Here is a 72,089-nt window from a genome sequence, read left to right on the forward strand (position 1 = left end):
ATGGATCCAAGGAGTGGTCTCGTTAGAAGGTAGGATGAGTTTAGCTGCGGTGGGGGTACTAAGGATTACTGGGTATGGTCCCAACCATTTAGGAGATAAGGGTTCAGGTGTGGTTGGTGGAGTATAATAGGCAAGATCCCCTGGGTTCAAGGAGGGAGGAGGGGAGGTTGCAAAAGGACGGGGAAGTAACCAGTCTTGATGTTTCCAAAGTTCAGCTCTAAGGTGAGAAAGGAGAGGAAGGCTGAGGGTATTTGGGATGTTTAGGGAGGTAGGAATGATTCCGGGGGGTACAGGAGATCTTCCATACATCACCTCAAAAGGGGACAAATTGGTAGGTTTCTTTGGAAGTAAGTGTAGTTTAAAGAGTGCCAGAGGGAGGAGGCGAATCCAGTCTAAGTGGAGTTCTAGGGAAAGTTTAGTGAGAGTCTCCTTTATGGACCGATTTGCTCTTTCAACCTTACCTGAGGCCTGGGGACGATATGGGCAGTGTAGATGCCAGGGTAAGGCTAGAGATTGAGAGAGAGATTGGATTACTTGAGCTGTGAATTCCGGTCCGTTGTCCGATTGAAGGGAGGTAGGCATCCCAAAGCGTGGGATGATGGAGGTAAGGAGGTGATTGGCGACAGTGGAGGTCCTTCTGTTGGTAGTAGGAAATGGCTCAATCCAGCCACTAAAGGTATCTAGGAAAACTAGGAGGTACCGGTGTCGGCGAACAGGAGGCATGTGTGTAAAATCAACTTGCCAGTCTGCCGCCGGAATGGAACCGCGGGCTTGATGAGAGGGATATGGGTAAGGAACTGTAGTGGTGTTAGGGTTGGTTCTTTGGCATATAACACAAGTTTGAGAAAGTTGTTTTAGCATTTCTCTATCTTGGGATGTGAGAGGAAAGAAGGATTGCAAGAAACGAGACAGGCTTTGAGGACTGGAGTGAAACAGGTCATGCAGCATTTGAAAGAGAAGTTTCTTGTCCGGGATTGGACTGGGAGAGGACAAGTGAAGAATGGGGGGTGGGGTCTCAGATGACTTGCTAAATGCTGCGTTCTTGGCAGCAGCATCAGCTAATCGGTTTCCTTGTGTAGAAGGAGAGTTGTCCTTCTTATGGGCTTTACAGTGGATAATTCCAAGCCGCGTGGGTAGTTGGGACGCTTGTAATAGCTTGTGAATTAGGTCAGAATTGGTAATGGTGTTCCCACGAGTTGTCATAAATCCTCTCTCTTTCCATATTGCCGAATGGGAGAGGAGTGTGTGGAACACATATTTAGAGTCGGTGTATAAGTTTAGGGTTTTCCCTTCGGCCAGAATGCATGCTCGGGTTGCCGCGATAAGTTCAGCTTGCTGATTGGTGGTACCCGGAGGGAGAGGTTGGGCTTCTATAGTGGCTGTTAGGGAGACTATGGCATAACCAGCTTTGGGGGCTGTTGGACTTCTATATGAGGATCCATCCGTGAACCAATTGTGATCCGCATGGGGTAAGGGGCCCTCGACAATGGTAGAGGGAGAATAAGTTAAGGATTGTAATGTTTCTAGACAGTTGTGAAGTGGAGGCTCTGGGGTAGGGTGAACAGGAAGAAGAGTGGCTGGGTTGAGAGGAGAACAGGATTGAAAGGATATAGAAGAGTTTTCTAAAAAGGAAGTAATTAGGGCTAAAACTCATGAGGGGGGTAAAGTATGCAGGGACTTGTAAGCTAGGAGATCCTTTAGATGGTGTGGAGAGCATATAGTTAAGGGGGCTCCAAAAGTAAGTTTAAAAGTTTCCTGCTGTAGTTTTTGGGCAGCTGCAAGGACCCTGAGACAAGGGGCCCATCCCCTTACTGTGGGGTCAAGTTGTTTTGATAAATAGGCTACTGGGGCAAATGTGGAGCCCTGCATTTGTCCCAGTACCCCTAGGGCCTGTCCCTGATTTTAAGAAAGGACCTTGTTAAATCTGGTAAGTGTAATGCAGGGGCGGATAGGAGTTTGAGACGTAGGTTATTAAAAGGCGTTTTAGGGGAGGAGGGGAGTGGTTCATTTGGGTCTCCTTTAGAGAGATCATAAAGGGGTTTGGCTAAAAGAGAAAAGTTAGGGATCCAAGCACGGAAATACCCTGCTAAGCCCAAAAAAGAGAGAATTTCAGCCTTGGTTTTAGGTACGGGCCAGGACGAAAGGGCTTGTTTCCTGTCAGTTGTAATGGATTTATGTTGTGGTGTGAGTAAGAACCCTAGGTAAGTGACTTGGGAGGCTGAGATTTGAGCTTTAGAAGGTGTCACTTTGTATCCATGTTGGGCCAAAAAGTTAAGCAAGGCAGCCGTGTCCCGTTGAGAGATATCCCAAGAAGGGCTACAGAGAAGGAGATCATCAACATACTGCAAAAGTGTGGAAAGAGGACAAGTGGGGTAGAAATTTTTGAGGTCATGGGAGAGGGTCTGTCCAAATAGATGTGGGCTGTCCCTAAAACCCTGAGGAAGAACCGTCCAAGTGAGCTGTTCGGAGTGTCGTGTGTGGGGGCCAGTCCATATGAAGGCAAAAAGGTCCTGTGAGGAAGGGTCTAGAGGTACGGAAAAGAAGGCATCCTTCAAGTCCAGAACTGAGAAGTGAGTGGAAGAAGCTGGATGAGAGAGAGTAGAGTGTAGGGATTGGGAACAGGAGGGTGGATGGGTATGACAGCGGCATTTATGGAGTGGAGGTCCTGTACCAAACGGTAGGAACCATTGGGTTTTTTTATACCCAGAATGGGGGTGTTATAGGGGGACTGAGTGGGACGTAGATATCCTTTGCGAAGAAGGTCAGAAATAATGGGAGAAAGTCCGAGAAGGGTAGAGGTGGTTAAGGGATACTGAGGCTGATGAATAAATTTGGTAGGGTCCCGTAATTGGATGGAGACTGGGGGGCACTGAGCTATGGAGGGATTGTCCGTGTCCCAAACTGAGGGGTTAACAGGGTGGGAGATACGTGGATGTGAGGAGGTAGGATCCTGCAATAGGGCCATAAAAAAGGAAGTAGAGGCATCGAAAAGTGGGAAGGAAATAGACGCCTTGAATTGGGAAAGAATGTCCCGTCCCAACAAGGGAATTGGGCATTGAGGCATGACTAAAAGGGAGTGGATAAAATGTGAAGAGGAATTCTTAAGGCGACACAGAAGTGGGGGAGTTCTGAGTGGATATATGCGTTTCCCTCCTACCCCGACAATAGGAGTGGAACTAGGAGTGGTGGCACCATGGAACTCTGTCAAAAGTGAGAAGGTTGCTCCTGTATCTAATAAAAAGGTGACAGACCGGCCATCCACTACAAGGGTTACCCTAGGCTCGCGAGTGGTGATATTGAGGGTCGGGTGTGGCCCAGGGCTCCGTCAGTCCTCTTCAGCCAATCCCACTATCGGAGGACAAGAGGGGGGCATTCTAGCGATTGGCCCTTCACCCCTTCAGGAGAAGGGGCAATCGGAGCCCCAATGTCCTGTTTGTTTACATTTGGGACAGGGTTTATTGGGGGGCCGTGGCTGAGGACAGGAGCGTGACCAATGACCCTCTTTTCCACATTTAAAGCAAGCTCCAGGAGGGGCCCTTGTAGGGATCGGGAATTTCTGTGAATGGGGAACAGGATGAGGAGTCCCCCTGATCATTTGAGCAACCATTAGTAAATCAGTTTGCCTGGCCTTATGCCTTAGGCGTTCTTTTTCGTCATCTCGTCCATGGAAAACCTTAAAGGCCAGCGACAGAATCTCACTTTGAGGAGTTGCCGGTCCATGTTCCAATTTTTTTAATTTGGCCTTAATGTCGGGGTAGGACTGAGCTAGGAAACTGGTCATAAGGATATGACGGCCCTCATCTGTGTCCGGGTCCAGTGTGGTATATTGCCTGAGGGCCTGAGTAAGCCTCTCTAGAAACTCAGTGGGGGTTTCATCCTTTTTTTGGATAATTTCCTGGACCTTCTGAAAATTAACTACTTTGCGGGCTGCCTTCTTTAGGCCCACAACGAGACACGAGGCAAACCTATCTCGGGCTTGTATGCCTTGATTTGTATTGTAGTCCCATTGTGGATCAATTTCTGGGACCGCTTCAGGCCCTAGAGGGAAAGTAGGGTCTATGCGATGTGTTTCATTCGCATGAGTTTGAGCTGCATCCCAAACTCGTCGCCATTCCTCGGTCAGGAGGGTGTTGGCGAGGAGCATAAATATATCTTTAAAAGTTAAGCTGTAGGCTTGTAAAATCCATTGGAATTCCTTTATGTAAGTGGTAGGATCGAAGGAATAGGAGCCCAATTTGCGCTCCATCTGAGATAAATCAGCCAGGGAGAAGGGGACGTGGACACGGACAATACCTTCAGCTCCAGCTACCTCCCTTAATGGGGCCATAAAAGTGGGAGGGGCCGGAGGGGGTCCATGGGAGCGCATGAGCAGCGAGCTGAAGGAAATAGGCGGAGCGGTGGGTGTAGGAGCTATGGGCGCGGGAGCCAAGGCGGCGGGGGGGGGGGGGGGGGGGGGGGGAGGAAGGTGGCTCCGGGAGTATAGGGTTGAGAGGAGGGGCCCTATAAGGGGGAGGCTCATCGGCCGGGTCAAAAGAATCAAGAGAGGAGGATGGGGGAGGGGAGGACAATGGGGAAGCAATCTTACATGCCAGAAGAGACTGGGAGGAAGAGCAAGTAGTGCAAAGTGAGGGGTTTTGGGATAGTAACCTAAAAGCTTCGACATAAGGGATCTCCTTCCACTTATTCAGGTGCTGGCAATAGTTGAAAAGGTCCCTTAAAAGATTTGGATGGGGCCAATCCTGAGTGCAGAATTTTGTCAATAATTTGGGTTTGATGTCAGACTTAAGGGAAAGAGGTCCTAAATTTTTGAGGAGACACTGGAGGGGCGTGTCTGCCACCGGGGAAGATGGGGAGGTCCCCATGGTTAGAGGGAAGAAGGGTGTAGGGAGCGGAAGACCTCGGGCGAGGAGGGAGCAGTCTGCGAGGTAAAGGGCGTCCCCAATGCCTCGAGAGAGACCCGGAGGGGGATCAATCTACAAGGTAAAGGGCGACCCCAATGCCTTGAGAAGGATCCGGAGGTTCCGGAGACGGAACGGAAGGGAAAGCGTGATGGAGATCGTCACCTCGATCGCTATTCCCAAAGGGGTAAGGAACCCGGATGGCCACGAGGTTACCAGTACTGGATTTAGGCAGTTGGAGAGAAAAGGTGACTGGGGTTCCCCGGGGGTAGATTAAGCTCCTCACTCCTCATAAAGTGTCTTCTATTGGCCTCTTTTGTGTTCTGATGGAAGGGCACAGGGGTCCACTGTGACCATGAAGGTCGTGGTGGGAGGTTGTCCCCCCTTAACTCAGCGTCAGTAGGCTACCGGACGGTCACGGCTAGTACTCCCGCATATAGCTGAGGTAAGGTGTGCTCTTCCAAGGGGAAACTTACGAATTTTCGAAGCCGGTGTTGAGTGTCAAGAGCTAGCGCCGGAGCAAGAGGACGAGGGTGGCCTGCCAACAGAGGAACAGAGTGCCGTTGAAGGCTAACTCCGTCCCGGGTTTTGGCACCAATAAAGATGGAGACGGTTGGCAAGTCACCGGAGAAGTCCGCTTTATTACAAGATGAGGCTTACATATATACTCTTGGGGCTTCCGGGTTAAGGGAGAAAGTGACGTGTGGGTTTCTGATTGGTCCGGCTTGCCGCCGGCGGGAAAATAGGTGGCGGGAAGCCAAGACTTATGGGAAGAAGAAGCCGCTCAGGGGCCATCTTTGGTGTGGATCGAACTGCATATGGAACCTTACAGTTCCATTATCAGAGCTGGTGGCACAGAGGTTGTATTGATCAGAGTAATGAGAAAAGGTAAAGCCAGGGACTCTTTCAGTATGTCCCTCCAGCTCTTCTATGATTCCAAACACCAGAGTCCCAGGGGTTGCACCTGCTCCCTGGCCCACGTGCACAAGGAAGCGGGAGGTCTGGGCTGAGAGACCCAAGGGCCTCCTGGGCACTGCATCACTGCAGAGGGTGCAGTACCAGTTAAGGGAAGGCAGCAATGTCTGCTCTTCCTGCCCCATAATCACCAGCAGCCAAGGCAGAAGGAAGCAGCTGTAAGGATGGATAGTTGGCAGCTCCAGAATACATTCTTTTCAAATACACATGGAGTATTCCCCAAGATAGATCATATGTTAAACTACAATGCAAGTCTTAACAAACTTAAGAGGACTGAAATTATATCAAATATCTTTTCTGACCACAACAGTATGAAACTGGAAATCAATAACTGGAGGAAAACAGGAAATTAAACACCACAATGCTAAATAACCAATGGTTGAAAAAAATCAAAAGATGTTTTAGTTAGTTTTTGCATTGCTGTGACCAAAATACCTGACAGAAACAAATTAAAGGAGGAAAAGTTTATTTGGATGCTCACAGTTTCAGAGTTCTCAATTCATAGAGATGGCAAACTCTCTTGATTATTTGCTCTGGGCCCAAGGTGAGACAGCACATCATGAGGGAAGGGCATCGCAGAGGAAAGCCGCACAGTACAGAGTGAGGTCAGAAAACAGAGAAGGAGGGGAAGGAAGGAGCCCCAGGAAAAACAACCCTTCCAGGCCCCCCACCCCCACCCCGCCACAGAGACCTAATTCCTCCAGTCATGCCTACCTGCCTACAGTTACCACCCAGTCAGTTCATTCAAACGAGGATGGACTGATTATATTACAGCTCTCATAAACTAATCATTTTACTTCTGAATATTCCTGTATTAACAGGAGTTTTGGGGGGACAGCTCATATCAAAACCATAACAAAAGGTAAATATATAGACACACACAAACATAATATGAGCGTGTGTGTGTGTGTGTGTCTTAAGATGAATAAAAATAGAAACAGAACAGACCAAAACCATAACAAAAGGTAAATATAGATACATACATACATACAATGAGTGTGTGTGTGTGTGTGTGTGTGTGTGTGTGTGTGTCTTAAGATGAATAAAAACAGAAATAGAACAGACCAAAACTTGTGGGATATGGCAACAGCAATTCTAAGAACCATAATAAAAAAAGAAAGATCTCAAATAAAGGACCTAACTTCATGCATAAAGGAACTAGAGAAAAAAATAATAAATTAAGTTCAAAGTTAAAAGTATGAAAATAGTAAATATTGGAGCAGAAATAGTGAGAAAGAGACTCAGAAAACAATAGATCAATGACCCCAAGATAAACAAAACTGACAAACTTTTAGCTATAACTAAGAAAATGAGAAGCCTCAAATAAATAAAACTATACATGAAATATGAGAAATTACAAGTGATATTGCAAAAATACATAAGATCTACATAGGATTACTATAGATAATGAAAGCAACAAACTGGATAACTTAGAACAAATGGATAAATTCCTAAAACATACCACCTATTGAGCCTGAATTATTTAAGAAAAATAAAATATCTGAAAAGACCAATAGCAAACAAGGAAATGGAGTCATTAATCAAAGCCTTCTAACAAAGAAAAGTTCAGTAGAAAACTTTGCAAGGCAATGGATGTGTCCCTGATTTTAAAGGTGGTGATGGTTTTGTGACTGAATACTTATCCTAAATTCATCAGGTTGTAGACACTAGATGTACACATCTTTTAACATATCAATTACACCTCAATAAAGTAGTTTTATTTTTAAAAAAGATTCTATCTAATAGAGGCACATAACTTTATGTCTGCAATTTAACAAATTTAATACATCAATTTGGAGTAAACATTTAGTTTTAAAGGAAGCTCTCATCATCTGCTTGTTACTTTTGACCTTCATAAGATTGATGATAGGGAAAGGGTTAAATAACGATCAACTGAACTCAGGTAGCATATCAGTTTTTTAAAAAATTATAGTCCAGGACCACTGCTAGTGGCAACACCAACAAATTAAAGACAAAAATTGATCAAAACTTAAAGTCAACAAATAGTTAGCATATTCTTTCACCAAGACATAGTGTATAACAAAACAAATTTCATATTTCATATTAAAAAGAGATATTTTACATAAAAGACATGTATGAACCATCCCAATTACGAGAAAAACTTCATTTTAAAGAATAATTTAAAATTTCAAGGTTGGCCAAGTCAGGTAGACCAAAGCTATGAGAGTTAAAGAAAGAAATGAAGATCTTAGAAGATAGAATGATCTCCCATGTTCTTGGATAGGCAAAATTAGTAGTCAAAATGGCCAAACTACCAAAAGTGCTATACAGATTTAATGCAATTGCTATTAAAATTCCAATGATGTTCTTTATATAAATAGTGAAAGCAGTCATGAAATTCATTTGGCAAAATATGAGAATAGCCATAGCAATCCTCAGCAAGGAAAGTGAAGCAGGAGACATCACAATACCAGATCTTAAATAATATTACAGAGCTATAGTAACAAAACCAGCATTGTACTGGCATCAAAACAGACATGAAGACCAATGGAACAGATTAAAAGACACAGAGACAAACCCCCATATATACAGTTATCTCATACTAGACAAAGATGCCATAAACATACAGTGGTGAAAAGATAGCCTCTTCAACAAATGGTGCTGGGAAAACTAGAAATTCATATGTAGCAAAATGAAATTGAACCCCTCTCACCCTGCACAAAACTCAACTCGAAGTGGATCAGAGACCTAGGCATTAGACCAGAAACCATGCACCTATTAGAAGAAAATGTAGGCTCACACCCCATCATGTGAGCTTAGGAAACAAATTACTCTACAAGATTCCTAAAGCACAAGAAGTAAAATCAAGAATCAATAAATGGCATGGTATCAAATTAAAAGCTTCTTCAGAGCAAAGGAAACAATCAAGAATGTAAAGAGAGAGACCACATAATAGGAAAAAATCTTTGCTACCTGTACCTTGGATATAGTGTTAATCTCTAGTTTATATAAAGAACTCAAAAAACACCAAAAAAACAAGTAACACAATCAATAAATGGGCAAAGGAACTGAAAAGGCACTTCACAGAAGAAGAAATAGAAATGATCAGTAAATATATGCAAAAATGTGCAACATCTCTAGCAATTAGAGAAATGCAAATTAACCTACATTGAGATTCTCACTCTAGTCAGAATGACAATTATCAAGACTACATGTAAACAATAAATGTTAGCAAGAATGTGGGGGAAAAGGTACACTCATACGTTGCTAGAATGATGCAAATTGGTGCAACCATTCTGGAAAGCAGTATGGAAAATCCTTAGAAAACTTGAATGGAACCACCATTTGATTCAGTTATCCCACTCCTTAGCATATACCCAAAGGACTTAAAATCAGCATACTGGAGTGATGCAGCCATATCAATGTTTATTGCAGCTCAATTCACAATAGCTAAGCTATGGAGCCAACCTAGGTGTCCCTCAACAGATGAATGGATAAAGAAAATGTTGTATATATATACACAATGGAGTATTATTCGGCCACAAAAAAGAATGTCTTTGTGAATTTTGACCGTAAATGGATGGAACCAGAGACTATCATGCTAAGTGAAATAAACCAATCCCAAAAACCAAAGGTCAAATGTTCTTTTTGACATGTGGATGCTAATACACAACAAGGCAGGGAAGGGAATAGAAGTTCAGTGGACTGAACAAAGGGGCATGAAGGAAAGGGAGCGGCAGGGGAATAGGAAAAATAGTAGAATGAATCTGACATAACTTTCCTGCATTCATATGAATACACCACCAGTGAAACTCCACATTATGTACCACAATAGTAGGATCCTAATTAGAGTAATTTGAACTCCTTGTATGTATAATATGTCAAAATATACTCTACTGTCATGCATATCTAAAAAGAAAAAAAACTAAAACTAAAAAGAATATATATTATATAAGTAACACATTATGAAAAATGTGGATAATGTAGAAAAGAATAAAGAAGAAAATAATAGTGAACTGTAATACCAATAAACAAAGGAAAAATGCTAAAGAGTTTGGTTCATTTCATTCCAGGTATTTTCTATCCATATATAAAATCAAGATATAAAATCAAATTCTAAATTCAGTTTTTATAAACAATCTTCAGAAACTTGACTCTGTAATATTCTTGACAGATATAATTTATTACCTATCTTCCCAATAATGAATATGTATGTTATTCAGAATTTTTTAATATTAAAATGATACTATCGTATAGTTGTACTAAATATATAACCTGTGTATTACCTTAAAACAGATCCATGGGCATGAGATTGCTGAATCAAATATAATTTTTAAAATAACTCATACCATGTATTTTCATCTTGCTTTCCCAAAAGGCTATACCAATTTACCCTTCCACCAGAAAGGAGTGATAACAGCCACCTCATGACTCATTCACAAATATTTTTTAAAATTACCTTTAATGCCAATTGATACCATAATATCTATACATAAAAACTTATTTAATATTAAAATATTAAATATTATAATATTTAATGTTAAATATTAAATATTTAAGATATTTAATATTACAATATTAAAATAATATAAAATTTATGATTTTTTTAAAACAAAATTATACTAAAGTTTGCCTTTGTTACTATACAAATAAAATAGTAATATTAAAATATAAGCAAGATTTCAGGGCCTGAAGTTGTGGCTCAGTGGTACAGTGTTTGCCTAGCATATGTGAGGCACTGAGTTCAATACTCAGTACCACATATAAATAAATAAATAAATAAAATAAAGGTCCATCAACAACTAAAAAAATTAAAAATATATATATAAGCAAGATTTCAATGAAAAAGATGTTTACAATCAATAGAATTAAAGAGTTGATTAAAATCATTTCTACCATACCTAGTGCAACATCTTGCATATAGCAGGAATTCACAAAAGTTAGATGCATGGTTGTTGAGCAAATTCTAATTCATTCATTAATAAAGATGGAATTCCTAAAATAATAGTGCTTCCATACCAGGGACCTTAGAAACCACTGGTTCTAACCCTTTCACTGACAAGATATAGACACAGAAGTCCAGAAAAAGATAATGAATTCACAAATTTAACTGTCCATCTTTTCAGAATACTTAAGTCACTAGATTCACTTTCTAAAACTACTAGAACAGTAAAATAGGTGTGTTGTTAGGCCCTTGTCAACCAAGTACTACAAAAGTTGGGCATTATGGGGAAAAGAACACATATAGCTGAAATCCTTGCTCACTCATTATTCTTTTAGAAGTTACCATGTTTCTTTAGAAGCTACTAGGTTCTCACACGATTCAGCCTCCCTACCTACTACTGATTGATCAGTCTTGATTCCTGAAACTTGTTACCCCAACCCTTGGCAATAGTCAAATAGCTAAGTTTGAGGCATCTCTGTTTCAAATTAGGTCAAGGAAACCTTTTCTCTGAAATTATTTTAACTACTCCCATGGAGTAAACCCAAAAATATAAAACTTCCATGCCATTGGTTTATATGTGAACCATCACATGGCAGAAATCTGTCTTAAATAAGAAAAAACTATTGTCAGACCAGTAGTGTACTCAAATAGCTCATACTCACAACCATAAATTCTTTTGAGGAATTCTTATCTAGGGCTTCAAAAATCTGTAAATATAGTCCCAAAGTAAATAAGCAAGTGAAAGTCAAAACATCTCTGAACATAAAGAAAACAAGCCACCATGAGTCAGATCCAATAATAAAATATGTAAAAGTAGAGTCACAAAATGTTACTAATGGAGAGTTATTCAACACAGAATATAGACTAAGAATGCTTAAAACTGTTTTTTAATTTAAAGAGATAAAAGATGTATTATCAGAATTCTCTAGGGAAACAGACCAATAGAATTTATCTCTATAAATTTCTATGTAAAAGGAGATTTATTATGGAATTGATTGTACATGATTATCAAAGACACAAATGCCCATAATATGCCATCTGCAAACTGAATAGGAAAACTGGTGATGCAATCAGTTTGCATCTGAAAGCCTGATAACCAAGTGAGCCAACAGTGAAACTCACAGCATGAGGCAAAAGTCCAGACAGCAAATGGACCTCCAATGTCTTAGGGTAGGCAAAGATGAAAGTCTCAGTTTCAGAAGAGAGAGTAAATTCATTCTTCCTCTGCATTTTTGCTCTAAGTTGGTCCTTAACCAATTGAATATCTTCCCACATTGGTGAAAGCAGTTTTCTTGACTCAGCTACTGATTGAAGTGCTTCTTCCAGAAACACCCTCCTAAATATACCAGAAATAATGTTTTACCAGCTATGTGGGCATCCTTTAGCCCAGTTAAGTTGACACTTAAATTTATCCTCACAAAGGAAGCTTGAACTATATGAACAAAAGCAAGATTTATAAAGAACAAAGGAGAATGCCTAAAAAGTAAAAAAATTAAAGTTTTTTGCATATAGTGTTTGCCTAGTATGTATGAGGCCCTGGTTTCAATACTCAGCACAATAAAATAAGGAAGGAAGGAAGGAATTTTTATTCAAATGAAATTTCAAAACCTCAATAAATGGATTTAATTGCAGATGAAATAAAAGAAAAAAATTATAAGCTGAAAGATAAATTAAAAGAAAATATCTAGATAATAATCTCAGGAAGGCAAAGAGACAGAAAACTGGAGGTTAAAAGACAAAATGGGGAATACTAATACATATTTAAATCCTTCCAGAAGGGAATAGAAAAGGAGGATGAACTGCTGAGGGGAAAAATTTTTGCTAAATTTGCATAACTGATAAAAGAATCAATCCACTGATTAAACCCCCTTTTTCCCCCAAGAAAATGTCACAGACAAAAATGAATAAAAAACTAAACCCCTATCTCTCACCCTGCACAAAACTCAACTCAAAATGGATCAAAGACCTCGGAATCAGACCAGAGACCCTTCATCTTATAGAAGAAAAAGTAGGTCCAAATCTTCAACATGTTGGCTTAGGAGCAGACTTCCTTAACAGGACTCCCATAGCACAAGAAATAAAAGCAAGAATCAACAACTGGGATGGATTCAAATTAAAAAGCTTTCTCTCAGCAAAGGAAACTATCAGTAATGTGAAGAGAGAGCCTACAGAGTGGGAGAAAATCTTTGCCACTCATACTACAGATAGAGCACTAATTTCCAGAATATATAAAGAACTCAAAAAACTCTACACCAAGAATACAAATAATCCAATCAACAAATGGGCTAAGGAAATGAACAGACACTTCACAGAAGAAGCTCTACAAGCAATCAACAGATATATGAAAAAATGTTCAACATCTCTAGTAATAAGAGAAATGCAAATCAAAACTACCCTAAGATTCCATCTCACCCCAATTAGAATGGCTATTATCAAGAACACAAGCAACAATAGGTGTTGGAGAGGATGTGAGGAAAAAGGTACACTCATACATTGCTGGTGGGGTTGCAAATTAGTGCAACCACTCTGGAAAGCAGTGTGGAGATTCCTCAGAAAGCTTGGAATGGAACCACCATTTGACCCAGCTATCCCACTCCTTGGCCTATACCCAAAGGACTTAAAATCAGCATACTACAGAGATACAGCCACATCAATGTTCATAGCTGCTCAATTCACAATAGCCAGATTGTGGAACCAACCTAGATGTCCTTCAATTGATGAATGGATAAAGAAACTGTGGCATATATAAACAATGGAATATTACTCAGCCATAAAGTATGATAAAATTATGGCATTTGCAGGCAAATGGATGAAATTGGAGAATATCATGCTAAGTGAGATAAGCCAATCTCAAAAAACTAAAGGACGAATGATCTCGCTAAGCAGATGATGACATATAATGGGGGGTGGGAGGGGTTAGCTTTAGGGTTAGGTTTAGAGTTAGGGTTAGGGTTAGGGAGGGGGGCAAGAATGGAGGAAGGAAGGACTGTATAGAGGGAAAAGAGGGGTGGGTGGGGTGGGGGGGAAGGGAGGAAAATGGCAGAATGAATCAAACAACATTGCCCTGTGTAAATTTATGATTACACGAATGGTATGCCTTTACTCCATGTACAGAGAATCAAAATGTATCCCATTTGTTCACAATAAAAAAAAAGAAAAAAGAAAGAAAATTACTACTAATTGCATCACAGTGAAAGGACAGAACAGTAAAGAACAAGAGAAATAAAGATTGCTCTCAAAGTCTGGTGCAGTTGCACTCACCAAATTCCTGCTACTTAGGAGGCTGAGGCAGGAAGATCAAAAGTTTAAGCCCAGCCTCAGTAATTTAGTGAGATCCTGTCTCAAAATAAAAAATAAAAAGGAATGTATCTCTGAGGTAAAGTGCCCCTGGGTTCAATCCCTAATACCAAAAAAAAAAATAAAAAAAAGATTGGTCTCAAAAATAACAAGTGGACTGACAGCTAACTTCTCAATAGCATCAATGGAAGCCTGAGGATAGTGAATAATACCTTCATTACACTAAGAGAAAATACTTATTGAACTAGAATTCTGGGATTCTATATCCAGGGAAGAATTTTTTTTTCCTCTACCACTGAGATACATCTCCAGCCCTTTCTATTTTTTTTAATTTGAGACAGGTCTTGCTAAGCTACCCAGGCTGGCCTTGAATTTGCAGTCCTCCTGACTCAGACTTCCAAATAGTTGGGATTACAGGCATGTGCCATCACATCCAGCAGGGAAGATATTTTTAAGAATGATAAAGAAACCATGACATTTTCAGAAAAATAAGAATTAAGAAAAAAAGACAGCAGCTCAGGAGGCTGAGGCAGGAAGATGCCAGTTCAGACCAGTGTCAGCAACAGCGAGGCACTAAGCATCTCAGGAGACCCTGTCTCCAAATAAAATACAAAATAGGGCTGGGGATGTGGTTCAGTGGTTGAGTGCCCCTGAGTTCAATTCCTGGTACCAAAGAAAAAAGAAATGAAAAGAAAAAATAAGTTATAAAAGATATACTTTGTGGAAGAAAAGTGACATAATATAAGGTCTGAGAGATAAAAAGAAGTGCAAAACAAATTTGGGCAAAAATATGAGTAAATATAAATAAACACTGATTGTTTAATATAATAAAAAATCTTTATTTTTATTAAAATAAGGTTTATATATGCAGAATTAAAACAAATGACTTGGGAAGGTGGGAGTTCAAACTTTCAGAGATCCTTGTTTAATTACTAAACAATGGTAATTGCACTACCCTAAGACTTTATTAAGGCTAATATGCATGTTCAAATTTCTAGAGTAATAATTGGATAGAAATATAGCATATAACTTCTAAACTATTACAGGGAGAAAAGAAATGGCAAGAGAACTGCTAATGCTAGTTTAAGCATTAGCATAAGCCCAGGCAGTCAGTTCAGCTGAAGTCCCAACACCAGAGAGATTGCTTCTGCAGATTTTATTTGTATATAGGTCAATTAGGCTCACACAAAGTACATTTTTGTTTTGTGACTGGACACTTTGAACCCTAACCCTGGTAAAATGCCTGTTAAGCATGTGTAATTAAATCATTACAGAAATAGATATCAGGAAAAAAAATGGCATTACCAGCCCAAATACATCATCACTATTTCAAAAGCTACTCAAAGCACAAAGCTTATCAATAGTGAGTTCTCTTCATAGATCAAATGCCAGCCCTGACTTCTTAGGCTCTCCATATTGGGAGGCTTGTGGTACTGGGCATCATGTTTAGAATACTAAATAGTAACACTTCCTATTTAAACAGTATGTTGTAGACACAGAGTTCTTAAATGACCTTCTATAATCTCCATAAGAATCCTTAAAGGCAAATATTATTTTATATTATAAATTAGAAAATAGAGCTGATACCAATTGAGAGTTTGTACAAAATGAACTACTAGTATGCATAGACTTCAGGTACTGGTTTCCTGGATGTCTACCGAACTCTTTAAAACACTCCTAAATTGCCCCATTACTAAATTTGCTATCTCCTAAAGCTCAACCATAAAATGTTTAATTTTCAAAATACTTATTTTCCTGCACATTAAGTTGTTTCCCTAATTCCTCATCCTAACAAAATTTTAGGTTATATGTTGACATGTGTGTATATACATTTCAAAGTATTCATATGAATTAATTTCAGGGATATAGAAAATACTAATTCCTAATAAATAACAAGGAAGAAGTAATTTAATAAAGTATTCTCCCTCTTAGTTTTCCATTTCTTTCCATTTTTAAAAACTATTCCTCTTATTGTCCATAAGTTTGGTCAACAAAGTTAACAACAAAAAGGATTCCTGGCAATTAAGGAATGAATTAAAGTGCAAGCTGAGTTTTCTGTTTATTAATGACATTTTTAATATTTAAGTGAAAAGACACCACTAAAGTCAAGATAATTAATTGGTGTTTAAATTTTAGATGATTTTTTACATTTTAAGTGATATTGGTTTTACTGAAACTTTAGAAATAAATATTTTTAAACATTCACTGATTTAGAAAACCTATCACAACTCAAGTAACCTAATATTCTATTTTAAAAATCAGTCATTGGAGGTTAGAGGTGTAACTCAGTGGTAGAGCACTTGCTTTGCACATATGATACCCTGCATTTGATCACCAGCCCCCCAAAATAAATAAATAAATAAGTATTCATTGGTCCATTTGGAATTTTGAATATTGAATGGATCACTTATGGATGCATAACTTTGTAAAATCATCCTTTGGTCATTTAAAAATATTGGTCCATTGAGTTTTGTAGCTCTTCCAAATGTTAACACATTATATTATACAGTATCAACAACTTATCTTAATATCACCATCAATTTCATCAGAGATGTGTTTAAGTATTAGAAAGATGTCATACTTGCAGTAGAAGAAAAAAAATTTTCAAAAAACCTAATTTTTAAAAACTCAAATTTTATCATGGCAATAAATACTACTAATAGTTGTTTTCCTCAAAGTGAATTTTTGAGAAAATATCTGCCAAATACCTGAGCTTCAATAACCATAGTTTGTTTGTACAATAGTTCTTTCAAGTAAAAGTGGTACTTTTGAAAAATGTGACTCATTCAGCTTACACTTTTTTGTCCAAATGGTTTTCTTCGAACAATCTTCATGTTTTGCTATACAAGAAAAATGCTATTGCATTACAGAGAATATCAAAAAGATGTGTATTCAAAGTTAGAGGCTTAATAAAATTAATTTTTATTGCTTCATCACACCATTATTAATTGAAACATTGTATACTTCCAGTGCTTGGTAGCTAAGAATCCAATGATTATATATAAGTACAGTTGAGGGTCTCTGCTTAGAATCATGCTAAGGTGCCATCTTGTGCATCATCATCAAATGTCAATATACTAAAAAAGGCAAACTTCTGAAAATGATCATTAAAATAGTTTTGAACTGTCAGATCCTTTGAGGGGATCTAGGAGAACTTCAGGGTGCTGCAAACTACAATTTGAACTTAGACCAACCTAGATTTACACTTGAGCTTGCAATGGGAACTACTGTCCTTTCAGTCGTATAAGAATTGAGGATGTCTGAAAAAAAAGTTTTTAACAATAAAGGCAGGTAGATATTGAGGCAACTTACATGGTGTGCTACTGAATATAGATGTTAACAAATTTTGCTTGAGATAATGTTAAGTACAAAATTCTTGATAATTCATTGTACAATAATCAATCAGAGCATTCTCTTAATTGAAACAATGCTCAGTGTTGTATAAAAAACAACAGAAAGTCAATCAACATAATTACTCGTGTCCAGGTCCTCACTAGATCACAAGCACCTTGAGAAGGTAATGACCATAACTAAATCAATGCTATATAACCCTGCATGGCAAAGCATCTGACACATTTTAAGTGTTCATTAAGTTTAATGAATGAATGAACAGATTAATAAAAATGAAGAGAATATTCTCAAATTCAGGGTATGATTATTGGCAGCAAATAGGATGATGTTTCAAAGATGATAATATAATAGAAGAAGGGAAGAAAAAAGTCAATAAAGGCAATTCTGAAGGAGCATTTACATGGAAACTAAGCTACCAATTCACTGTAGTCTTCAGTTTCAAGTTTTTGTAACAGCTAATTCCAGCTTTATATCTCTACAGGAATTAACTATGACATCTAAGAATGACTGTACTGGAGCATAAACAGGTGTGCGCAGTAGTGTTCTCTCAATCTCTGAATCAGTGAATCATATCCACAGGTGAGCTTTTACTGTTCCCTTCTTTAGATTCCATATTACATAGAATGTCATTTACTTTTAATTCATCTTCATTTGTCTCTTTGAAAGGCAGTATAACTATGTAAAAACTGATTTGCTATTGCCTCAACACTTATACCCTTCCCAGCTTACATCTTTCCACCCAGAAAAATATCTTTCAGGAAGAAGAGGTACTAGCAAAAGAATTCTAAAAATCAGTTTTAATAAAGTTCACTTAAAGAAATTTCATTAGAGATTAAATTTCTAGAATTTTGTGACAATATGATTTTTATGCTTGTTCAATTTCAGATACAACTTAATGACTTCTTAAGGTTTTTTGGTCTCAAAATTATAAAAAATGAATAATTAAGTACTGAAGGACTTGTATTTAATTCTTAATTATTCAAGGCAGACCAGCCAAAGAAAATTCCATTATTCAGCCTAAAATTGAAACTAAATAGAAATTCTTTTGACTCATATAAAATCAATCATAGTAATTCACATTCTTTTGAAGCTTCTATTGACAACTACTATTCATAATAAAAAGAAACTACTTTCAAAATAATTTTTTAAGATTAATATCCACTTATCATCCTTTTGAAAAGTGCTATATTTCACACCTTTAACAAAAACACAGACTTTGAAACTGAATGACCTGAGTTTTCAATACTGAAGTTGTCCTTTTCTGAAAGTGTAATCTACAGCAAATTAATTTCTCCACTCTCTAAGAAATGGCCTGCCACCATATCTTTTCTGATTCCCTTATCATATAGAAAATATTCCCCAACTTTTGACTTCCTGCTACTGTGTTTGTAACTCTCTTACCGAACATTTTTATTTTGTGTTTTAATCTTTTTATACTCTCATCTAATCTGTACAACGAGTCTTCCAAGTTCTTTGGAGGCAATGACTGTGTTTTTCTTATTTCTGTTCTTGCTAAAGAGCAGAGCACTGGGCCTGGCACATAGAAAGCCACATGAGCTAAAAGAAATAAGATAAAGCAAAGAATAAACATTTACTGAGGGTCTACTGTACACTATCACTTATAATAGGTGCTTTCACACATGATATTTAACTCAATATATACTCAATAACACTATATTCTTTCTCAACAAGTATTACTATCTTTGTTTTCCAATTAAGGAAACTGAGGTTGAGAGAGGTTAAACTTAGAGGAAAATACTCTCTTCCCTCCACAGTGTATACAATCTAACTTGGAGATGTACTATGTATATTGATAACAAAACAATGCAGTGGGTTTGTAATATAATGTTTCAAATAAGTTCTAAGGAAAGATTAGTTCTTTTGGGGATGATTTGGGATGATTTTACAGATAAGGCCAAACCTAGATACTATCAATAGATAGAGAACATTCCAAAAATCTTATAGAAACATTCTGACAGGCAGTTTCTTCTCTAGTCTTAGGCAGGTTCAGGGACTTGTCATTCCCCAGCTAAACACTGGAAGGCTAAATAAATTTTTACAAAATAAACCAATGAAAACAGAATTTAATTAGCAAAAACAAGCTTTGTATTTGTAACATAATGTTTAATAATAGTGTATAACATTTATTGAAGGCTTAGTTGATATCAGAAGTCTTGTGTGAAGTGCTTTCCATAGGTTGTCTCATTTAGTTCTTCCAACATCCCACAATTATTCTGATATCACAGAAAAGAAATTAGGCTTGAAAAAAATGTCATACAACTCTTACAAAAAAATCACATTTCTGTTTAAATGACTGAAGCAAGAGTTAGGCTTAGATTCATCCAATTCAGAGCAAGCTCACAATGCTATGTATACAACTATTTCAAACCAAGTAACATTTGTGTTCACTCCCATAAAAAAATCTTAACTGCAGCATACGGACTTCTCAAGTTACAGAAGGATCTAAAGCATCCAATGCTATTTGAAAATTGAATAAACAAGTAACTGTCACAGAGGGTATAAAAAAAAATTCTCCCCTTGACCTATAGTTGTTCCCAACCACCAGTCTTATATTACTCCCAGCTAAAGAAAGAATATAAACCTTTAGTTTACTGTCACTCCCACTTAAGCATTTTTTAATACAAACCTTTTTCATGTGCTCTGTGTTCAGCTTATTGAGTTCATTTCCTCAACCCTCCAGAGACTGCCTTTCTGTAAACAGATCCAAGGACTGACTTCTCTAGTACTATTTGATGGTAATGATGATGGCAATGATATCCACCCACCACTAAGAGGAGTACTACACAAACAATCTAAAAGAATGGCACAATCCAATGAATGCTTAATGCCTTAGCTGTTTTAGAAAGTATGATGAATAGGTTCCGCATAATCCCCACGCCACTTAACAACTAAATCTTTAGGAGGAACAAAATGAGGAAGTTCACTAAGAAATTTTTGAATTTTACTCTATTAAGTCATGCAAATATGTTGATCTTGATTCAAATTTCTGAGCTAAGCAGACACATAAATACCACCCTTACATTTCCATAAGGCCTACTGTAGCTCCTGCAAAAATGATGTTCAGGCTGAAGCTTATTCTGTTCTTAGTTTTGCAATTTTTGCCTGAGGTGAAAAGCTCAAGGGTAAACTTGAATAACAATGGATATGAAGATATTGTCATTGCAATTAACCCCAGTGTACCAGAAGATGAAAAACTCATTCAAAGCATAAAGGTAAGAGAAAATTTTAATATCCACATTTTTATTTCAAAACCTATCTTTACCTCGACACATACATAACACTCACACAGTTATAACTTCCCAAAGTTGTTTGACAGTGTTCATCATTTATGTAGTATTTATCTAAACATTCAAGGTTAATATCTGCTAGTTTTGTTTTTATTATATATTAATACTGAGTCATTACCTTAAAAAATTATTACAAGACTGAATTATTTATATTTTTTAAGCTAGTAAAGCTACAAGAAAAACTTGAAAGTTGAGAAATGTCCTTATAATTTCTTAATAAAATTACCTTTATTAAGATTAAATAACTAATCTATACTTAAACCCCAGAGGCTCACTATCTTACATGTTTTTCCAGTTATTAATATTTGTTTACCTCTGGAAAATATAACATAAAAATGTTATGTATCTTATGTTAAAGAAAATATTTTTGAAATTGATTTATCTTCCCGATTTAATTTGTATTAGTATAACAAAAACATCTTATATGTAACATTTTACTATCTACTATCTTCTTTGATCTTCTCAATATCCCAGTGAGGTGGTCAAGAATTGGGATTATGACTCTTGTATAAATGAGGGAAATTAAGTGATTTGAACAGGCATACAATAAATGACAAATTGGGTCCTGAAGTGAATATTGCTGCTTGATAAAACTTAAGTCTTTTATGAGAAAACTCAAAATAAATCTAGCAATTTTTAACTTAACATTAAGTATAATAATCTACCAAACTTTATAAACTCCCAATTTACTTAACAACCCAATCAAAAGATCAAATTTGATTAAATATGCAACTTATCAACTAGCTCCCAATCTTAATCACCTTTGTCTCTCATCCAGCACCCTCATTTCCATCTTCAACTCATAATGCTGATAGCAGTTGTGGAAGGTGAAAAAACAGAGGGTTGACTTTGTTGCCTATGATAATGAGTTTACAGACTGGAGAGATGTAATAAAATTCAGTCTATTTTTCGGTGATAGTCTTTGCAAAATACCTGGGCAAAGCAGTTTCCATTTGCTTCTTTTGGTTTGTATGCTTATTTTTATGCTCATTTCACTGTGAAATTGTTACCACAAGGTACTTTTTATCAGGAAATGGTAACTGAAGCTTCTACGTACCTGTTTCATGCCACCAAAAGAAGAGTTTATTTTAGGAATATAAGCATCTTAATTCCGGTTACCTGGAAGTCAAAATCTGAGTACTTAATGCCAAAGCAAGAATCATATGACCAGGTAGGCTATTTTGTCTAGCTCCTAAACTGCTTTCTGTGGTTTTTAAAAATTCATATTATAAATTTTGGTAATTCGCTAACTTAGTAATTAAACCAGAAGTAACTTTTCGTAGTGTAGATGAAAATTAAGAAATTTTAAAATCCTTTTAAAATCCTCTTGGGATTTGTTTTCATTCATTTGTTCTGCCTTTCAAAAGGCAGATGTCATAGTTGCTGATCCTTACCTGAAATATGGAGATGATCCCTATACACTTCAATATGGACAATGTGGAGAGAAAGGACAATATATACATTTTACTCCAAACTTCCTGTTGACTGATAACATGCCTATCTATGGGCCCCGAGGTAGGGATAATTATTTTATATTTCTGTTCTTTAATCCAATAGGGGAAAAAAACAGATAAAACTGTGATTAATAATATTTTTAAAGATTTTTAAGAAGGAAAAAATAGGCACTAAGTTATACTTTTGTTTGGAAATATGTAAGTTATATTTACTCTATTTCTTTTGTGTAATGTTTAATAATAAAATGAGTTGTTTATTGGTACTAACCCTTTCAACTTTTTTGACCCAATGAAAAGTGTCCATTTCTAGAGTACCTTGATTCAATTAAGTTGGTAGATAGTGAGAGTTGTACTCCGTTTGTGTACAATGAATCAAAATGCAGTCTGCTGTCATGCATAATTAATAGAACAAACAATAAAAATAGAAGGAAACTGTATGAAAATATTGGAACTATAAATTTATAAGTGGCAATATTCTCTCATAGGCAAAGTATTTGTCCATGAGTGGGCCCATCTTCGGTGGGGAGTGTTTGATGAGTATAATGTGGACCGGCCATTCTATATTTCCAGAAAGAACACTATTGAAGCAACAAGGTATCGTTGTATTGAACAACTTCAGTTTCAAATTTTTTCACTCTGAGTTTTCAATTTTCTATAGTAGACAAACAAAGGCTATGTCTCAAGTGGTTGAATGTTCAAACAGTAAATTGCAATATTCCAACCTGCACCATTGTATATGTATCCAATTAATTTCTGGGGGATCCATCTGGGAATCAAGATCAATCAGGAATTAGGAATCATTTCAGTATTTACAGAAATTGTACTAATATATGTTATTGGCAGAAGAGGAAGGAAAAAACCAAACCCTAAGATATCAGAGAATTGGAATTCAATCCTATTCACTTTTTTGTTCAACTTGATTCTTAATTTAAAAAAAAAAAATCTTAGATGTTGATAGACCTTAATTTTATTCATTTATTTATATGTGGTACTGAGAATGACAAACCCAGTGCCTCACACATGCTGGGCAACTGCTCTACCACTAAGCTACAACCCCAGCGCCTTGATTTATAACTTTTCAAGATGAATGGAATAAGCTGATACAACTTCATAGTAAATATATTTTACTTTTCATTTGAAGAAAATAAGTATTTCTTATAAGATAAGTGAGTAAATCTATTTTTTTAAGAAATATATTTCAGGGGTGGATATAAACAGGCCCTATGTATAAATAGATAATATGCTTAAACTTAAAAAAAAATCAAGCACATGGAATACTTAAAAGAGCACTGAAAAACTACAAAAATCAGTGTAATGAAGAAATAAATCTTTGAGAGAAAAAATGTATTAAAGAGGGGTGCTAGAAAAAAAAAAAAAAAAAGCCTCTCCCTGGTGCTCTGTGTTGTTTGTCTGATCTTCACTGAGCTGCCTGGAATCTTTCGCACGGACTGAGAAAGTGCTCAGCCCAGGACACTCATTCCTCCTACCCTCATGCCACAAAACTCTTCTCTTGCCCTGAAACACCTATTCATTCTTCAAATACTTCTCTAGATATCTTTCCTTTCCCTCCATTTGCGGTTAGATGCCTTTGGGAGAGCTCCCACAGCAACATGTGTGGGTTTCTCTTAACACTTATATCACATAGTAATTGTCCATGTCATTTGACTTTCCCCACTACACTTCAAGATCCTCGAGGACTGTGATTGTTTTTTTAATCCTCTAGTCTTGGGTCTGCCATAAAGTCAAAGCAAAATAAGTAATCAAAAAATAATTTTTTCATAAATGAATGAAAAACAAATGAGTGTCCTTATCAGTTATTCAAAGTGATATAAAAGTGAAAACAAATCTCTAAAACTACATTTACTGAGCTCTTATGTGTGACAGACACTTTAAGGCAGTGAATTTTTATCATATTTAGGTTCAACTTTCAGGCCAATTCTCTTGGAAGATATTACTCACCATCTCCTTTAATCCTTGAAAACAAACAAGGACTAATTTCATGAAGTTTAATAGTAACATAAAATGGGAATGCACTACATATAAGCAGATTCTTTAGAATCTCTCTCTCTCTCTCTCTCTCTCTCTCTCTCTCTCTCTCTCTCACACACACACACACACACACACACACACACACACACACTGCTACCAGTGACTTGACAGTTATTTTTATCATGCAGATCGAATGGTGTGAATGCACAAGCATTTCCATGCAGGGCTTATTTTTATTCCTTTCTTCAGTCTAGGCCATTGGTTCTCAAAATGTAAATTACAAAATGCTAGAAATATAAAGCTGTATACCACACATGTGAACTTCAAAGGACCTTAAACATACTGTTGATTTTCCTCTCCCTACTAAAAACCAATTCCTCTGTATCTTTTAACTCACTTAATTTTCGCAATATCTCTGCAAGTTAGGAATTATCATCTTTAACCCAAAGCCACAAAGAGAATATTTATTGATCACAATAGTGAAGAATGAATGTTTACTAAACCTAAACGTAAACTGAAAACACTGTTCTCACTGAAATCTTTGGTAAATAGGGGTAGAACATTGTGCCTATTTCTGTCAAAATGGAATGTTTGTTGCTTAATCAATAGCAGTTATCACTGAGAGTAAGATTTTAGGATGTTGGTCTTTATTCCTGATTTGCTTAGTCTTCACATATAAACGTAATCTATTTAATTAGATGTTCCAGTCATATTACTGGTATGAATGTGGTTTTCAATGAATGCAAGGGAGGCAGCTGTATAACAAGGCCATGCAGACGTGACTTAAAGACGGGGCTGTATGAAGCAAAATGCACGTTTATTCCACACAAAACTCAGACTGCAAAAGACTCCATAATGTTCATGCAAAATCTTGACTCTGTAAGTACAGAACCCTTAGGAAAAAGTTAACTGGGGAGATGGATTTTTACTGTGAAACTATGTCTACCAATAGAAAGGAAGAAAATTACTCAGGCAATTAAGTAAAGGTCATTTTCTCCAGCCTGTCAGGATGTATCTGAAAATGATCCCATCCTCTCCTTGTTAACTTGTTTCATTTATTCACCAATAGCACTGTACTGTTCTCATTGGTGTCACATAATAAATCCCTAGGTCATCCCTTCCCTCAATAACTTTTGTGAACCGTGTCAAAAGCTACAACCTTATTTTTAATGATTCTTCTAAGAATTAGCCATACTACTTTTCTAAAGTAATTCATAATACAGTTTTGGAAAAGACTGACATTCTAGATTTTCCATTATCTTCTCATTAAGGCATACAAAACTATTATAAAGTTATATTGTGAAAACACATACAGCTCTATCCCCACAGAAAAGATACAAGGACAGGTTCAATGGAGTCAGATAGGCTTGTTATAAATATTCAGCCTATCAGTTTCAAGCTTTATCTCTGTGGGCAAACTGCTAAATCTGACATTTAGTACTTTCATCTCTTCACTAGGAAATAAAACATCTACTTCACATTGTCATTGTTAGGTTATAAGGGCTAATATAAAGAGCACAGAGTTTAACACAAGAGGAATCAAAATAAATTCAATTTTTTTTTTATTTTTAAAGCATAGTTGCTGTACTGAGCTATAGAATATAATTTATTCCTAACTTTGATAGCAGTTACCCAACCTCTTCCTATCTTCGATCTCCTTCTTTTTCCCAGTCTCTGTTCTATATTCTGTTTCTATGAGATCAAGTCTTTTAGCTTCTACATATGAGTGAGATCATAAAGTATTTGTATTCCTGTGCCTGGGTATTTCACTTAATACAATATCCTTCAGGTTCATCCATGTTGCTAAAAATGACAGGATTTCATTCTTTTTATGGCATAATAATATTCTATTGTGCATATGTACACCATATTTTCTTAATCCATTTGTTCATTGATGAACACTCAGGTTGACTGTATATCTTAGCTATTTCGAATAGTGCTATGATAAATAAGATTGCATATGTCTCTTTAATCTATTCATTTCATTTCATTTGGATATATACCCAGTGGTAGAATTGCAGAATCATATGATAGTTTTCTTTTTAATTTTTAAAGGAATCTCCACATTGTTTTCTATATTGACTGTGCTAATTTACATTTCCACCAACAGTATATGAGAGCTCCTCTTTGTCAGCATCTTATCTGATTAATAAGGCTCCCTCCTGAAGATATTTGATACCAGTCAGGGAAGTTTACTTCAATCTGCTAATCAATGAATGCTAGCCAAGAAGTTCTTTATCTAAATAGAATTTTTTTAATGTGACACAAGAGGATGTTCAGAGTATGTACTACCTATTCCAAATTATACATTCCCAAAGCACCTGATTATCAGGAGACATGTTCTGTCTACCTGAAACATAAATAATAATAAATGAGATTATGTAGCTGAAATATGGAGAGTAATTATATAAATGTCTCAGAAACAGATATTTTATGATACATGTTGTCCAGAATAACACTAACTTCTAATTACCATATCACAGATTAAATATGTTGCATAGAATTTTTATCAAGAGCATAAGTTAAGACCCAGGAGAGGCATGATATAAAATATCGAACATTCAATTTCATGATTTCCTTTCCATAACCTTTATCATTCCTACTTCATGCCCAGAACTCTGTTAGGAGCTAGAAATAAAGAAATCATTAAAGATGACTGTCCTTGAGGAATTCAGATTAGTGCTAAGTGTATAGATACAAGAAAAAATACATACCACACAAAGTAGGAAGAGATACAGAGATATGAACCAAATGTTGACAGTAGCAACCATCCACAACTGGAGATCCAAAAATGGTTTCTGAAGGGATAGGTTTTGAGCTGGGATTTGAAAAGAATGAGTATGAATTTTCCAGAGCAGGAAGGGAAAAAGTTTTCTATGCAAAGAAACAGATTTACAAAAGCAAAGAGTGGAATAAAGCAAGGGTTGCACAAGTTGCACATTATCTAAATTAAAGAATTCAACATTTACTAGAACAAATCTCAAGCACATAGCAGAAAGGAATTTAAGAAGTACCTTTTTCTAATTATACAAAATTACCATTCATGTTAGTGGAGAACCTAGTGAAAGTTTCTGGCATATTTTAGGGACAGAAAGAAGTTCTATGGTAAAAGCAAAGGATACATAGTAAGAGTCAGAAACTTTGGTTGAAGCAAGAAAAGAAGACCTATGAACCTAAGGGGTTTGGGTTTTGTCTTCTCAGTTTTATATTGGTGATGTAATAAACTTAATTCTTTAAGGAACACAGTTTTACTAATTATAAAGAATAGGATGGCATGAGTGAGAGGAAGTGAGGCAGGGAGATCAGTTGGAAGGCCAAGGCAATAGGCAGGTAAGGGACTTGAATAAAGGCAGTGGCAGTGGTAGAGGAAAGGTTTGATAGACATTTCACAACAGCTAGAATTGATCATGAATCACTGCTTTAATTGCAAACTATAAGTTTCTCCCATCTAATATAACCCCCCTTGGGAGATGTAAATCAGAGCCATATCAGAAACTAATTTAAATTTAAAATTTATCTTAAAATTTAGATAAAAGGTATTCAAAGTTAATAATTTAGTTCTTCTAAAAAGAGAATTTACAACCACAGTCTTTAAATTGAGAGGGCATTAGAAAATGACACTATTAAAAGTAGTTCTTAAATGTTAAGGTTGCAAGATGATTTCCTTCCTGAACACTGCACTAGTTTATGAGAACTTTTTTTAAGTTATTAAGTCTTCAAAACTTGAAGGATTTTCACAGATTCTATGGTACTAAAACCTCCACTAGCAGAGTTATTGGATACAATTCACCATTTGCTATTAAAAGACAAATAATTACATTCCTCATTTCTCCCTATACCTTCATTGCTTTTTTAGGGCTATTATTTTGTCAAAACTCATCAGAGTCAGTAAGAATTCAAATTGTTAGAATACCGGTTCTCAATTTTTTCACTCAATTGTGAAGGCAATTAAAGAAGGTCATTTTCTGTACTCCATTTTTAAGAAACAGTTCAAAATTACCATACACACTCTCTCTTTTACTTTAAACTTAAGACTTGAACCTTACAAAATCTGGAAGGGAAAGCAAGAAGCTAACAAGCAGGTGTGCAAACTGTCACCATCCTCCACTGACATGATCTACTTATACCTAAAAGAATCACCAAAAACTTTATAGTATGTGTTGATGGCTTTACCTTACTTCCACCCCTTCAAGTATGCAAAATAGATATCAGAATATTTTATTATGAAGAAATCTTTCACTGTCAAAAGATAAAATCTATGGAGGATGTATATGGCAGCTAACTGCATATTTGGAAAGGAATGTAATATTTCACAAGTTATTGCAATATTGTCTTCTAATTGATTTCTTTCCAGGTAACTGAATTTTGCACAGCAAAAACACACAACACAGAAGCTCCAAACCTACAAAACAAAATGTGCAATCACAAAAGTACATGGGATGTAATCAAGGACTCTGATGATTTTCAGAAGGCATCTCCCATGACAGGAACAAATCTACCACCTCATCCTATATTTTCATTGCTCAAATCCAAACAGCGAGTAGTCTGTTTGGTACTTGATAAATCTGGAAGCATGGATACAGTAAGACAGTTCTTCTAACTCTTAAATACTTAATAGAAATACAAATTTATGTTCTTTTAAATTTTAGTATAATGATTTTATAAAAATAAGTACTAGAAGATAATGTTTAAAATATTGTTACATTAAGGTTAATAGATTATGGATAATTTTTATTTCCTAATGTTTAGTTCTAACCAAATATAAATTCCCACCATTGAACATGTCATTCCTATAAAAATTTTAATCTTTTTTTTTCCTTTTTAAAAATGTGAGTATATTTTATATAATGTTTTGTAATCTGCGCTTTTTTTTTTTTTTTTTTTTTTTACGTTACATACCTTAAACTTTCCACATGTGGAATATGTTTTCAGGAGTTTTTTTGTTTTGGGGAGTTTTTTTGGCAGTACTGGGGATTAAACTTAGGGCTTCACATACACTGAGCTTTATCCCTAGCCCTTCATGACATAATTTTTAATGGTTGTGCCATACCTATATACACATACATACACACACATACATAAACAAAACATAAATTTAGTCAAACAATTCCCTATTGTTGGACATTTTGGAGATTTTCAACTTGCTATAAAAATATATTGCAATGAACATCTTCATATACATTTTAAAATTATTTCCTTTAAAAATATTCCTGAATGTATAACTTTAATAAATTGTATAGACTTTTAGGGTTTTTATAAGTATAAAGATTGATTTTTTAAGATTTTAATTTTTTAATAAAATGAAAGAGTTAAATTTTAAAATCTATCAATTAATTTTTATCATGATCTATGGCCCTTAAAAAACTTTGTCTTTCTATATTCTGTTTTTTTAAAGATTCAGTTGTTAATATATCTTTTTCTTACAGGTAGACCATCTTGTCTCATCTCGTCTCCTTCGAATGAATCAAGCAGCAGAACTGTACTTAATTCAAATTATTGAAAAGGGATCTATGGTTGGAATGGTCACATTTGATAGTACTGCTGAAATCCAAAATAATCTAACAAAAATAATTGATAATAGCACTTATCTAAAGCTCACTGCAAATCTGCCTAAAATTGCTAGTGGTGGAACTTCAATTTGCAATGGGCTCAAAGCTGGATTCCAGGTAAAATTATTTTTAATTTAATATCATTTGCTATTTACTATTGTTTATAATTTTTTCCATTTATCTTTGAACAAGGGTCATGAATTCATATGTTCCTCATTTAATAACATCCTGACCTGAGTGAGGTAAATCATTTATGGGAAGTTCCACCAATAACTTCCTGAGGTGCTAAGTGGCACTGGGGAGTGGATAGGTAAGGGGAAAGAAATCCAGTGGTCACAATCATCATGATCTTATTGCCATTGTTTTGGCATGGTCGTAGTCCAAATTTCTATGAGTGGAAAACAATATCATTGGGGGATTGTGGAAGAGGGAGATAAGTAACATTTTTATAGTATGGATAAAGAAAACCCCTGTTCATCAATTTAAATTGACATTTAAAAATCAAAGAAGAGTAGTTCCTCAAGCAGTATAGGATATATGAACATAAAATCCAAGGAACATAAGGTGGAAGTTTAATGAAAACAAAATTATGAACCCAAAAAATTAGGTGCAATTTTTTAAAATATTTTTTAGATGTTGATAGTCCTTTATTTTATTCATTTATTTATATGTGGTGCGGAAGATCAAACCCAGTGCCTCACACATGCTAGGCAGATGCCCCAGCCCCAATTAGGTACAATTTTAAAAAACAATAAATAAACAGAAGGAATACTAGCAGAGTAAAGGGAGGGGAGGCCAGGGAAGAGAAGAGATGAGGGAAAGTGGAATTACTTTTGAAATAGAATTATATTGCATGCATGTATGAATATGTCAGAATGAACCCCACTATTATGTATATACACTAATAAAAACGTTTTTTAAAAGGAGGTGCACCTTTTGAATACTATACTAAATTGCCTCTAGTATCATTTGAATTTCTTCCAACCTAAATTACTTTCCACTTAAGCCTACTTATTGTCATGTTTTAAGTCACAAAAACAGAAAACTACTTTCTTCACTGATTCCCTTCCCTCAGTTAAAGGGTCAGTGCTATTTTTATCAAGGCCACTAATTCCATATCTTAACTTCCATTATGGTACCTATTTGTCTTAAAGCCCATAGGCTTAAGAATTCTGGAATCCTGGCTTTATTATTTTATTAACTAAATGACCTTGGGTAACTGAACTAAGAAAGTCTATTTCCTCAACCCAAGTCTTGTGGGCATAAATAGTGCCTAACTCATTTATTTGTGGGAATTTTATAAGATAAATAAATTCTGAAGAAAGATTTGTTATTATGAAAATTATCATAATTCTTATTATATGTCTATTCTAAAATATGACAAGTATCATATATTGAGAATATGTCAAAATGTTCATGCATACTGCTCCGTTTTTTTTCTTAATATATTTTGCATGTTTCTTATATTTTAACCACAAAGTCTATGTCTGACTATATTATGCTAAATCACATTCAAAGTTATAAATAGTTCTTTCTCACTTACATGCTGAAACCATATTAATACATAAAAGCATTTTACTTAACAAAATCATAACAATAGTAGCTAGATTTTTTATACTATATATTACCTATATAAATGCCTTGCATGCATGATTTTATATCCTTACTATTACTTTTTGAGTGGGGCAATATTCTGCACATAAAGAAACGGAAGTTCAATTATTAATTGCCATAAAATTATATAAATGTTTGTATACCTCCAAACTTTATATGTTGGAACATAATTCTCAAAGTAATATTAAGAGGTGGGACCTTGGGAAAAGAAAGTGATTAACTCATGTGGGCAGACTCTGCCCCCATAGATGAGATTAACATCCTTATAAAAGAATTTAAAGCCGAGCCTGGTGGGGCACACCTGTAATCCCAGCAACTCTGGAGGCTGAGGCAGGAGGATGGCCAGTCTCAGCAATTTAGCAAGGCCAAGACACTATCTCTAAATAAAATATTTTTAAAAGGGCTAAGGATGTGGCTCAGAAGCTAAATGCCCCTGGGTTCACTCCCCCGTACCAAAAAAAAAAAAAAAAAAAAAAAAAAAAAAAAATTTTTAATTAAAAAAAAAAAGAAACTGAGGTTTAGAGTAATCAAACTTTTCTCAAGGTCATACAGTTAATAATTACCAGTCATATGATTCAAAACTTGGTCTTTCTGATTCTAGAGTCTGTAAACTTACCCTTACACTAACCTATTTATAGAACTCTGGGTGTGGGTGTGGGTGTGTTGTGTGTGTGTGTGTGTGTGTGTGTGTGTGCATGTGTTTAAGTCTTGAGAAAGACTAACTACTAGTTACTCTGATACTCTGATAAGCAAATGGCAGAACTGGAATTTACTTTCAAGGTATCTAATGCCAAAGTTCTTAGCTAATACTCTAGGTAGAAATCAGGAAAAGATAGAAAAAAAAAAAAAAAAAAAAAAAAAGTTCCATGCAGTGGCACATGCCTATAATCTCAGGGGCTTAAGAGGTTGAGATAGGATAATCACAAGTTCAAAGCCAGACTTAGCAATTTAGTGAGACCCTGTCTCAAAATAAAAATAAATAAATAAATAAATAAAATAAAAAATTGGACGTGGTAAAAAAAAAAAATGGCTGGAGATATGATTCAGTGGTTAAGTACTCCAGGGTTTAAAAAAAAGAAGAAAGAAAGAAAATAATATTTGTGATATTTGATAACTCTATGAACTTCCTTCTTCATGGTAAATCAAATTTTTTCCTGAGACATCCTAAGATCCTATAGTGATAATCAAATAAAATTTAAAAAACACATACCATATCATTTAACCTTGCATACCCACTATTTGTAATGATTTTACAGGTACTATGTAATCTGCAAGCTTCCAGAGCTGCCTGGGTATCTAGCCTCTATCCCTAGTATCTTTTCAGATAATAATAACAATTGTTAATGTTCACTGAGTACTTAGTATGTGCCAGGAATTGTTCTAAGTGTTTTATTCTTCCTCTCTGGGATATCAGGAGTATGTATATTAGAGAGTTGGAAGTTGTTGAGACTAGTTTGAAAATCTATCCATTACAGTCATTTCCACACACCAGTCATGCTGGAAGAATAATACCAAAAACTCCTTTGGCTTACTCTGATGCATAAGACTAAAGACTTCTCTAAGACTAGAAAATAGCTTTATTCTTAATTTAAATGTATTCGGAAATGACATTCTATAATTAAAAACCTGGCATTTCACTATTAGGCAATTACCTACAGTAACCAGAGTACTTCTGGTTCTGAAATCATATTACTAACAGATGGGGAAGATGATGCAATAAACTCATGCTTTGAGGACATCAAACAGAGTGGTGCAATCATCCACACCATTGCTCTGGGACCTTCTGCTGCCAAAGAGCTGGAGGCCCTGCCAAATATGACAGGTAAACCTTTGGTATATTGTTTGCATAGAAAATCAATTTCTAATCTCTGCCATTTCAAAGGCTCTTTCTCCCTAAATAGTAAAGCTACTCAAAATTTTTCTATCTTAATCTTTATCCCTTCCTTGTCCATTAAATTAAGCTCCTCTCCCCCTCCTCTAGTTCTTCATATGCCAGCTTCTCAAATTATTCAATATTTGTTATCTTCATTCATTTCTCACCTACTTTCTGTCACTACCACTAAACAGAAACTGCTTTCTCTATGGCTACTCAACTGAAAGTCCAAAATTAGTGCTCAATTCCAAAATTCCATTCAACCCCACAGTAAAAATTTAGAAGTTCCTGTTCTATAGAAGAGGAAATAGTAACCTAAAAACTGCAAATGGGTATAAACCGAGGAGTGAGATAACTGGGTCAAAAGGTGGGTCCGTTCCAAGTTTTCTTAGGATTCTCCAAACTGCTTTCCAGAGTGGCTGCACCAATTTGCAACTCCACCAGCAATGTAAAAGTGTGCCTTTTCCCCCACATCCACGCCAACATCTATTATTTGTGTTCTTGATAACAGCCATTCTAATTAGAGTAAGATGAAATCTTAGAATTGTTTTAATTTGCATTTCTCTAATTACTAGAGATGTTGAACACTTTTTCATATATTTATTAACTGCCTGTGTGTCTTCTTCTATAAAGTGTCTGTCCAGTTCCTTGACCCATTTATAGATTGGGTTCTTTGTAATTTTGGTGTAAAGTTCTATAAGTTCTTTATAAATTTTCGAGATAAGTGCTCTATCTGAAGTGCATGTGGAAAAGATTTTCTCCCACTCTGTAGACTCTCTCTTCACATTCTTGATTGTATCCTTTGCTGAGAAAAAGCTTTTTAGTTTGAGTCCATCCCATTTATTGATTCTTGCTTTGATTTCTTGTGCTTTAGGAGTCTTGTTGAGGAAGTCTGATCCCAAGCCAACATAATGAAGATTCAGTCCTACTTTGTCTTCTATTAGGTGCAGGGTCTCTGGTCTAATTCCTAAGTCCTTGATCCATTTTGAGTTGAGTTCTGTGCAGTGTGAGAGATAGAGGTTTAATTTCATTTTACTGCATATGGGTTTTCAGTTTTGCCAGCACCATTTGTTGAACAGCCTATCTTTTCTCCATTGTATGTTTTTGGCTCCTTTGTCTAGTATAAGGTGACTGTATTTATATGGTTTTGTCTCTGTGTCTTCTATTCTGTACCATTGGTCTGCCTGTCTATTTTGGTGCCAATACCATGCTGGTTTTGTTACTATTGCTCTCTAGTATAGCTTAATGTCTGTTATTGTGATACCTCCTGTTTCACTTTTTCTATTCAGGATTGTTTTGGCTATTTGAGGTCTCTTGTCCTTCCAGAGGAAGTTCATGATTACTTTCTCTATTTCTATGAGGAATGTCATTGGGATTTTAATTGGAATTGCATTGAATCTGTATAGCACTTTTGGTAGTATGGCCATTTTGACAATATTAATTCTGCCTATCCAAGAACATGGGAGATCTTTCCATCTTCAAAGGTTTTCTTCAATTTCTTTCTTTAATGATCTGTAGTTTTCATTGTAGAGGTCTTTCACCTCTTTTGTTAGATTAATTCCCAAGTATTTTTTTTTTTTTGAGGCTACTGTGAATGGAGTGGCTTTCCTAATTTCTCTTTCAGAGGATTCATCACTTATGAAGAGAAATGCATTAGATTTATGCATATTGATTTTATATCCTGCTACTTTGCTGAATTCATTTATTAGTTCTAGAAGTTTTCTAGTGGAGTTTTTGGATCTTCTAAATATAGGATCATGTCATCAGCAAATAGTGATAGCTTTAGTTCTTCTTTTTCTATTTGTATCCCTTTAATTTCTTTGGTCTGTCTAATTGCTCTGGCAAGTGTTTCAAGGACCATGTGGAATAGAAGTTGTGAAAGAGAGCATCCCTGTCTTGTTCCAGTTTTTATAGGGAATGCTTTCAGTTTTTCTCCATTAAGAATGATGTTGGCTGTGGGCTTAGCATAGATAGCCTTTATGATGTTGAGGTATGTTCCTACTATTGCTATTTTTTCTAGTGTTTTAAGCATGGAGGGGTGCTGTTATTTTATCAAATGCTTTCTCAGCATCAATTGAAATAATCCTGTGATTCTTGAAGTCTATTGATGTGGTGAATTACATTTATTGATTGCCAGATGTTGAACCAACCTTGCATCCTTGGGATAAACCCCACTTGATCATGGTACACTATCTTTTAAAAATATTTTTGTATGCAATTTGCCAATATTTTGTTAAGTATTTTTGCATGTATGTTCATCAGGGACATTGGTCTAAAGTTTTCTTTCCTTGATGTGCCTTTGTCTGGTTTTGGTATCATAGTGATACTAGCCTCATAAAATGAATTTGGAAGGGTTCCCTCCTTTTCTATTTCCTAAAATACTTTGAGGAGTATTGGTAACAGTTCTTCTTTAAAGGTCTTGTAGAATTCGGCTGACAATCCATCTGGTCCTGGGCTTTTCTTGGTTGGTAGACTTTTGATGGCTTCTTCTATTTTGGTGCTTGAAATTGATCTGTTTAGATTGTGTACGTCTTCCTGATTCAGTTTGGGAGGATCATATGGCTCTAAAAAGTTGTTGGTGTCTTCAATATTTTCTATTTTGTTGGAGTGTACCTTTTCAGAGTAGCTTCTAATTATGTTATGTATTTCAATGGTGTCTGTCGTGATCTTTCCTTTTTCATCACAAATTCCAGTCATCAGCAAATTACAGTAACACAGCCACATCAATGTTTATAGCAGCTCAGTTCACAATAGCTAGATTGTGGAACCAACCTAGATGCCTTTCAACAGATGAATGGATAAAGAAACTCTGGTGTATATACACAATGGAATACTATTCAGCCATAAAGAAGAATAATATTATGGCATTTGCAAATAAATGGATGGAATTGGAGAATATCATACTAAGTGAAATAAGCCAAGCCCAAAAAACCAAAGGCTGAATGTTTTCCCTGATAAGTGGAGAATGATATATAATGGTGGGGGGGGGGGGATAAGATAATAATGGGGGACTTTAGAATATGTAGAAGAAAATGACAAGGAGGGGTGTATTAAAAATGGCAGAATGAGACAGACATCATTACCTGTGTATATGTATGATTACATGAATGGTATGAATCTATATTGTATACAACCATAGAAACGAAATGATGTACCCCATTTGTGTACAATGAATCAAAATGTAGTCTGTAAAAAATTAAAAGTTAAATAAAAATATAATAATTTTTTTAAAAAATTTAAAAAGTTTTAAAAATTTAAAAAAGAGAAAAAAACCCTGCAAATGATTTGTCCAAGGACACAGTTAAAGTGCTGATTACCCATTCAGGCCTCTTTTCATCATCCCACCCTATTCCCATCTCACAAAATCCTGCCAAATCTGTTTGGAATATTTGTGTATTTCCCCTCTTTAGTTAGTCCTGCTACTACATTCTAATCCAACCCGGACAACCTCCTGCTTAGGCTACTTAAATAATCTTCCAGCTGGCCTTCCTGCCATTTATTAATTCAATAAATATGAATTGTCACATTTTTAGCAGTCACCTGTCTTAATTCTCTCTTCCTTAACTCCTATATTATTTATCTTTGCAGTTAATCAGTTTTTACTTTATTCTAAACTGTCATTCTCTGATTGTTTCAATATGTTTTGGAGTCAATTAGAACATAAGCAACTGGTTCATAAGAACTATCTTAAGTTTCATTTTTATAACATTATTTAGTGCTTAGACCAGCTCTGACATGCACCTACATTTGAAGAGAGTTTTGTATTAAAAACAATAAAACTTGGTTTATTCTTTAACTTATTCTTCATTCTGATTTATTTATTTTGAGTAAGGTTTTAGTTATTTTAGGATTACAGTTGGAATTATACACTGAGTAGTTCATGAATTTCTTGGAAATTCATCTTTTATAAATTTAAGAAGAAATGTAAAATTGATTTTAAAGTATACTGATGACTGCAGAATAACAAATATGATTTCCCCATTTTAAAAAATCCATTTTAGGAGGACTTCGTTTTTATGCCAATAAAGACATAAATGGACTTATTGATGCTTTCAGTAGAATTTCATCTAGAAGTGGCAACATCTCTCAACAGGCTCTTCAGGTCGGTATACAAAGAAAATCCTTTGCTTTCTCATGAGCAAAGAATAAATTTGTTTTCCTAATTATTTTTTATTTATCTTTTAATTTTTTACAGACTGCATTTTGATTCATTGTACACAAATGGGGTACATCATTTCGTTTCTATGGTTGTATACGATGTAGATTCATACCATTCGTGTAATCATACATGTACATAGGGTAATGATGTCTGTTTCATTCCACCATTTTTCATACCCTGTTTTCCTGATTATTAACTCTTCTTTCTCTAATAAATTACTCTTTTGCTGAAAAATTTATCAGGTATGTGGAAGAAAAACATCTTTACTATGTTTGCTTTTCCAAGACTTACAGGCATTCTCTTCCATTCTTCCATTCTTTATAATTATATATGCTTTTATTTGGAAAACTCTAATTTTCAATTACTTTAATTGAACTCTTTTTTGTGTATGTTGCACTGGGGATGAAACCCAGGGCTTCATGCATGCTAGGCAAGTGCTCTACCATTGTGCCACATACCCACTCCTTTGTTGAAATATTAAAACCAAATTTAAAATTACTTCGAACTGAATAAACTTTGAAATTCTATCACCTATAAAAACAATTGGGTTTTATGTCTCTCTTTTATTTATGTAACAGTTGGAAAGTAAAGCCTTGAATATTACAGGAAGGGAATGGATAAATGGTACAGTGCCTGTGGACAGTACAATTGGAAATGACACTTTCTTTGTTGTCACCTGGACAAGACAAAAGCCAGAAATTATTCTTCAGGATCCAAAAGGGAAAAAGTATAAGACCTCAGATTTCAAAGATGATAAGCTAAATATTCAGTCTGCCCGACTTCAAATACCAGATATTGCAGAGGTATGTCTATTTCCACCATGTTTTTTAAAATAATTTTAGATGTTGATAGACCTTTATTTTATTCATTTATTTATATATGGTGCTGAGAATCAAACCCAGTGCTTCATACATGCTAGGCAAATGCTCTACCACTGAGCTACAACTCCAGCCCATGTTTTTGCCATGTTTTATTAAATCAATTTCTATGTAAAAAAAAAATAAAGATAACATCTTATGTGCTGTAGATACCAAAACAGTGACAGATGATCTGTCATAAAAAATGTCAAATATAATAATTAGGGATTCATACTCATACTATTTGCAAGTTTATAAAATCAGATATTAAAAATCATTATTATTACTCTGCTTAAATTTCTAGATAATTTTACATCCCAAAGAAAGAAGAAGGAAATTATTACCAAAACTCTCAAAGAAATTTTCTTTTTCAGATAGGCACTTGGACCTACAGCCTTCTAAATAATCATCCCAACCCTCAATTGCTAACAGTGACAATGACCACTCGAGCAAGAAGTCCAACCACACTCCCAGTAATTGCAACTGCTCACATGAGTCAAAACACAGCACATTACCCTGGTCCGATGATTGTTTATGCACGAGTCAGTCAAGGGTTTCTGCCTGTTCTGGGAGTCAATGTAACAGCCATTATAGAAACTAAAGATGGACATCAAGTAACATTGGAGCTCTGGGACAATGGTATAGGTAATAGAAATCTGCATTAACTTCCATTGAACTTGAAATTCTCCTACAGGATTCCATGACAGAGAAGTCAATATTACCTGTGTATGCTTATGAATTATATTTTAAAGTGCATTAAATTTAAATTGTAATTGTCAGTAATCTTGACAAAGCATAGACATAAGCATATTTATCTTCTTTAAATTTCATGAACAGTTTTATTTTACCCCTAGAATTTAGGAGTGCAACTGTTCTCCATTTTCATTAGTGTCAATGTTTCACATATGCTTTCTCCAGCATATTTTCCTTATTATGATTAGCTTATTTTATGAACTAGCTAATATTAATTGAATGCCTACCACGAATTATACTTTTTTCCAAAATCACCAGGTTAGCAAGTGTCCAAGCCAAGCTTTGAACCAAAACATTCTGATTCCAGGGTTCATGTACTTAAAACACTATGCTAAACTACCTCCCAAATTGCTGACATCAATAGTGCTCATGAATGGTTATAATTGTCCTTTTTACTTTACTGAATAGCTAATTATTGTATTTCAATATCAAGGTGCTGATACTGTGAAAAATGATGGCATCTACTCAAGGTATTTTACAGATTACCACGGAAATGGTAGATACAGTTTAAAAGTGCATGTTCAGGCAAGAAAAAGCACAGCTAGACTAAGTTTAAGACAACAACCCAACAAGGCTCTGTATATACCTGGCTATGTTGAAAATGGTAAGTACCATTAAATTAGAAATGTGTCACTTATTACCTAAATTTCAAATGGCAAACATTGAAAATATAATGTACTATGGAAAAACCTATGTACATAACTATGTAATCATCTGTATATTTCAAAATGCTGAGCAAGCAAAGATGAATAAAACAAGAGCTATAAATATGAATAAAATAATCCTTGTCCTCAAAGAATTTGAGACAAGTAATAGAGAAAGGTAGGATAAAAGACAGTTTTAACATAGCATGCCTCCTTATTCATTTCAAATAATATTAAAACAAGTTTTTTTCCACTAAAAACTGTCACTTTTTTTATATCTGCTATCAATCAACATTAATCCTCTTCAGTTGCAAGATCAGCTTACAAGATAAAGAGTAGACATGGTAAAATGAAAACTTTTTAAATTAATTTCTTTGCTGGGGGGGTCGGTAGGTAAAATTACACTGAACCCACTCAGACCTGAAGTCAAAGATGATGTGGCAGAAACCAAAGTGGAAGAGTTCAGCAGACTTACCTCTGGAGGGTCATTTACTGTATTAGGAGTACCTCCCAAAGGTAACCAAACTCATGTGTTCCCACCTGGTAAAATTGAAGACCTTGAGGCTGAGTTTAAAGGAGATCATATTCAACTTTTATGGACTGCTCCGGGCAACATCCTTGATAAAGGAAAAGGTAAGTAAGTTCAATACTAATTTTAAAACATACTAAAGAAATACCTTTGGTTTTAATTTGCTGAGAATTTCCATTTACAAATAATAATTATGGAGTGTCTACTATAGGCCAGTATTTATTTATTTTCAGATGTGAGAACTAAAGCTCCAAGAAATAATGAACTAACCCAAGTCACTTCTATATTTAGTAACAGAATTCTAAACCAGTCTTGTCAGATACCTATTGTGCCAAAAACCCTTTCACAATTTGAACCATCTTTAAATTACTTTGAGAAAACAGCTAACAGTTTTCTACTGCATTCTTTTCCCCCTAACAAGGAAATTTTCATAAGTATTTCCATACTTGCACAATTTTATTCATTTATTGATATTTTTATTGAGTTTTCAAACACTATTAAATTCCTAGAAACAATCTCAACTATCAATAGTCAACTGAGTATAGAAGACACACAAGTAGTCAGATAATTTCATACAGTGAAATAAGAGAGAAGCTGTTATGAACACAGAATGATATGGCATCTCTTTGGTGGGCTACAAATGTCCAATTGATATTAGGATCACAGGGTATATATTTTAAAAGGCTTATTATCAGGGGCAACTATTCCTGATATGAGTCTTGAATAATGAGACTAGCAGGCTAAGTCAGGTGAAGATGTCCCATTGAGAGATGTTCATGTGCAAAGAAACTCACTAGTTCAGGAGATTTGGCCATGGAAGTTATATAAAGTTCAAGGCGAAAGTATCTCATTTACTCCAAGTTCCTAATAATAAATTGCTCTAATTTCAAAAAATTTATATTACTTCTATCTTTGCTTTAAATTTAGCTGAATTCAATCAGTATTTATTGAATATATACCATATTCCAGTATTAAGAAACTAGTAGATTTTTATATTATAAAGTGAATCTTGCTACTTCCCCTATAAGGGGAAAATGAAAGCAGTATATAATGTTGATATACATTCTATCTCAAGGTCTGTCAGTGCTGAAACACCATATAGTCAGTACTCTTTCTCTTGAGTTAAAATAAAACCCTTACTATAGTAAGGGTCTCGAAATAAAAGATGCTTTTTAATCTTATACTAACTTACACAGCATTTTCAAAGCTGTATTACTTTTTTATCATTATTATACCAGGGAAGAAAATCTTTCACAAAAGGCAGAGAAAATATAAGACAGCCAAAAACAAATCTTTTGTACTTCAATATTGAAAACCCTTACTGTGACAACTTCTAAAATACATTATTTTCTCATGATGTGATTGTTAAACATGGCAAAAGCAAATAAAATTTAAAATACCAATACTTCCACTGGAAAATCACAAATGAAATTACATAATCAAATATTTAGTTCTAAATTCAATTCAGGAAAGACCAAACCTTCACTAAAATTTTGTTCTTAATAAATGTCCCTCATGCTTATTATAGGAACTATAGTTAGGAGTAATGCATTACTTATGAACACTGAGATAGAGGTGGGATCTAATCACCCTCTTTTCTTATGACAAATAGGAAGAGGTAAAAGTAGCTATCACATGTTACCTTCAGACATTACAAAAGTAAGGTAGTAGCAGTATCTTAAAGAATAAATTAACATCTATATAATCTGAAATGAAGCACTTAAACCCAATGGGACACAATTACATACCTGTCAAATATGTAAATTAGGCCAGGTGATCTCAAAATTACTAAAGCAAGTAGATATAATTCTAGTATTTTATGATACATCATTTCAAGTATCAAAAACTGTAGTGTTGGACAGTAATTAAGGTGATCAAATACATGCCCATTACAATAACAGGTGCCCTAGAAAATACAAAAGAAGTATAAAAAATAGTCTTTGAGCCAGGCACAATGGTGATACTTGTAGTACCAGTTACTTGGGAGGCTCAAGCAGCAGGATCACTTGAGTCCAAAAGTTTTAATGTCAGCCTGAGCAACACTCTAATTCAAAAAAGAAAAAAAAAAAAAAAAAAAAACTTTGCCCTTAGAATAATAGGATCTCATCTGAATGAAAAATTGAACCTCCACATAACAATCTGGAAAACTCCATTCCATGTAATACAAGTTTATGGAAGACAACCATTATGGAAGACAAGTGCATAAAATACTTGACCAAGACTTCATGAGAACTTGGTCCCCGGTTGGACCTTAAAAAAAAATGAATGTAAATTGCATATAGGGAGAGGGAAGCACACTGCAGGAAGAGAAGGAACCAAACCACATGATCAAGGTCAAGAAATAAAAACTTCACAATGGAACATCAGAATTAAAGTAAGAGATTCGTACATAGATCCACCTTAATGAAACATGGGGTTTGTGTGAAGAACGGTAGAATGGATTGATTAGACCTATGTATGGAGAAATTGTTGAATAGAAAGCTTGAATGGGAAAAATACTGAATCAAAGTTATTCTTTGTACACTTGAAATATCTTCAACATTTCTTGAAGACATAGTCTTCACATCAAAAGATGACATTTGATGTTTTATTCTCATATTTCAGAATGTTAGAAGATTTTTTATGTCAATTACTAGTACATATCTAAAAGCAGTGTAGCATGAAACATTTATGTAGGCCTCCTGCTTTCCTTTCTTTAATAGTTATAATAGCTAATATTTCAAACATTCATTAATGTTTATTAAATTGTGCTAAACACTTTCCACATATTATCATTTACAATTCTCACCACTTGAATAACAGGCACTCAATAAATCCTTATTGAGCAAACCAAATTATTAAGTCACTATTTTACAGATGAGACAAGAAAAGTTAATTTTTTTTCCTCTTGTTATTATACAGTTCAAGAATAGTAGAATTCTGTTCCTAATAAGGGTATGCCTAGCTTCTGAGCACATATTTAGTTAGTACAAATTGCAATCTCTGCCTCATTTTGCTCTTTATCCTTATCTTTCTTTCCTTCTCTATTTATCTTCTTTCTCACTCCCAATATTCCCTCTTTCAACTTAATAAGAAATAACACAAATGCAAGGTCCTGAAGGTCTTTACCATATTTGAACATTATTGTGTTTCTTGTTCTAATTAAAAAGTGAACTCAATTCTATGTATTTCTCTTTCTGAAAAGAAATCTAGATGCTGGCTTTGCAAATACTGCATGATATTGAATTAAAATTTCCTGTGATTAGATAACTATACATAAGAAACTGTTCATATATTTGTCCTAAAAATAAAGAAGATGGAATAACCAGACAAAAATGATATTTGAGATTTCCACAACTAAAACCTACTGTGAATGTGAATTTCTGATGGCAGAAATATAAGGCATAAACATAAGGCAGTGTGACAGCAGTAAAGCACCCTGGTTATTTTAAAAGACATGAAGTATGTGTTTTGTTTTTCAGCTAACAGCTACAATATAAGGATAAGTAAATGTTTCCTGGATCTCCAAAAAGATTTTGGCAATGCTTCTTCAGTAAATACTTCTGCTCTAATACCTAAGGAGGCTGGCTCAAAAGAAATTTTTGAATTTAAACCAGAACCTTTTAAAATAGAAAATGGCACCAAGTTCTATATTGCAATTCAAGCAATCAATGAAGCCAATCTTACCTCAGAGATTTCTAACATTGCGCAAGCAATCAAGTTTATTCCTCCACAGGAAACTAGCATCCCAGCTTTGGGTACCAATATCTCTGCACTCAGTATGGCTATTTTTGGATTAGCTGCTATTTTATCTGTACTTTAAACTAAAAATTGTATTAAAACTAAAATTCAATGTTACATATACATGGTAAACATCTACTTAGAAGTCATTTACTATACTATAAAACTCTTTGTAGTATATAAATAAATGTATAAAAATTATAAATTTCTTAATTATTTGAGTTAATACCAATTAAGTTACTAAATGTATAACAAAATAAATAATTTCTATCTTTGAACAATCCATTCAATGATTTTTAATATGAAAAGAAAAAATGTATTTCTAATAATGGGCTTCGTAAGAAACATTTTCAGAGTATTCTATAGATTCATATGGTATATTAACAAAATCAAAATTTATATAAGCTATTTGAAAAATATTTAGGTATATACTATAGTATATAATTTTATAGAATTATGTACATTCAGTGTTCAATTATGAATGAATATTTCATATTTATATACACTGTAATCTAAAAGGACTATCAAGACATTTTTTCAATGAAAAATAGTCCAAACTGTTAAGGAGGTAAAATTTACTTTCTTTTCATTGATTAAAAGTAGTGTATCGAGGTTTTCAAGATGGCGGCCTAGAGGGTGGCTGCATTACGTGTTGCTCCAGAACTCAGGATTCAAGAGAGGAGATATTGAGACGCTTGGGACCAACTCAAAGTAGCCGGGTGACTCTCACCCCCTGGGGGGGCATCCCGGATGGGACGGGGGTCCCGGAACGCAGGAAACTTTGTGAAGTAGAACTGCCGGCGAGACGCCCCTCCCCCCGCTGGAGCGCCATAGAGGAGGCCGGTGGGCACAGCGCTGGGACTCGGAGCAGCCACTGGGGCTCCGGCGGCTGCCCGGGGGAGGAGAGGCGGGGAGAACTGTGTGGACTCAGGACACCGGGGCCTGCCCTGAGGAGGAGGAGAGGAGCGTGGCCACTTGGATTCGGAGAGACTGCGCCAGAGCTGCAGGCGGTTGCCAGAGGAGAAGCCGCGCGGGGAGCTGTTTGGAATCAGAACGACGCTTCTGAACCCCGGGGCCTGCCCTGAGGACAAGGAGGAAGAGGAGCAGCCGCTTGGATTCGGGTGACTATACGGGAACTACAGGCGGTTGCCAGAGAAGGGGCTGCGTGGCGAGCTGTTTGGACCCTGACCACTTCTGAACCCCGGGGCCTGCCCGGAGGAGTAGGAGAAGGAGGAGAAGGAGCGCGGCGGGTCCTTTGGACTCGCAGTGACTGCATTAGCGCTCCAGGCGGCTGCTCAGAGGAGAAGGCGAGTGGTGAGTTATTTGGTCTTAAAGTGACAGCTCCTGAACACAGGGGGGCTGCCTGGAGGAGAAGCGTGGTGGGACGCTTGGTCTTGAAGGACCACACCAGAGCTCCGGGCGGTGGCCCAGAGGACCCGTGCAGCGGGTCACGTGGATTCAGAGCCACTCAGAGGGACTGCGCCTGAACACCCGGGGGGTTATCTGGAGAAGGAGGAGGAACGGGCAGGGTCACTTCGACTCGGAGTGATTGATTGCCCCGGGCTACGGGTGGTTGGTGGGAGGAGGAGGCACGAAGTGAGTTTCTTGGACTCCTAGTGACCGCACCGGCATACTGGGCAGCTGTCTGGAGGAAGAGGCCTGTGGCGGGTCTCTGGGACTCAGAGCGATTGTTCGGGGCCACAGGTGGCTGCTCAGAGGAGGGGCCACGCAGCCAGGCGATTAGGTGCAGAACAGGGTCCCAGGATCTAGGAGGCTTCTGGGTGGAAGAGCCGCACAGAGACAGGCTTAGGGCGGAGCGAAGGTTCCAGGCCTATGGGCAAATTCTCTGAGGAGGGGCAGCCTAAGGAGATTCATCTGCGAAGGGTGAGGCTCCCAGGCCCAGGAGGTAGGGCCGGGCCCCTGGAAACTTTGCAGAGGAAGGCAGCCCAGCCCAGGCAGTAGATGTAAATTGAGGGGAACCTCTAGGAGGAAACTGACCAGCGAGACCTCCCCACCGGGTGAGTCTTCCCTGCTGGGTGAGGTTTCCCACAAGGACAGTAAAACCAGAGGCTCAGGCCCAAACAGGCCTTGCCTCAGCCCACAGCCTAGGTCCCCTTTGGATGACCATTGGTCAACAAGTGGAGGCACCTCTGCCCACTAGCAGGGAATATACCCCACCTGAAGGCCACCACTCCTAGAGAGGCAGCTTCCTTGTGGAGCACCGCATTATCAACCTCCTCCAAGACTTCAGCCTACTGAAGGCTAAGAGGGGATATATAGAAATCTTCAGGGTCATTGTAAATCAACAGAGGAAATCTGCAATATCTCAGCGGTCCACTGATATCTGAACAACATGAGAAAACAAGGAAAGAAAATGCTGCAAACAAATCTAGATGTTACATCAATAAAACCCAATGACAGCATGGCAGAAGAAATGACAGAAAAGGAGTTCAGAATGTACATAATTAAAATGATCAGAGAAGCAAACGAGGAGATGAAAGAGCAAATGCAAGCATTGAATGATGAGATGAAAGAGCAAATGCAAGCATTGATTGATCGCACCAATCGACAGTTAAAAGAGCAAATACAGGAAGCAAAAGATCATTTCAATAAAGAGTTAGAGATATTGAAAAAAAACCAAACAGAAATCCTTGACATGAAGGAAACAATAAACCAAATTAAGAACTCCATAGAAAGCATATCCAATAGGATAGAACACCTGGAAGACAGAACCTCAGACATTGAAGACAAAATATTTAACCTTGAAAACAAAGCTGAACAAACAGAGAAGATGGTAAGAAATCATGAACAGAATCTACAAGAACTATGGGATATCATGAAAAGGCCAAATTTAAGAATTATTGGGATTGAGGAAGGCCTAGAGAAACAAGCCAAAGGAATGAACAACCTATTCAATGAAATAATATCAGAAAATTTCCCAAATCTGAAGAATGAAATGGAAAATCAAGTTCAAGAGGCTTACAGGACTCCAAATACACAAAATTACAACAGACCCACACCAAGGCACATTATAATGAAAATACCTAACATACAAAATAAAGACAGAATTTTAAAGGCTGTGAGAGAAAAGAACCAAATTACATTCAGGGGGAAACCAATACGCATATCAGCAGATTTTTCAATCCAGACCCTAAAAGCTAGAAGGTCCTGGAACAACATTTTTCAAGCCCTGAAAGAAAATGGATGCCAACCAAGAATCTTATACCCAGCAAAACTTACCTTCAAATTTGACGATGAAATAAAATCCTTCCATGATAAACAAAAGCTAAAAGAATTTACAAAAAGAAAGCCAGCATTACAGAACATTCTCAACAAAATATTCCATGAGGAAGAGATGAAAAACAAAGAAGCAAATCAGCAAAGGGAGGAATTATCCTAAAGGAATTGTCAAATAAAGGAGGAAACAAGTTGTGTCAAACAAATAAATAAACAAAATTTTAAAAATGAACCAAATGACCGGGAAACCAAATCATTTCTCTATAATAACCCTGAACGTTAATGGCCTGAATTCATCAATCAAAAGACATAGACTGGCAGACTGGATTAAAAAGAAAGATCCAACAATATGTTGCCTGCAAGAGACTCACCTCATAGAAAAAGATACCCATGGATTAAAGGTGAAAGGATGGGGAAAAACATACCATGCACATGGACTCAGCAAAAAAGCTGGAGTATCCATCCTCATTTCCGATAATGTGGACTTCAAGCCAAAGTTAGTCAGAAGGGATAAAGAAGGTTATTTCATACTGCTTAAGGGAAGCATAAATCAGCAAGATATAACAATCATAAACATCTATGCCCCAAACAGTGGCTCATCTATGTATGTCAAACAAATCCTTCTCAATTTCAGAAACCAAATAGACCACAACACAATAATACTAGGTGATTTTAACACTCCGCTCTCACCACTGGACAGATCTTCCAGACAAAAATTGAGCAAAGAAACCATAGATCTCAACAACACAATCAATAATTTAGACTTAACGGACATTTATAGAATATTCCATCCAACCAAGAGTGAATACACTTTCTTCTCAGCAGCACATGGATCCTTCTCTAAAATAGACCATATATTATGCCACAAAGCTAATGTTAGCAAATACAAGAAGATAGAGACACTAGCATGTATTCTATCAGATCATAATGGATTGAAGTTAGAAATAAATGAAAGAGTAAAACACAGAAACTATTCCAACATCTGGAGGTTAAACAATATGCTATTATATGATGAATGGATAACAGAAGATATTAAGAAGGAAATTAAAAAATTCTTAGAGGTAAATGAGAACAAAGAAACATCATATCAAAACCTCTGGGACACTATGAAAGCAGTACTTAGAGGGAAATTTATTTCATGGAGCGCATTTAATAAAAGAAGTAAAACTCAACAAATAAACAACCTAACACTACAGCTCAAAGCCTTAGAAAAAGAAGAACAGAACAGCACCAAAAGTAGTAGAAGACAGGAAATTGTTAAACTCAGAGCTGAAATCAATGAAATTGAAACAAAAGAAACAATACAAAAAATTGACAAAATAAATAGTTGGTTCTTCGAAAAAATAAACAAAATTGATAAACCTTTAGCCACACTAACAAAGAGAAGACGAGAGAAAACCCAAATCACTAAAATTCGGAATGAACAAGGAAATATCACTACAGACAGGATGGAAATACAAAACATAATTAGAAGCTATTTTGAAAATCTATACTCCAACAAAATAGAAAATTTCGAAGACATCAACAGGTTTCTAGAGACATATGAATTGCCTAAACTGAATGAGGAGGACATAAACAATTTAAATAGACCAATTTCAAGTACTGAAATAGAAGAAGTCATCAAAAGCCTACCAACAAAGAAAAGTCCGGGACCAGATGGGTTCTCAGCCGAGTTCTACAAAACCTTTAAGGAAGAGCTCATTCCAATACTTCTCAAAGTATTCCATAAAATAGAAGAGGAGGGAACCCTCCCAAACTCATTCTATGAAGCCAATATCACACTGATACCTAAACCAGACAGAGACTCATCAAGGAAAGAAAATTTCAGACCAATATCCTTAATGAACATCGACGCAAAAATTCTCAACAAAATTTTAGCAAATCGCATACAAAAACATATTAAAAAGATAGTGCACCATGATCAAGTGGGTTTCATCCCAGGGATGCAAGGTTGGTTCAACATCAGGAAATCAATAAACGTAATTCACCATATTAATAGACTTAAAGTCAAGAATCACATGATTATTTCAATAGACGCAGAAAAAGCATTTGATAAAATACAGCACCCCTTCATGCTCAAAACACTAGAACAAATAGGGATAGTGGGAACATTCCTTAATATTGTAAAGGCCATTTATGCTAAGCCCATGGCTAATATCATTCTAAATGGTGAAAAGCTGAAAGCATTCCCCCTAAAAACTGGAACAAGGCAGGGATGCCCTCTTTCACCACTTCTATTCAACATCGTTCTTGAGACTCTGGCCAGAGCAATTAGACAAACCAAAGAAATTAAAGGGATACGAATTGGAAAAGAAGAACTCAAACTATCCCTGTTCGCTGATGACATGATTATATATTTAGAGGAACCTGGAAATTCCACCAGAAAACTCTTAGAACTCATAAGTGATTTCAGTAAAGTAGCAGGTTACAAGATCAATGCCCATAAATCCAACGCATTTTTATACATAAGTGATGAATCTTCAGAAAGAGAAATTAGGAAAACTACCCCATTCACAATAGCCTCGAAAAAAATAAAATACTTGGGAATCAATCTCACAAAAGAGGTGAAAGACCTCTACAATGAGAACTATACAACACTAAAGAAAGAAATTAAAGAACACCTTAGAAGATGGAAAGATCTTCCATGTTCTTGGATAGGAAGAATTAATATTGTCAAAATGGCCATACTACCTAAAGTGCTATACAAATTCAATGCAATTCCAATTAAAATCCCAATGACGTACCTTACAGAAATAGAGCAGGCAATTATGAAATTCATCTGGAAGAATAAGAAACCCAGAATAGCTAAAGCAATCCTTAGCAGGAAGAGTGAAACAGGGGGTATTGCAATACCAGATCTTCAACTCTACTACAAAGCAATAGTAACAAAAACGGCATGGTATTGGTACCAAAATAGAAAGGTAGATCAATGGTACAGAATAGAGGACACGGACACAAACCCAAATAAATACAATTTTCTCATACTAGACAAAGGGGCCAAAAATATGCAATGGAGAAAAGATAGCCTCTTCAACAAATGGTGCTGGGAGAATTGGAAATCCATATGCAACAGAATGAAACTAAACCCATATCTCTCACCATGCACGAAACTAAACTCAAAATGGATTAAGGACCTCGGAATCAGACCAGAGACCCTGCAGATTATAGAAGAAAAAGTAGGTCCAAATCTTCATCTTGTTGGTCTAGGACCAAACTTCCTTAACAGGACTCCCATAGCACAAGAAATAAAAGCTAGAATCAACCACTGGGATAGATTCAAACTAAAAAGCTTTCTCTCAGCAAAGGAAACTATCAGCAATGCGAAGGAAGAGCCTACAGAGTGGGAGAATATCTTTGCCAATCATACTTCAGATAGAGCACTAATCTCCAGAATCTATAAAGAACTCAAAAAACTCTACTCCAAGAATTCAAACAGTCCAGTCAACAAATGGGCTAAGGAAATGAATAGACACTTCACAGAAGAAGATCTACAAGCAATCAACAAACATATGGAAAAATGTTCAACATCTCTAGTAATAAGAGAAATGCAAATCAAAACCACCCTAAGGTTCCATCTCACCCCAATTAGAATGGCGATTATCAAGAATACGAGCAACAACAGGTGTTGGCGAGGATGTGGGGAGAAAGGTACACTCATACACTGCTGGTGGGGCTGCAAATTAGTGCAGCCGCTATGGAAAGCAGTGTGGAGATTCCTTAGAAAACTTGGAATGGAACCACCATTTGACCCAGCTATCCCACTCCTTGGCCTATACCCAAAGGACTTAAAATCTGCATACTACAGAAATACAGCCACATCAATGTTCATAGCTGCTCAATTCACAATAGCCAGACTGTGGAACCAACCTAGATGCCCTTCAATTGATGAGTGGATAAAGAAACTGTGGTATATATATACTATGGAATATTACTCAGCCATAAAGAATGATAAAATTATGACATTTGCAGGCAAATGGATGAAATTGGAGAATATCATGCTAAGTGAGATAAGCCAATCTCAAAAAGCCAAAGGACGAATGATATCGCTAATAAGTGGAGGTTGACACATAATGGGGGGGAGGGAAGGGTTAGAGTTAGGGTTAGGGAGGGGGGCAAGTATAGAGGAAGGAACTACTGTATAGAGGGTAAAGAGGGGTGGGAGGGGTGGGGGGAAGGGAAAAAAATAACAGAATGAATCAAACAACATTGCTCTATGTAAATTTATGATTACACAAATGGTATGCCTTTACGCCATGTACAGAGAAACAACATGTATCCCATTTGTTTACAATAAAAAAAAAAAAAAAAAAAAAGAAATAAGACAAACAAAAAAAAAAAAAAAAAAAAAAGTAGTGTATCAAAGTTTCAGCCCTAAACATGAAATAACTAGCAAGAGTATTTTTTCATGTAAATTGTAGAATATCACAATGTTCTATTTCTATTCCTAAGAGTATTACCAAGATGGTTCACTAGGACAGGGTTTTTTTATGCTTAGCATCCAGAACAGTATTTGATAGGTACTAGATATTTTATAATACTTGTTAAATAAGTTAATAAATATTTTCATACTCTCAAAAGAAATGCAAATTTAACCCTATTGCATCAAAAATGCCCATATGCTATCATATGCACATAGTATTGTGAGGACTTCATGTATAAGAGCTAACCACTTAACACTATCTAAGCCAATATACGAAATTCATAAAATTATATATCAACTAAAAAGAATTTTTAAGCTGTCTAATAAAATATAAATTAAGCTACTAATATTGCAATGGTGGGATTGTTCTGAAATAGAGAAAGAGTTTTATATCAAATGAAAATCCTTTGTTTATGGGCAAAATTTCAAAAAGATTTCAAATACAAAGAAGAATTTATATAAAATCATAAAATATTAGCAAACAAACCTATAAGAAAATATAAAAAATAATAAATTCAAACAAATTGAATTTATCACAGGAATCCAAAGGCAACTTAATATTAGATAATCACTTTATTTTACCAAATTAACAGATTAAAAAGAAAAATTAGATGATCATCTAAATACACTTAGAAAAGTATATTATAATTCAACCATTATTCTTCATTCAAAATGAAACATTTGCATGCTAAGTGAGATAAGCCAATCTCAAAAAGCCAAAGGAAGAATGATATCGCTAATAAGTGGATGAGGACACATAATGGGGGGAGGGAAGGGTTAGTGTTAGGGTTAGAGTTAGGGTTAGGGAGGGGGGCAAGTATGGAGGAAGGAAGCACTATATAGAGGGAAAAGAGGGGTGGGAGGGGTGGGGGGAAGGGAAAAAATAACAGAATGAATCAAACAACATTACTGTATGTAAATTTATGATTACACAAATGGTATGCCTTTACGCCATGTACAAACAGAGAAACAACATGTATCCCATTTGTTTACAATAAAATAAAAAAAAATTAAACATTTGAAATGAGAGGAGGGTATGAAATATGGTGGAATGAGACAGACATCATTACCCTATGTACATGTATGATTTCAAAAATGGTATGAATCTACATCATGTAAAATCATAGAAACAAAATGATGTACCCCATTTGTGTACAATAAATCAAAATGCAGTCTGTAAAAAATTTAAAAATAAATAATTTTTTTAAAAATGAAACATTTGAAAAACTATTAGGCTAATATTTTAACCTTAAAGTTCAAACTCTGATAATTTGAAAATAAAGAAAAGGGGCAATGACCTAACATTACATCTCAAAGTCCTAGAAAAAGAAGAACAAATCAACACCAAAAACAGTAGAAGACAGGAAATAATTAAAATCAGAGCTGGAATAAATGAAATTGAAACAAAAGAACAATTCAAAAAATTGACAAAATGTGGGTTGGGGATATAGCTCAATTGGTAGACTGCTTGCCTTGCATGAACAAGGCCCTGAGTTCAAACTCCAGTACCACCCAAAAAAAATTTTTAAATGACAAAACAAAAAGTTGGTGCCTTGAAATAATAAAGTTGATAAACCTCTAGCCATGTTAACAAAGAGAATTGCTAAAATAGATGATGAAAAAGGAAATATCAAAATGGACACAACCGAAATATAGAAGATAATTAGAAACTATTTTGAAAATGTGTACTCCAACAAAATAGAAAATTTTGAAGATATCAACAAATTTCTAGAGACACATGAACTACCCAAACTGAATCAGGAGGACATACACAATTTAAATGGATCAATTTCAAGTAATGAAATACAATACTCATCAAAAAGCCTACCAATCAAGAAAGGCCCAGGACCAGATGGATTCTCAGTTGAGTTTTAAAGATTGAGATATTAAAGAAGAATTAGCACCAATACTCCTCAAAGTATTCCATGATATAGAAAAGGAGGGAATCCTTCCAAACTCATTCTGTGAGGCTAATACCACCCTGACACCAAAACCAGACAAAACACATCAAGGAAAGAAAACTTCAGGTCAATATCCCTGATGAACATAGATGCAAAAATTCTCCATAAAATTCTGGAAAACTGCATACAAAAACATATTAAAAAGATAGTGAACCATGATCAAGTGAGGTTCATCCCAGAAATGTAAGGTTGATTCAATGAATGGAAATGAATAAATGTAATTCATCACATCAATAGACTTAAAGACAAGAATCATATGATCATCTCAGCAGATGCGGAAAAAGCATTTGACAAAATTCAGCACCCCTTCATCCACAAAACACTAGAAATAACAGGGATAGTAGGAACATACCTCAACATTGTAAAAGCTACATATGCTAAACCCAAGGCCACATCATTCTAAACAGAGAAAAATTGAAAGCATTCCCTGTAAAAACTGAAACAAAACAAGGATGCCCTCTCTTACTACTTCTTTTCAACATTGTCCTTGAAACTCTAGTAATAGCAATTAGACAGAAGAAATTAAAGGGAAACGAATAGGAAAAAAGAACTCAAGCTTTCACTATTTGCCAATGACATGATTCTTTATTTAGAAGATCCAAAAACTCACCAGAAAACTTCTAGAACTAATAAATGAATTCAGCAAAGTAATAGGATATAAAATCAACACCCATAAATCAAATGCATTCCTATGCATCAGTGATGAATCTACTGAAAGAGAAATTAGGAAAACTACCCCCATTCACAATAGCCTCAAAAAAAAAAAAAAAAAAAAACTTGGGAATCAATATAACAAAAGAGGTAAAAGAGGTACAATGAAAACACTAAAGAAATAAATTAAAGAATACTAAAGAAAGAAATTAAAGAAAACCTTAGAATATGGAAAGATCTCCCATGCTCTTGGATAGGTAGAATTAATATTGTCAAAATGGCCATACTACCAAAAGCACTATACAGATTCAATGCAATTTCAATTAAAATCCCAATGATGTGCCTCATAAAATGTAGAAAGCAATCATGAAATTCATTTGGAAAAATAAGAGACCCTGAATAGCCAAAGCAATCTTTAGCAAGAAGACTGAAGCAGGAGGTATCAACACCAGACCTTAAACTATACTACAGAGCAATAGTAACAAAAATGGCATGGTATTGGCACCAAAACATACATGTAAACCAATGTTACAGAGTAGAAGACACAGAGACAAACCCACAAAAATATAGTTGCCTCATATTAGACAAAGGTGCCAGAAACGCCCACTGGAGAAAAAATAGCCACTTCAATAAATGGTGCTGGCAAGTTGGAAATCCACATGTAACAGCATAGAACTCAACTCAAAGTGGATCAAAGACTTAGGCACTAAAGACACTGCAACTAATAGAAGAAAAAGTAGGCCCAAATCTTCACCATGTCTGTCTGGGATCTGATTTCCTTAACAAGTCTTCTAAAGCACAAAAAGTAAAATTGGGAATCAAAGTAATCTCAGTGGCTCAGGAGGCTGCGGCAGGAGAATCTCAAATTTAAAGCCAGGCTTAGCAACTTACCAAGGCCCTAAACAACTCATTGAGATCCTGTCTCTCAAAAACAAAAAGGGACTGGGAATGTAGTTAAGTGGTTAAACACCCCTGAGTTCAATCTCTGATACCAAAAAAAAAAAAAAAATAGAATAAATTGGATAGATTCAAACTAAAAAACTTCTTCTCAGCAAAAGAAACAAATGATAACATGAAGAAAGAGCCTACAGAATGTGAGAAAATCTTTACCACCCACACCTCAGGTAGAACACTAATCTCCAGGATACATAAAGAACTCAAAAAACTTAACACCAAAAAAATCAAATAACCCAATAAATAAATGGACTAAGGAACTGAACAGACACTTCACGGAAGAAGAAATACAATTAATCAACAAATACGTGAAAAAATATTCATCATCTCATAGCAATTAGAGACATGCAAATCAAAACTAAGTTTCAACTTACTCCATTCAGAATGGCAATTATCAAGAACACAAGCAACAATAAATGTTGGTGAGGATTTGGTGGGAAAGGTACACTCATATTGCTGGTGGGACTGCAAATTGGTGAAACCATTTTGGAAAGTGGTATGGAGATTACTCAGAAAACTTGGAATGGAACTACCATTTGACCCAGCTATCCCACTCCTTGGTTTATACCCAAAGGACTTAAAATCAGCAAACTGCAGTGATGTAGCCACATCAGTGTTATAGCACCTTAACTCAAAATAGCTAACTATGGAAACAACCCAGCTTCCCTTCAACGTATGAATGGATAAAGAAAACGTGGTACATATATACAATGGAATATTACTCAGCCTTTAAAAAAGAATGAAATTATGGCATTTGCAGGTAAATGGATAGAGCTAGAGAATATCATGGTAAGTGAAATAAGCCAATTCCAAAAAACTAAAGACTGAGTGTTTTCTCACTAAGGGCATGAGGGCTAGGGAAGAATAGAGTAACTTTAGGTTAGATAGAGGAGAGCGAAGGGAGGGGAGGGGATTTAGGAGTAGAAGGATAGTAGGATGAATCAGACATTATTACCCTATATACATATATGACTAAATGACTGATGGGATTTTACATCATGTACAACCAGAAAAATGAGAAATTATACTCCATTTATGTATGATGTATCATGATACATGCTACCATCATGTATAACTAACTAAAAGAAATTTTTAAAAGATGGGACATTAAATCTTCAGGTAGAGATAAGAAATTAGACATCAGAGAGTAATAATTCCAAATTCCAGGAAAACAAATTATTTAAGAGTCTGTAAATCATAAAAAAATTACTATTACTTATAGATTATGAAAGCCTTATATAGTCAGAAAATAGTAAATTTATTTTCTTATACTTGACCATTATACTGAATGATAGAGCTTCAACAGTTATTGAAAAAGTTCCCACACAATAAGAAAAAAAAGGAATAGAAGATATAATAATTGACAAAATTATTAATTATTTGCAGAGGACATAAAAATATAATAGAATTAACAATTTAAATTAAATTTAAATTAAACTGGAAAAGTTGCTAGGCACAAAATAAATTTGTAAAAAATAGCACTAGTCTGACATGTAAAGAGCTTAGAAATTGTCACTTTGATCTCTAAAATAAGACAAAAAGCTGTACTAAAAATCAGCAATTCATCTTAGATATATAAAAGAACTGAAATCTGCTAACAGAAAATTGGAGAGACAGGCAAATACAGAGAATCACAGATTACCAGGATCAGAAGCCTGCCAGTGAAACCAATATCTGTAAAAATACTTTAACTGTAAATGATGAATTGCAAGCAACTTAGTGTGGATGAGTTAAAATTTATTTCTAGGAGACTTACCAGACCCTCAGAGTAAGGATTAGGAACCTTAGGTTAGTTGGTTAGTTAGTGCCTAACCAACTTGGGGGAAGGAAAATACTCAACTCCAGTTTCCCATAGTCTTCCATATAGAAAAGGAAAATACCCAACGGAAGAGTCCTCTATCATCAAAGGGGAACAAAAGGCTGAAAGCACTTGTGAAGGTCACAGCCCGGGGAGATAAGCACACTAAAAAGACTGAGACCTAGGCTTATGACTACATGATAGTCCTCCACACATACCTTACCACTACATTAATAGTCTGCTATATATGAATAGGAGACTATGGATGAAATAATTAGAGGCCTAAGACCCAATCTGAGACAGAGCCTCTAAGGAAACTCGAAGATAACCAGAGAGTTGACAACAAGTACCCTAGACAAAGCTTGACACCTAAAGCTCTAGCAAACAATAAATACAGTCTAACTTCTAGCCAGGTAACATAAAACCTCACACCAATAACCTGTTTACCACAGTTCCTTTTACCTAAAACATCATGTCTGGCTTTCAATAAAAAATTACAAGGTATACTAAAGAAAAAAAAATTCTGAAGAGAAAGGAGGAGAAAAAGGCCATTAGGTCAGACTCAGATATCATAAAAATTTTGGAATTATCAAACTAAGAATTTAAAGTAACTGATTAATATGGCAAAACCCCTAACAGAAAAGAGAACAACATGCAAGAACAGAGACATGAGGAATCACAAGCAAGCAGAGACATAGAAATCCTAGAAAATAATTTTTAAAATGCCAGAAATATCAAATATTGTAACAATAATGAAAAATGCCTTTGAAGGGCTCATCAGTGGACTGAACACAATGAAAAATAATGAGTAGCTTAAAGGTATATTAATAGAAACTTCGAAAACGGAAAAAAAAATGAGGGAAAAGAAAATAAAATGAAAAGATGGCATAGAATTTTCAAGAACTGTGGAATGATTACAAAATGTGTGATATACATGAAATGGGAATAAGAAGGAGAAAGGAGGAGCATAAATATTTAATGTAATAATAGCTAAAAACTTTCCAAAATGAATGAAAGACATCAAACTACAAATTCAAGAAATTCAACACCAAACACAATAAATAATTATAAATCCACACACAAGCATATCACATTAAAACTTGAGAAGATAAAGACAATATCTTGAAAAAATATAAATTATGAAAATATTGCCTACAGAGAGATAAGGACAAGAACTACATCAGTCTGTCCTCCAGAACCATACAAGCAAAAAGAGAATGAAGTGGATTTTTTTCCTATATTTTTTAATTGGTGCATTACAGTTGTACATAATGATGGACTTTGTTGTTAAATATTTGTACATACACACAATATTGAAGTGAACTTTTAAAATGCTGAAAGATGTCCCTGTCTGGTGGCATATGCCTGTAATTGTAGTGACTCAGAAGGCTGAAGAAGGATGATTTCAAGTAAGAGGCCACCTTCAGCAACTTAATGATACTCTCAGTGACTTGGTAAAACCTTGTCTCAAAATAAAAAATATAAGTACTGGGGATGTAGTTTAGTGGTAAAGCTCTCCTGGTTCAATCTCTAGTACCAATACATTTTTTTAAAGGTTGAAAAAACCACCATCAGATTCTGATACCCAGAAAAATTGTTCTTCAAAAGTGAAAGAGAAATAAAAATTTTCTTAGAAAAACAATCAAGGAAATTTTTCTCTGGTAGACCTGCCTTGCAAGAAATGTGGTAGCCATTCTTCAAAATAGACCCCCAAGACTCTTTCTTCCTGGTATGTATACCACTGTGAGCCTCTCTTCAGTTCACAGGTCTTCAGATCAAATGGAACTTTACTTGAGGAATTACAACTTGTCTGCCCCTAGACCTAATTTATATAAGAATCTGGAATTTGATCTAATGCTATCGTGGAATGAAACTTTGGGAAGCCTGGTTGGAAGAATAAGTAGATTGAATATGTGGGAAGGACCATAATTATTGGCAGCCAGAGGGTTGACTGAGGTAACCAGCCTCCAAGATAGGCCTCCCAATCGTACTTTCTTATGTAGTCTCCTACCACAGTTAGGAGAGATTATTTTTAAATCTAGGTTATTTCAGGAGTGTTGGAGTGTGACTTCCAAGGCTAGGTTATAAATGACATTTCAGGGACTGGGGTGTGGCTCAGTGGTAGAGCACTTGCCTAGCACATGTGAGGCACTGGGTTTGATTCTCAGCACCACATATAAATAAATAAAATAAAGGTATTGTGTTCATCTACAACTAAAAATATATATTTAAAAAATCACATTTCAGCCTCCACTTAGTAAATGTCAGTTGCCATCTTGTGAGGATACTGAAGTTTCTCTCTCTAAAGATTCATGTGGTAACAAATGGGGATGATACTGCAATAGCCAGGGTCATTTTGCCAGCCACGTGAGTGAGCATCTTAGAGAAGGATCTTCCAGCTCCAGTCAAGCCACCAAATGACTGTAGATCCAAGCAACATCTTTACTGCAATCCTATGAGAGAATAAGCCAAAATAAGAATAAGCCAACTAAGATGCTTCTCAATTCCTGACTCGCAAAAGTTGAGAGATAATAAATGTTGTTTTAAGCCACTAAGTCATGGGATAATTAGTTATCTATTACTGGGCATAACTAAATTATCTAATAATCTAAATTATCTGAAATAAAGGTTCATAAACATTGGTCTAATTTTGAAAAAGATTAATAATCTTAGCTATAACAGAATACCTGAGGCTGAGCAATTTATAAAAGATAGAGGTTTTTATTGGCTCACAGTTTTGGAGACTGGGAAGTTCAAAATTGGGTAGCCACATCTAGTGAGGACTCAGGCTGCCACAACTTTTGATGGAAAACAGAAGGGCAAGAGGTTATGTGTGGAAAAAATAAAACATGAGGGACAGCCTCCTTTATGACTACCCACTCTCACAGTAACCAATCCAGACCCATGAGAGTGAGAACACACTCTGGTGAGAAAGGAATCGATCCCTGTTAATGATCTAATCACCTCATAAATGTCCCACCTACCAACACCTCCACAGTGGCAAATTTCAACTTAAGTTTCAAAGAACACAAACCATATTTAAACCACAGCAAAAACCCAATGGCAAATAACTATAGAAATGAAAGAAGTACACTATTAATTAGAGGAAACATCAATTACAACAATACCTTAACGTTCATCGGGTTGATAAAAATTAAAATACAAATACCAAGTGGAGGTTAAAAGATGAAGAAATAATAATCTTTATCCTCTATTGTCAGAAGTATAAATGAAACAACATTATGGGGGAAATAGTGGTATTAATGAATTCAATAAACACATTATTTTGGCCTCCCAACAATCACATACTCCAGAGAACCAGCACACAAATCAAAAGCCAACTTTACATGAGGATATTTATGACAGTGTTATTTTGTAGTTATAGAACGTTGAAAGCAACTGTACAAATCCATCATTAGAATACAAAAGTAAATATAATGGATGCTTAATTTGAAATATTATACTCCAGTTAGAAACAATACAGTATATGCATATACAGTAACAAAATAGATATTAAAAATATACTGCTTCATTTAAAAAGCAGGAAATCGGCCATGAGGTGAGTCTCTCCCACCAGGTGAAGCTCAGCCCGGGAGGCAGGCCCAGACAGGGGGCAGCTTCTCGGGCAGGGCAGGGGCAGCGAGAGTCCTCCCCCAGCAGCCCTGCTCTCTGGCAGCAGGTGCGATCCACAGTCAGCTTCTAGGAGCAGGCCCGCCCAGTGAGAGCTTTTCCACACAGAGCCAACCCCAAGCCCCGGATCCAGCGGTGGGCCCCGGCCAGCAGATGGCTTCTGGGACGAAGGCAGGACAGGGAGAGGCTTTCCCCGAGCAGCCTGGCTCCCTCAGGTGGGGGCAGGCCCTGTCTATGGCCAGCTTCTCGGAGTAGGACTGCCCAGTGAGAGGATTTCCAGGCAGAAGCAGCCCCCAACCCTGGAACCAGTAGCGGGCTAGGAGCGGCTTTCTTCGGAAGCACTGCATTCTCAAGTTCCTCCAAGACTTCAGGCTACTGAAGGCTGGGAGGTGATATACTGGAAATCTACAGGGACACTATAAGCCAATAGAGGAAATCAGCAATATCTCAGAGTCCCACTGATATCTGACCAATATGAGAAAATAAGGGAAGAAAATGTCCCAAACAAACCTAGATACTATATCAATAAAACCCAATGACAGCACAGCAGAAGAAATGTCAAAAAGGGAGTTCAGAATGTACATAATTAAAACAACCAGGGAAGCAAATGAGGAGATGAAAGAGCAAATGCAGGCATTGAAGGAGGAAATGAAAGAGCAAATGCAAGCATTAAAAGATCGCATCAATCAACAATTGAAAGAGTAAATACGGGAAGCAAGAGATCATTTCAATAAAGAGTTAGAGATACTGAAAAAAAAAAAAACAAATGAACAGAAATCCTTGAAATGAAGGAAACAATAAACCAAGTTAAAAACTCCATAAAAAGCATAACCAATAGGATAGAACACCTGGAAGACAGAACCTCAGACATCGAAGACAAAATATTTAATCTTGAAAACAAAGTTGACCAAACAAAGATGACGGTAAGAAATCATGAACAGAATCTACAAGAATTATGGGATATCATGAAAAGGCCAAATTTAAGACTTATTGGGATTCAGGAAGGCTTAGAGAAACAAACCAAAGGAATGAACAATCTATTCAATGAAATAATATCAGAAAATGTCCCAAATCTGAAGAATGAAATGGAGAACCAGATACAAGAGGCTTATAGGACTCCAAATATACAAAATTTAAAAAGACCCACACCAAGGCACATTATTATGAAAATACCTAACATACAAAATAAAGACATAATTTTGAAGGCTGTGAGAGAAAAGAATCAAATTACATTCAGGGGGAAATCAATATGGATATCAGCAGATTTTTCAACCCAGACCCTAAGAGCTAGAAGGGCCTGGAACAACATTTTTCAAGCCCTGAAAGAAAATGGATGCCAACCAAGAATCTTATACCCAGCAAAACTTACCTTCAAATTTGACGATGAAATAAAATCCTTCCATGATAAACAAAAGCTAAAAGAATTTACAAAAAGGAAGCCAGCATTACAGAACATTCTCAGCAAAATATTCCATGAGGAAGAGATGAAAAACAAAGAAGCAAATCAGCAAAGGGAGGAATTATCCTAAAGGAATTGTCAAATAAAGGAGGAACCAAGTCATGTCAAATAAATAAATAAATAAATAAAATTTTAAAAATGAACCAAATGACCGGGAAACCAAATCATATCTCAATAATAACCCTGAATTCATCAATCAAAAGACATAGACTGGCAGATTGGATTAAAAAGAAAGATCCAACAATATGCTACCTGCAAGAGACTCACCTCATAGAAAAAGATACCCACAGACTAAAGGTGAAGGATGGGGAAAAACATACCATGCACATGGACTCAGCAAAAAAGCTGGAGTATCCATCCTCATTTCAGATAATGTGGACTTCAAGCCAAAGTTAGTCAGAAGGAATAAAGAAGGACATTTCATACTGCTTAAGGGAAGCAGAAATCAGCAAGATATAACAATCATAAACATCTATGCCCCCAACAGTGGCTCATCCATGTATGTCAAACAAATCCTTCTCAATTTCAGAAACCAAATAGACCATAACACAATAATACTAGGTGATTTTAACACGCCTCTCTCACCGCTGGACAGAACTTCCAAACAAAAATTGAACAAAGAAACCATAGATCTCAATAACACAATCAATAATTTAGACTTAATGGACATTTATAGAATATACCATCCAACCAAGAGCGAATACACTTTCTTCTCAGCAGCACATGGATCCTTCTCTAAAATAGACCATATATTATGCCACAAAGCTAATGTTAGCACATACAAGAAGATAGAGACACTACCTTGTATTCTATCAGATCATAATGGATTGAAGTTAGAAATAAATGAATGAGTAAAAAACAGAAACTATTCCAACATCTGGAGATTAAACAATATGCTATTATATGATGAATGGATAACAGAAGATATTAGGAAGGAAATTTAAAAATTCTTAGAGGTAAATGAGAACAAAGAAACATCATATCAAAATCTCTGGGACACTATGAAAGCAGTACTTAGAGGGAAATTTATTTCATGGAGCGCATTTAATAAAAGAAGTAAAAATCAACAAATAAACGACCTAACACTACAGCTCAAAGCCCTAGAAAAAGAAGAACAGAACAGCACCAAAAGTAGTAGAAGACAGGAAATAGTTAAACTCAGAGCTGAAATCAATGAAATTGAAACAAAAGAAACAATACAAAAAATTGACAAAATAAATAGCTGGTTCTTCGAAAAAATAAACAAAATTGATAAACCTTTAGCCACACTAACAAAGAGAAGACGAGAAAAACCCAAATCACTAAAATTCGGAATGAACAAGGAAATATCACAACAGACAGGATTGAAATACAAAACATAATTAGAAGCTATTTTGAAAATCTATACTCCAACAAAATAGAAAATTTCGAAGACATCAACAGGTTTCTAGAGACATATGAATTGCCTAAACTGAATGAGGAGGACATACACAATTTAAATAGACCAATTTCAAGTACTGAAATAGAAGAAGTCATCAAAAGCCTACCAACAAAGAAAAGTCCGGGACCAGATGGGTTCTCAGCCGAGTTCTACAAAACCTTTAAAGAAGAGCTCATTCCAATACTTCTCAAAGTATTCCATAAAATAGAAGAGGAGGGAACCCTCCCAAACTCATTCTATGAAGCCAATATCATACTGATACCTAAACCAGACAGAGACTCATCAAGGAAAGAAAATTTCAGACCAATATCCTTAATGAACATCGACACAAAAATTCTCAACAAAATTTTAGCAAATCGCATACAAAAACATATTAAAAAGATAGTGCACCAGGATCAAGTGGGTTTCATCCCAGGGATGCAAGGTTGGTTCAACATCAGGAAATCAATAAATGTCATTCACCATATCAACAGACTTAAAGTCAAGAATCACATGATTATTTCAATAGATGCAGAAAAAGCATTTGATAAAATACAGCACCCCTTCATGCTCAAAACACTAGAAAAAATAGGGATAGTGGGAACATTCCTTAACATTGTAAAGGCCATTTATGCTACGCCCATGGATAATATCATTCTTAATGGTGAAAAACTGAAAGCATTCCCCCTAAAAACTGGAACAAGGCAGGGATGTCCTCTTTCACCACTTCTATTCAACATCGTTCTTGAGACTCTAGCCAGAGCAATTAGACAAACCAAAGAAATTAAGAACTCAAACTATCCCTGTTCGCTGATGACATGATTATATATTTAGAGGAACCTGGAAATTCCACCAGAAAACTCTTAGAACTCATAAGTGAATTCAGTAAAGTAGCAGGTTACAATATCAATGCTCATAAATCCAACGCATTTTTATACATAAGTGATGAATCTTCAGAAAGAGAAATTAGGAAAACTACCCCATTCACAATAGCCCCCCAAAAAATAAAATATTTGGGAATCAATCTCACAAAAGAGGTGAAAGACCTCTACAATGAGAACTATACAACACTAAAGAAAGAAATTAAAGAACACCTTAGAAGATGGAAAGATCTTCCATGTTCTTGGATAGGAAGAATTAATATTGTCAAAATGGCCATACTACCTAAAGTGCCATACAAATTCAATGCAATTCCAATTAAAATCCCAATGACGTACCTTACAGAAATAGAACAAGCAATTATGAAATTCATCTGGAAGAATAAGAAACCCAGAATAGCTAAAGCATTCCTTAGCAGGAAGAGTGAAACAGGGGGTATTGTAATACCAGATCTTCAACTCTACTACAAAGCAATAGTAACAAAAACGGCATGGTATTGGTACCAAAATAGAAAGGTAGATCAATGGTACAGAATAGAGGACACGGACACAAACCCAAATAAATACAATTTTCTCATACTAGACAAAGGTGCCAATAATATGCAATGGAGAATAGATAGCCTCTTCAACAAATGGTGCTGGGAGAATTGGAAATCCATATGCAACAGAATGAAACTAAACCCATATCTCTCACCATGCACAAAACTCAACTCAAAATGGATTAAGGACCTCGGAATCAGACCAGAGACCCTGCAGATTATAGAAGAAAAAGTAGGTCCAGATCTTCAACACGTCGGCTTAGGACCAGACTTCCTTAAGAGGACTCCCATAGCACAAGAAATAAAAGCAAGAATCAATAACTGGGATAGATTCAAACTAAAAAGCTTTCTCTCAGCAAAGGAAACTATCAGCAATGTGAAGAAAGAGCTTACAGAGTGGGAGATTATCTTTGCCAATCATACTTCAGATAGAGCACTAATCTCCAGAATCTATAAAGAACTCAAAAAACTCTACACCAAGAATACAAATAATCCAATCAACAAATGCGCTAAGGAAATGAATAGATACTTTACAGAAGAAGATCTACAAGCAATCAACAAACATATTGAAAAATGTTCGACATCTCTAGTAATAAGAGAAATGCAAATCAAAACCACCCTAAGATTCCATCTCACCCCAATTGGAATGGCGATTATCAAGAATACAAGCAACAACAGGTGTTGGCGAAGATGTGGGGAAACAGGTACACTCACACATTGCTGGTGGTGTTGCAAATTAGTGCAGCCACTCTGGAAAGCAGTGTGGAGATTCCTTAGAAAACTTGGAATGGAACCACCATTTGACCCAGCTATCCCACTCCTTGGCTTATACCCAAAGGACTTAAAATCAGCATACTACAGAGATACAGCCACATCAATGTTCATAGCTGCTCAATTCACAATAGCCAGACTGTGGAACCAACCTAGATGTCCTTCAATTGACGAATGGATAAAGAAACTGTGGTATATATATACAATGGAATATTACTCAGCCATAAAGAAAGATAAAATTATGGCATTTGCAGGCAAATGGATGAAATTGGAGAATATCATGCTAAGTAAGATAAACCAGTCTCAAAAAGCCAAAGGACGAATGATATCGGTAATAAGTGGATGATGACACATAATGGGGGGAGGGAAGGGTTAGTGTTAGGGTTAGAGTTAGGTTTAGGGAGGGGGGCAAAAATGGAGGAAGGAAGGACTGTATAGAGGGAAATGAGGGGTCGGAGGGGTGGGGGGAAGGGAAAAAATAACAGAATGAATCAAACAACATTACTCTATGTAAATTTATGATTACACAAATGGTATGCCTTTACGCCATGTATAAACAGAGAAACAACATGTATCCTATTTGTTTACAATAAAAAAAGTAAAAAAAAAAAATAAGTGCAATACACAGATAAAAAAACACAGATATATGAAAAAAATGTTCAACATCTCTAATAATAAGAGAAATGCAAATCAAAACTACCCTAAGATTCCATCTCACCCCAATTAGAATGGTGATTATCAAGAACACAAGCAACAATAGGTGTTGGCAAGGATGTGGGGAAAAAGGTACACTCATACATGGCTGGTGGGGTTGAAATTTAGTGCAGCCACTCTGGAAAGCAGTGTGGAGATTCCTCAGAAAGCTTGGAAAGGAACCACCATTTGACCCAGCTATCCCACTCCTTGGCCTATACCCAAAGGACTTAAAATCAGCATACTACAGAGATACAGCCACATCAATGTTCATAGCTCCTCAATTCACAATAGCCAGATTGTTGAACCAACCTAGATGTCCTTCAATTGATGAATGGATAAAGAAACTGTGGTATGTATATATATATATATATATATATATACATATATATATATATAATGGAATATTACTCAGCCATAAAGAATGATAAAATTATGGCATTTGCAGGCAAATGGATGAAATTGGAGAATATCATGCTAAGTGAGATAAGCCAGTCTCAAAAAACTAAAGGATGAATGATCTCGCTGATAAGTGGATGAGGACATATAATGGAGGGTGGGAGGGGTCAGTGTTAGTATTCGGTTTAGGGTTAGGGTTAGGGTTAGGGAGGGGGGGCAAGAATGGAGGAAGGAAGGACTGTATAGAGGGAAAAGAGGGGTGGGAGGGTCGGGGGGAAGGGAAAAATAACAATGAATCAAACATTACCCTATGTAAATTTATGATTACACAAATGGTATGCCTTTACTCCATGTACAAACAGAAACAACATGTATCCCATTTGTTTACAATTAAAAAAAATCCTAATAGGCTTTCAGCAGTCTTACTGTTAGCAAGAATGTAGAGAAAAAAATAAATAAATAAATAAATAATAAAAAAATAAAAAATAAAAAGCAGGAAATCAAGTAAGATCTGTAAAACTTTTATATTATACATACAACTTATATGTATTATACCACACAGAGACATACAAATTATTTTTCCAGGATATATAACAAATGTGTTAAAGTAAAAACTTTTGAGTTTAAGAAACAGGGAATAGGATATGGGTAGTAGAAATTAAAATATAGTAAAATAGCAGACCAAAGATCCATGATACAGTATTATCAATTATGGAAAATTATTCATTCCGTTCTGTACCTGAGTTTCAGAAGAAAGAAACAAACAGAAACTAAAACTACTATTACTAATAATAAGGAAACCTTTCAATGAAATTCACCATACTAACAGATTAAGAAATAATGAGTATAAATGCAGAAAAGACATTTTATATTTTCAACTACCTATTCATGATTATTTTTTTCTAGAACTAGAGATTGAACCTGGGGCCTCGCATGTTAGGCGACCACCTTACCACCTAGCCATATTTCCAGCTGACAATTTCCTGTTTTGTCTTGAGACAAGATCTTGTTAAATTGCCTAGGCTGTCCTCAAACTAGCAGTTCTCCTACCTGGAGGTTCCTAAGTAACTAGGACTATAGACCTACACCACGACACCCTGTTTAATTAGCTCAAAAGGTTTCTTGTGTGTGTGTATGTGTGTGTGTGTGCGTGTGTGTGTGTGTGTATTGCTTTTGTTTTTAACAGTGCTGAGGATCAAATCCAGGGCCTTATGCATGCTAAGCAAGTGTTCTACCAAATGAGCTATATCCCCAGCTCGAATCGTAATTTTTTTTTTTTTAATGAAAAACTTAGCAAACTGGGATATGAAAGGAATTTTGACCAGGTTACCCAGACAATTCTATACCAAGAATTACAATACAAAGGAAACACTGGAAGCATTCCATTAAGGTTAGGAATTCACCCAGGTGCCTGGAGCATAGCTATTACACTGATGGCCCTAGCCAACATAAAAAGATAAGATAATAAATTAAAAGTATGAGTATTATAGAGAAACAAAATTGTAATTATTTGGAAGCTATAATCATCTTCATAGAAAATACAAAGAGATGCAGCCAAACAATATAAATATAAAAATTCAAAGTATGAAATTCAATTGTGTTCTATTTATACATAAGTCTATTAGAAATTGTAATTTTTAAAATTCCCATTCACTCAGGAACAAAATATAAAGTACCTAACAAAAAGATCTAACCCAAAACTGCAGAATTGATAGAGAAAAACTATAAAATGTCACTTAAGAACATTTAAAAAGATCTGAAGAAGAGAAATGTATCATATTCATGAATTAAAATACCCAATATTTTGAAGTATAATTGAAGTTCTGGTATTGCGATACCCCCTGCTTCACTCTTTCTGCTAAGGATTGCTTTAGCTATTCTGGGTTTCTTATTCTTCCAGATGAATTTCATGATTGCTTGCTCTGTTTCTGTAAGGTACATCATTGGGATTTTAATTGGAATTGCATTGAATTTGTATCGCACTTTTGGTAGTATTGCCATTTTGACAATACTAATTCTGCCTATCCAAGAACATGGAAGATCTTTCCATCTTCTAAGGTGTTCTTTAATTTCTTTCTTTAGTGTTGTATAGTTCTCATTGTAGAGGTCTTTCACCTCTTTTGTGAGATTGATTCCCAAGTATTTTATTTTTTTCCAGGCTATTGTGAATGGGGTAGTTTTCCTAATTTTTCTTTCCAAAGATTCATCACTTATGTATAAAAATGCATTAGATTTATGAACATTGATCTTATATCTTGCTACTTTACTAAATTCACTTGTGAGTTCTAAAAGTTTTCTGGTGGAATTTCCAGGTTCCTCTAAGTATATAATCATATCATCAGCAAATAGGGATAGTTCGTGTTCTTCTTTTCCTATTCATGTCCCTTTAATTTCTTTGGTCTGTCTAATTGCTCTGGCTAGAGTTTCAAGGATGATATTGAATAGAATTTTTCAATTATTTGAATTTTGATTACAAATTCTTTAGAGCATAATGAAAAAATAATTTAAATAACATGAAGTTTGTGACAAGTAAAAAGCAGGTATTTTCAGACCACAAAAAAAAGAGGGAAAATTAAAAAACAAAAAATCAACAACTCAACAACAATAAAAAAAGGGGGGGGGGGCAAAAGCACACTGACAGTTTGATAGAGGAAAAATTAAAAGACCAAATAATGTTGGAAAACAATCTCTCAATCTTGAGGGTACCAAAACTGCAGATCAAAAAGGTACTATTGGCCACCCATGCGCATCTCCTGTGCCCAGGAGGCCCAGCCCAGTCAGCACCCACCATCTCCAGGGCTGAGGAGGCCCAGTCCCAGCCTGCAGTCTAGCGCCCCCACTGTGGCTGGCCATCTATCAACATGTGGGAGTGCCTCTGCCCACTAGCATGGATTATTCCTGACCTGGTGGCCACCATCCCTAGTGGAACAGCACCCTTCTTGGGACACCACATTATCAAGTTCCTCTCAGGCATCAGGCTACTGAAGACTAGGAGGTTTGAAGAGTAAAAGTATAGTTTTATTGTAGAATTTTTTATTAGTAGTATTATTATGGTTATTCCTATTATAACTACTATTATTCTTATGTTTCTTTTCTTTTATTACTATTTTTATCACCATCTCTATTTTCCCCTCTATCTGTTTCCTTGGAGACTCTTTCTCCCTTTTCTCATGCTAACAACCAATTTCTTTTAATTCCACTTTCACTACTCCTACGATATAGCACCTCTTTACTCACTTCTAATCTCATTAACATTATATCCTACACCCCTCCTCATCCTCTTTGTTCACCAATAGAAATTGTGGTACTTATTGTTAACCTATTGGTTAAGCTGTAGATGATAATCAAACTCATCATCTTTGTTAATTAAGACAACATATTGTAATAGGGACTATTTGAGTTAAGGATGCATATTGTTTGTATGGTGTGCTGCTAATGTTGATCTCTCAGTTCAAAGTGAGGTATTGGAAACCTGCAGGGACACTATAAGTCTATAGGGGGAAAACTGTAATACCTCGGATTCGCACTGCTAGAGGGGAAGATACATGAACAAATGCAGGAAGCAAAAGATCATTTCAATAAAGAGATAGGGATTCTGAAAAAAAAAACCAATCAGAAATCCTTGAAATGAAGGAAATGATAAACAATAAACTAATGGAAAAACTCAATAGAAAGTATAACAGGCTAGGTTGCTTGGAAGACAGAACCTCAGACAATGAAAACAAAATATTTAATCTTGAAAACAAAATTGACCAAACAGAGAAGATGGTAAGAAATTACCAATGGAATCTACAAGAAATATGGGTTATCATGAAAACACCAAATTTAAGAATTATTAGAATTAAGGAAGGCACAGAGATGCAAACCAAAGGAATGAATGATCTATTAAATGAACTAATATCAGAAAATTTTCCAAATCTGAAGAATGAAATGGAAAATCAAGTACAAGAGACTTACAGGACACCAAATGTACAAAATTACAACAGATCCACACCAAGGCAACATAATAATTAAAATACCTAACACATAAAATAAAGGATTTTAAAGACTGTGAGAGAAAAGCATCAGATTACATACAGGGGGAAATCAATATGGATATCAGCAGATTTCTCAGCCCAGATCCTAAAAGCAAGAAGGGCCTTGAACAACATATTTCAAGTTCTGAAAGAAAATGGATGCCAACCAAGAATTTTATGCCCAGCAAAACTTACCTTCAGATTTGATGACGAACCATGAGGAAGAAATGAAAAACAACAATGTAAGTGAGCAAAGGGATGAACTACCATAAAGGAATAGATACTTAAAGGAGAAACCAAGTCAAGTTAAAAGACAAAAATAAGCCAAAATGACTGGGAATACAAGTCATACCTCAATAATAACCCTGAATGTTAATGGCCTAAACTCATCAATCAAAAGACATAGACTGGCAGATTGGATTAAAAAGACACAACAATATGCTGCCTTCAAGAGACTCATCTCATAGAAAAAGATACCCACAGTCTAAAGGTGAAAGGATGGGAAAAAAACCTACCATGCACGAGGACTCAGTAAAAAAGTGGGGTTTCCATCCTCATATCAGAAAAAGCAGACTTCGAGTCAAAGCACAAATAGGCAAGACATAACAATCATAAATATTTATGCCCCAAACAGTTGCTCATCCATGTATGTCAAACAAATTCTTCTCAATTCCGAGAACCAAAGAGACAACAACACAATAATACTAGGTGACTTTAACACACCTCTCTCACCACTGGACAGATCTTCCAAACAAAAATTGAACAAAGAAACCATAGAACTCAGTAACACAAACAATAATTTAAACTTAACAGACATATATAGAATATTCCATCTTCAATGAGTGAATAATACTTTGTTCTCAGTAGCACATGGATCCTTCTCTACAATAGACCATATGTTATGCCACAAAGTTAATCTTAGCAAATACAAAAAATAGAGATACTACCTTGTATTTTATCAAAGCATAATGGATGAAATTAGAAATCAATGATAAAATTAAAAAAAAAACTACTCCAATACCTGGAGACTAAATAATATGCTATTGAATGATGCATGGATAACAGAAGATATCAGGGAGAGATAAAAAAATTCTTAGAGGTAAACAAGAACAAAGATACAACATATCAAAATCTCTGGAACACTATGAAAGCAGTACTAAGAGGAAAATTCATTGCATGGAGCACATTCAAAAAAAGAAGAACAAGTCAACAAATAAAAGACCTAACATTAACAGCTCAAAGACCTAGAAAAGGAAGAAGAAATCAACACCAAAAATAGTAGAAGACAGGAAATAATTAAAATCAGAGCTGGAAACAATGAAATCGAAAGAAAGAATTTAAAAATTGACAAAACAAAAACTTGGTTATTTGAAAGAATAAACAAAATTGATAAACCCTTAGCCACACT

At 35.7% G+C, this 72,089-nt stretch overlaps 1 protein-coding gene and 1 pseudogene across 2 annotated transcripts in view; one reads left to right on the forward strand and one right to left on the reverse strand.

Moving 5' to 3' along the window:
• The window catches only part of LOC306638344 (gem-associated protein 5-like), an 11,882-nt pseudogene extending 5,884 nt beyond the window's left edge, over positions 1-5,998 (reverse strand). The window contains exon 1 of the transcript in view: positions 5,729-5,998. The product of the transcript in view is annotated as a gem-associated protein 5-like (transcript). The remainder of the gene's footprint in view (positions 1-5,728) is intronic.
• A 14,332-nt stretch (positions 5,999-20,330) lies between these two features.
• LOC306638371 (calcium-activated chloride channel regulator 1-like) lies at positions 20,331-43,986 on the forward strand. The gene is made up of 14 exons (XM_079101684.1): positions 20,331-20,660; positions 21,766-21,906; positions 22,103-22,250; positions 22,675-22,783; positions 24,877-25,057; positions 28,533-28,760; positions 29,605-29,844; positions 32,986-33,163; positions 37,216-37,316; positions 37,952-38,176; positions 38,605-38,875; positions 39,417-39,587; positions 40,021-40,260; positions 43,618-43,986. Exons 1-14 carry the CDS (start codon positions 20,502-20,504, stop codon positions 43,956-43,958), a joined length of 2,733 nt encoding a protein of 910 aa, XP_078957810.1. The 5' UTR covers positions 20,331-20,501; the 3' UTR covers positions 43,959-43,986.
• Positions 43,987-72,089: the final 28,103 nt, after the last annotated feature.

This window comes from Sciurus vulgaris (genome assembly GCF_902686455.1).
Source record: "Sciurus vulgaris genome assembly, chromosome: 1".
In the NCBI taxonomy this organism is placed as follows: Eukaryota; Metazoa; Chordata; class Mammalia; order Rodentia; family Sciuridae; genus Sciurus; species Sciurus vulgaris.

Bases quoted from the DNA above. Each gene is read 5' to 3' on its own strand.
- LOC306638371 (XM_079101684.1), top strand. From the start codon at position 20,502: ATGATGTTCAGGCTGAAGCTTATTCTGTTCTTAGTTTTGCAATTTTTG. The intron at 37,317-37,951 runs GTCGGTATACAA...TTTATGTAACAG, and splicing joins TCTCTCAACAGGCTCTTCAG to TTGGAAAGTAAAGCCTTGAA. The intron at 39,588-40,020 runs GTAAGTACCATT...GGGGGTCGGTAG, and splicing joins ACCTGGCTATGTTGAAAATG to GTAAAATTACACTGAACCCA.